Below are 72,089 nucleotides of genomic sequence, written 5' to 3'. Positions count from 1 at the left end.
GGCGAGAGTCTACGTGTGTACAACAGTAAAGTGAAGAGCACCTAAGTGTGTATAACAGTAAAGTGAAGAGAGCCTGAGTGTGTATAACAGTAAAGTGAAGATTACCTGAGTGTGTACAACAGTAAAGTGAAGAGAGCCTGAGTGTGTATAACAGTATAGTGAAGAGTGCCTGAGTGTGTAAACAGTAAAGTGGAGAGAGCCGATATGTGTACAACAGTAAAGTGAAGAGCACCTAAGTGTGTATAACAGTAAAGTGAAGAGAGCCTGAGTGTGTATAACAGTAAAGTGAAGAGTACCTGAGGGGGTATAAGATTAAAGTGAAGAGTGCCTGAGTGTGTATAACAGTAAAGTGAAGAGAGCCTGATTGTGTATAACAGTAAAGTGAAGAGCGCCTGAGTTTGTATACCAGTGAAGTGAAGAGTGCCTGAGTGTGTAACAGTAAAGTGAAGAGAACCTGAGTGTGTATAACAGTAAAGTGAAGAGAGCCTAAGTGTGTTTAACAGTAAAGTGAAGTGCACCTGAGTGTCTATAACAGTAAAGTGAAGAGTGCCTCAGTGTGTAACAGTAAAGTGAAGAGCGCCTGAGTGTGTATACTAGTAAAGTGAAGAGTGCCTGAGTGTATATACCAGTTAAGTGAACAGTGCCTGAGTGTGCATCCCATTAAAGTGAAGAGTTCCTTAGTGTGTAACAGTAAAGTGAAGAGAACCTGAGTGTGTATAGCAGTAAAGTGAAGAGTGCTGAGTGTGTATAACAGTAAAGTGAAGAGTGCCTGAGAGTTTATAACAGTAAAGTGAAGTGTGCCTAAGTGTTTATAACAGTAAAGTGAAGAGTGCCTGACTGTGTACTCACACTAAAGTGAAGAGAGCCTGATTGTGTATAACTGTAAAGTGAAGAGTGCCTGAGTGTGTAGAACAGTAAAGTGCAGAGAGCCTAAGTGTGTATAACAGTAAAGTGAAGAGCGCCTAAGTGTGTATAACAGTAAAGTGAAGAGAGCCTGAGCGTGTATCACAGTAAAATGAAGAGTGCCTGAGTGTGGATAACAGTAACGTGAGGAGAGCCTGAGTGTGTATAACAGTAAAGTGAAGAGTGCCTGAGAGTGTATAACAGTAAAGTGAAGAGAGCCTGAGTGTGTATAATAGTAAAGTGAAGAGTGCCTGAGTGTGTATAATAGTAAAGTGATTTGTGCCTAAGTGTTTATGACAGTGAAGTGAAGAGAGCCGGAGTGTGTTTAACGGTAAAGTGAAATGAGCATAAGTGTGTTGAACAATAAAGTGAAGAATGCCTGAGTGTGTATAACAGTAAAGTGAAAAATGCCTGAGTGTGTATAACAGTAAAGTGAAGATTGCCTGAGTGTGTATAACAGAAAAGTGATGTGCGCCTGAGTGTTTATACAATAATGTGAAGAGTGCCTGGGTGTGTATACCAGTAAAGTGAAGAGTGCCTGAGTGTGTACCAGTAAAGTGAAGAGCGCCTGAGTGTGTATACTAGTAAAGTGAAGAGTGCCTGAGTGTGTATACCAGTAAAGTGAAGAGTGCCTTTGTGTGTAACAGTAACGTGAAGAGAACCTGAGTGTGTATAACAGTAAAGTGAAGAGTGCTGAGTGTGTATAACAGTAAAGTGAAGACAGCCTGACTGTGTATAACAGTAAAATGAAGAGTGCCTGAGTGTGGATAACAGTAACGTGAGGAGAGCCTGAGTGTGTATAACAGTAAAGTGGAGAGTGCCTGAGAGTGTATAACAGTAAAGTGAAGAGAGCCTGAGTGTGTATAATAGTAAAGTGAAGAGTGCCTGAGTGTGTATAACAGTAAAGTGATTTGTGCCTAAGTGTTTATGACAGTGAAGTGAAGAGAGCCGGAGTGTGTTTAACGGTAAAGTGAAATGAGCATAAGTGTGTTGAACAATAAAGTGAAGAATGCCTGAGTGTGTATAACAGTAAAGTGAAAAATGCCTGAGTGTGTATAACAGTAAAGTGAAGATTGCCTGAGTGTGTATAACAGAAAAGTGATGTGCGCCTGAGTGTTTATACTAGTAATGTGAAGAGTGCCTGGGTGTGTATACCAGTAAAGTGAAGAGTGCCTGAGTGTGTACCAGTAAAGTGAAGAGCGCCTGAGTGTGTATACTAGTAAAGTGAAGAGTTCCTGAGTGTGTATACCAGTAAAGTGAAGAGTGCCTTTGTGTGTAACAGTAACGTGAAGAGAACCTGAGTGTGTATAACAGTAAAGTGAAGAGTGCTGAGTGTGTATAACAGTAAAGTGAAGACAGCCTGACTGTGTATAACAGTAAAGTGAAGAGTGCATGAGTGTGGATAACAGTAAAGTGAATAGAGCCTGAGTGTGTATAACAGTAAAGTGAAGAGTGCCTGAGTGTTTATAACAGTAAAGTGAAGTTTGCCTAAGTGTGTATAACATTAAAGTGAAGAGTGCCTGAGTGTGTATAACACTAAAGTGAAGAGAGCCTAAGTGTGTATAACAGTAAAGTGAAGAGAGCCTGAGTGTGTATCACAGTAAAGTGAAGAGTGCCTGAGTGTGTATAACAGTAAAGTGTATTTTGCCTAAGTGTGTATAACAGTAAAGTGAAGCCAGCCTGAGTGTATGTAACAGCAAATTGAAGAGAGCCTGAATGTGTATAACAGCAAAGTGAAGAGAGCCTGAGTGTGTATAATTGTAAAGGGAAGAGTGCGTTAGTGTGTATAACAGTATAATGAAGAGAGCCTGGGTGTGTACAACAGTAAAGTGAAGAGTGCCTGAATCTGTATAACAGTAAAGTGAAGAGAGCCTTAAGTGTGTATAACAGGAAAGTGAAGAGCGCCTAAGTGTGTATAACAGCAAAATGAAGAGAGACTGAATGTGTATCAGAGTAAAGTGAAGAGTGCCTGAGTGTGGATAACAGTAACGTGAAGAGAGCCTGAGTGTTTATAACATTGAAGTGAAGAGTGCCTGAGAGTGTATAACAGTAAAGTGAAGAGAGCCTGAGTGTGTTTAACAGTAAAGTGAAGTGTGCCTTAGTGTGTATAACAGTAAAATGAATTGTGCCTAAGTGTGTTAACAGTAAAGTGAAGAGTGCCTGAGTGTGTATAACACTAAACTGAAGTGAGCCTGAGTGTGTATAACATTAAAGTGAAGAGTGCTTAAGTTTGTATAACAGTAAAGTGAAGAGCGCCTGAGTGTGTATAACAGTAAATTGAAGAGAGCCTGAGTGTGTATACCATTAAACTGAAGAGTGCCTGAGTGTGTATAACAGTAAAGTGAAGAATGCCTGAGTGTATATAACAGTAAAGTGAAGAATGCCTGAGTGTGTATAACAGTAAAGTGAAGATTGCCTGAATGTGTATAACATTAAAGTGAACCATGCCTGAGTGTGTATAACAGTAAAGTGAAGAATGCCTGAGTGTGTATAACAGTAATGTGAAGATTGCTTAAGTGTGTATAACAGTAAAGGGAAGAGTGCCTGAGTGTTTATAACAGTAAAGTGAAGATTGGCTGAGTGTGTATAACAGTAAAGTGAAGAATGCCTGAGTGTGTATAACAGTAAAGTGAAGAATGCCTGAGTGTGTATAACAGTAAAGTGAAGAGAGCCTCAGAGTGTCTAACAGTAAAGTGAAGAGCGCATGAGTGTGGATAACAATAAAGTGAAGCGTGCCTAAGTGTGTATAACAGTAAAGTGAAGAGAGCCTAATTGTGTGTAACAGTAAAGTGAAGAGAGCCTGAGTGTGTATAACACTAAAGTGATGAGAGCCTGAGTGTGTATAACAGTTAAGTGAAGAGAGCCTAAGTGAGTACAACAGTAAAGTGAAGAGCGCCTAAATGTTTATAACAGTAAATTGAAGAGAGCCTGAGTGTGTATAACATTAAAATGAAGAGTACCTGAGTGTGCATAACAGTAAAGTGAAGAGTGCATGAGTGTGGGTAACAATAAAGTAAAGCGTGCCTAAGTGTGTATAACAGTAAAGTGAAGAGAGCCGAAGTGTGTTGAACAATAAAGTGAAGAGTGCCTGAGAGTGTATAACAGTAAAGTGAAGAGAGCCTGAGTGTGTATAACAGTAAAGTGAAGAGTGCCTGAGTGTGTATAACAGTAAAGTGATTTGTGCCTAAGTGTTTATGACAGTAAAGTGAAGAGAGCCGGAGTGTGTTTAACAGTGAAGTGAAATGAGCATAAGTGTGTTGAACAATAAAGTGAAGAGTGTCTGAGTGTGTAACAGTAAAGTGAAGAGAATCTGAGTGTGTATAACAGTAAAGTGAAGAGAGCCTAAGTGTGTATAACAGTAAAGTGATGTGCGCCTGAGTGTTTATACTAGTAATGTGAAGAGTGCCTGGGTGTGTATACCAGTAAAGTGAAGAGTGCCTGAGTGTGTACCAGTAAAGTGAAGAGCGCCTGAGTGTGTATACTAGTAAAGTGAAGAGTGCCTGAGTGTGTATACCAGTAAAGTGAAGATTGCCTGAGTGTGTATCCCAGTAAAGTGAGGAGTGCCTTTGTGTGTAACAGTAACGTGAAGAGAACCTGAGTGTGTATAACAGTAAAGTGAAGAGTGCTGAGTGTGTATAACAGTAAAGTGAAGACAGCCTGACTGTGTATAACAGTAAAGTGAAGAGTGCATGAGTGTGGATAACAGTAAAGTGAATAGAGCCTGAGTGTGTATAACAGTAAAGTGAAGAGTGCCTGAGTGTTTATAACAGTAAAGTGAAGTTTGCCTAAGTGTGTATAACATTAAAGTGAAGAGTGCCTGAGTGTGTATAACACTAAAGTGAAGAGAGCCTAAGTGTGTATAACAGTAAAGTGAAGAGAGCCTGAGTGTGTATCACAGTAAAGTGAAGAGTGCCTGAGTGTGTATAACAGTAAAGTGTATTTTGCCTAAGTGTGTATAACAGTAAAGTGAAGCCAGCCTGAGTGTGTGTAACAGCAAATTGAAGAGAGCCTGAATGTGTATAACAGCAAAGTGAAGAGAGCCTGAGTGTGTATAATTGTAAAGGGAAGAGTGCCTTCGTGTGTATAACAGTATAATGAAGAGAGCCTGGGTGTGTACAACAGTAAAGTGAAGAGTGCCTGAATCTGTATAACAGTAAAGTGAAGAGAGCCTAAGTGTGTATAACAGGAAAGTGAAGAGCGCCTAAGTGTGTATAACAGCAAAGTGAAGAGAGACTGAGTGTGTATCAGAGTAAAGTGAAGAGTGCCTGAGTGTGGATAACAGTAACGTGAAGAGAGCCTGAGTGTTTATAACATTGAAGTGAAGAGTGCCTGAGAGTGTATAACAGTAAAGTGAAGAGAGCCTGAGTGTGTTTAACTGTAAAGTGAAGTGTGCCTTAGTGTGTATAACAGTAAAATGAATTGTGCCTAAGTGTGTTAACAGTAAAGTGAAGAGTGCCTGAGTGTGTATAACACTAAACTGAAGTGAGCCTGAGTGTGTATAACATTAAAGTGAAGAGTGCTTAAGTTTGTATAACATTAAAGTGAAGAGCGCCTGAGTGTGTATAACAGTAAATTGAAGAGAGCCTGAGTGTATATAACAGTAAAGTGAAGAATGCCTGAGTGTGTATAACAGTAAAGTGAAGATTGCCTGAATGTGTATAACATTAAAGTGAACCATGCCTGAGTGTGTATAACACTAAAGTGAAGAATGCCTGAGTGTGTATAACAGTAAAGTGAAGAGAGCCTCAGAGTGTCTAACAGTAAAGTGAAGAGTGCATGAGTGCGGATAACAATAAAGTGAAGCGTGCCTAAGTGTGTATAACAGTAAAGTGAAGAGAGCCTAAGTGTGTGTAACAGTAAAGTGAAGAGAGCCTGAGTGTGTATAACACTAAAGTGATGAGAGCCTGAGTGTGTATAACAGTTAAGTGAAGAGAGCCTAAGTGAGTACAACAGTAAAGTGAAGAGCGCCTAAATGTTTATAACAGTAAATTGAAGAGAGCCTGAGTGTGTATAACATTAAAATGAAGAGTACCTGAGTGTGCATAACAGTAAAGTGAAGAGTGCATGAGTGTGGGTAACAATAAAGTAAAGCGTGCCTAAGTGTGTATAACAGTAAAGTGAAGAGAGCCTAAGTGTGTGTAACAGTAAAGTGAAGAGAGCCTGAGTGTGTATAACACTAAAGTGATGAGAGCCTGAGTGTGTATAACAGTTAAGTGAAGAGAGCCTAAGTGAGTACAACAGTAAAGTGAAGAGCGCCTAAGTGTTTATAACAGTAAATTGAAGAGAGCCTGAGTGTGTATAACATTAAAATGAAGAGTACCTGAGTGTGCATAACAGTAAAGTGAAGAGTGCCTGAGTGTGTATAACAATAAAATGAAGAGAGCCTAAGTGTGTATAACAGTAAATTGAAGAGCGCCTAAGTGTGTATAACAATAAAGTGAAGAGAGCCTGAGTGTGTATCACAGTAAGGTGATGAATGCCTGAGTGTGGATATCAGCAACGTGAAGAGAGCCTGATTGTGTATAACAGTAAAGTGAAGAGTGCCTGAGAGTGTATAACAGTAATGTGAAGAGAGCCTGAGTGTGCATAACAGTAAAGTGAAGTGTGCCTAAGTGTGTATAACAGTAAAGTTAAGAGTGCCTGAGTGTGTATAACACTAAAGTGAAGAGAGCCTGAGTGTCTATAACAGTAAAGTGAAGAGTGCCTGAGTGTGTATAACAGGAAAGCGAAGAGAGCCTAAGTGTGTATAACAGCAAAGTGAAGAGAGACTGAGTGTGTATCAGAGTAAAGTGAAGAGTGCCTGAGTGTGGATAACAGTAACGTGAAGAGAGCCTGAGTGTGTATAACAGTGAAGTGAAGAGTGCCTGAGATCGTATAACATTAAAGTAAAGAGAGCCTGAGTGAGTTTAACAGCTAAGTGAAGAGTGCCTGAGTGTGAATAACAGCAAAGTGAATTGTGCCGAAGTGTGTTAACAGTAAAGTGAAGAGTGCCTGAGTGTGTATAACACTAAAGTGAAGGGAGCCTGAGTGTTTATAACAGTAAAGTGAAGAGAGCCTAAGTGTGTGTAACAGTAAAGGGAAGAGAGCCCGAGTGTGTATAACACTAAACTGAAGTGAGCCTGAGTGTGTATAAAAGTAAAGTGAAGTGTGCCTAAGTGTGAATAACAGCAAAGTGAAGAGAGACTGAGTGTGTATCAGAGTAAAGTGAAGAGTGCCTGAGTGTGGATAACAGTAACGTGAAGAGAGCCTGAGTGTGTATAACAGTGAAGTGAAGAGTGCCTGAGTGTGTTTAACAGTTAAGTGAAGTGTGCCTGAGTGTGAATAACAGGAAAGTGAATTGTGCCAAAGTGTGTTAACGGTAAAGTGAAGAGTGCCTGAGTGTGTATAACACTAAAGTGAAGAGAGCCTGATTGTTTATAACAGTATAGTGAAGAGAGCCTAAGTGTGTGTAACAGTAAAGTGAAGAGAGGCTGACTGTTTATAACACTAAACTGAAGTGAGCCTGAGTGTGTATAACAGTAAAGGGAAGGGTGCTTAAGTGTGAATAACAGCAAAGTGAAGTGAGACTGAGTGTGTATCAGAGTAAAGTGAAGTGAGACTGAGTGTGGATAACAGTAAAGTGAAGAGTGCCTGAGAGTGTATAACAGTAACGTGATAAGAGCCGGAGTCTGTTTAACAGTAAAGTGAAATGAGCATAAGTGTGTTTAACAATAAAGTGAAGAGAGCCTGTGTGTGTATAACAGTAAAGTGAAGAGTGCCGGAGTGCTTAACAGTAAAGTGAAGAGTGCCTGAGTGTGTATAACAGTAAAGTGAAGAGTGCCTCCGTGTGTATAAAAGTAAAGAGAAGAGAGCCTGAGTGTGTATAACAGTAAAGTGAAGAATGCCTGAGTGTGTATAACAGTAAAGTGAAGATTGCCTGAGTGTGTATAACAGTAAAGGGAAGAGTGTCTGAGTATTTATAACAGTAAAGTGAAGAATGCCTGAGTGTGTATAACATTAAAGTGAAGAATGCCTGAGTGTGTATAACTGTAAAGTGAAGATTGCCTGAGTGTGTATAACAGTACAGTGAAGAATGCCTGAGTGTGTATAACAGTAAAGTGAAGAATGCCTCAGTGTGTATAACAGTAAAGTGAAGATTGCCTGAGTGTGTATAACAGTAAAGGGAAGAGTGCCAGAGTGTTTATAACAGTAAAGTGAAGATTGCCTGAGTGTGTATAACAGTATAGTGAAGAATGCCTGAGTGTGTATAACAGTAAAGTGAAGAATGCCTGAGTGTGTATAACAGTAAAGTGAAGAGAGCCTCAGAGTGTCTAACAGTAAAGTGAACAGTGCATGAGTGTGGATAACAATAAAGTGAAGAGTGCCTAAGTGTATATAACAGTAAAGTGAAGTGAGCCTAAGTGTGTGTAACAGTAAATTGAAGAGAGCCTGAGTGTGTATAACAATAAAGTGAAGAGAGCCTGAGTGTGTATAACAGTAAAGTGAAGAGTGCCTGAGTGTGTATAACAGTAAAGTGAAGACTACCTGAGTGTGCATAACAGTAAAGTGAAGAGTGCCTGAGTGTGTATAACAGTAAAGTGAAGAGAGCCTGAGTGTGTATACCAGTAAAGTGAAGAGCGCCTAAGTGTGTATGCAAGTAAGGTGAAGAGTGCCTGAGTGTGTATACCAGTGAAGTGAAGAGTGCCTGAGTGTGTAACAGTAAAGTGAAGAGAATCTGAGTGTGTATAACAGTAAAGTGAAGAGAGCCTAAGTGTGTATAACAATAAAGTGAAGTGCGCCTGAGTGTTTATACTAGTAATGTGAAGAGTGCCTGAGTTTGTATACCAGTAAAGTGAAGAGTGCCTGAGTGTGTAACAGTAAAGATAAGAGCGCCTGAGTGTGTATACTGGTAAAGTGAAGAGTGCCTGAGTGTGTATACCAGTAAAGTGAAGATTGCCTGAGTATGTATCCCAGTAAAGTGAAGAGTGCCTTAGTGTGTAACATTAACGTGAAGAGAACCTGAGTGTGTATAACAGTAAAGTGAAGAGTGCTGAGTGTGTATAACAGTAAAGGGAAGACAGCCTGACTGTGTATAACAGTGAAGTGAAAGGTGCATGAGTGTGGAGAACAGTAAAGTGAATAGAGCCTGACTGTGTATAACAGTAAAGTGAAGAGTGCCTGAGTGTTTATAACAGTAAAGTGAAGTTTGCCAAAGTGTGTATAACATTAAAGTGAAGAGTGCCTGAGTGTGTATAACACTAAAGTGAAGAGAGCCTAAGTGTGTATAACAGTAAAGTGAAGAGCGCCTAAGTGTGTATAACAGTAAAGTGAAGAGAACCTGAGTGTGTGTAACAGCAAATTGAAGAGAGCCTGAATGTGGATAACAGCAAAGTGAAGAGAGTCTGAGTGTGTATAACAGTACAGTGAAGAGATGCTGAGTGTTTAACGGTAAAGCGAAGTGTGCCTGAGTGTTTATAAGAGTAGAGTGAAGAGAGCCTGAATGTTTATAACAGTGAAGGGAAGAGTGCCTGAGTGTGTATAACAGTAAAGTAACGAGTGCCTGTGAGTCTCTAACAGTAAAGTGAAGAGAGCCTCAGTGTTTAACAGTAAAGTGAAGAGTGCCTGAGTGTGTAACAGTAAAGTGAAGAGAACCTGAGTGTGAATAACAGTAAAGTGAAGTGCGCCTGAGTGTGTATAACAGTAAATTGAAGTGTGCCTCAGTGTGTAACAGTAACATGAAGAGCGCCTGAGTGTGTATACCAGTAAAGTGAAGAGTGCCTGAGTGTGGATAACAGTAACGTGAAGAGAGCCTGAGTGTGTATAACAGTGAAGTGAAGAGTGCCTGAGATCGTATAACATTAAAGTAAAGAGAGCCTGAGTGAGTTTAACAGCTAAGTGAAGAGTGCCTGAGTGTGAATAACAGCAAAGTGAATTGTGCCGAAGTGTGTTAACAGTAAAGTGAAGAGTGCCTGAGTGTGTATAACACTAAAGTGAAGGGAGCCTGAGTGTTTATAACAGTAAAGTGAAGAGAGCCTAAGTGTGTGTAACAGTAAAGGGAAGAGAGCCCGAGTGTGTATAACACTAAACTGAAGTGAGCCTGAGTGTGTATAAAAGTAAAGTGAAGTGTGCCTAAGTGTGAATAACAGCAAAGTGAAGAGAGACTGAGTGTGTATCAGAGTAAAGTGAAGAGTGCCTGAGTGTGGATAACAGTAACGTGAAGAGAGCCTGAGTGTGTATAACAGTGAAGTGAAGAGTGCCTGAGTGTGTTTAACAGTTAAGTGAAGTGTGCCTGAGTGTGAATAACAGGAAAGTGAATTGTGCCAAAGTGTGTTAACGGTAAAGTGAAGAGTGCCTGAGTGTGTATAACACTAAAGTGAAGAGAGCCTGATTGTTTATAACAGTATAGTGAAGAGAGCCTAAGTGTGTGTAACAGTAAAGTGAAGAGAGGCTGACTGTTTATAACACTAAACTGAAGTGAGCCTGAGTGTGTATAACAGTAAAGGGAAGGGTGCTTAAGTGTGAATAACAGCAAAGTGAAGTGAGACTGAGTGTGTATCAGAGTAAAGTGAAGTGAGACTGAGTGTGGATAACAGTAAAGTGAAGAGTGCCTGAGAGTGTATAACAGTAACGTGATAAGAGCCGGAGTCTGTTTAACAGTAAAGTGAAATGAGCATAAGTGTGTTTAACAATAAAGTGAAGAGAGCCTGTGTGTGTATAACAGTAAAGTGAAGAGTGCCGGAGTGCTTAACAGTAAAGTGAAGAGTGCCTGAGTGTGTATAACAGTAAAGTGAAGAGTGCCTCCGTGTGTATAAAAGTAAAGAGAAGAGAGCCTGAGTGTGTATAACAGTAAAGTGAAGAATGCCTGAGTGTGTATAACAGTAAAGTGAAGATTGCCTGAGTGTGTATAACAGTAAAGGGAAGAGTGTCTGAGTATTTATAACAGTAAAGTGAAGAATGCCTGAGTGTGTATAACATTAAAGTGAAGAATGCCTGAGTGTGTATAACTGTAAAGTGAAGATTGCCTGAGTGTGTATAACAGTACAGTGAAGAATGCCTGAGTGTGTATAACAGTAAAGTGAAGAATGCCTCAGTGTGTATAACAGTAAAGTGAAGATTGCCTGAGTGTGTATAACAGTAAAGGGAAGAGTGCCAGAGTGTTTATAACAGTAAAGTGAAGATTGCCTGAGTGTGTATAACAGTATAGTGAAGAATGCCTGAGTGTGTATAACAGTAAAGTGAAGAATGCCTGAGTGTGTATAACAGTAAAGTGAAGAGAGCCTCAGAGTGTCTAACAGTAAAGTGAACAGTGCATGAGTGTGGATAACAATAAAGTGAAGAGTGCCTAAGTGTATATAACAGTAAAGTGAAGTGAGCCTAAGTGTGTGTAACAGTAAATTGAAGAGAGCCTGAGTGTGTATAACAATAAAGTGAAGAGAGCCTGAGTGTGTATAACAGTAAAGTGAAGAGTGCCTGAGTGTGTATAACAGTAAAGTGAAGACTACCTGAGTGTGCATAACAGTAAAGTGAAGAGTGCCTGAGTGTGTATAACAGTAAAGTGAAGAGAGCCTGAGTGTGTATACCAGTAAAGTGAAGAGCGCCTAAGTGTGTATGCAAGTAAGGTGAAGAGTGCCTGAGTGTGTATACCAGTGAAGTGAAGAGTGCCTGAGTGTGTAACAGTAAAGTGAAGAGAATCTGAGTGTGTATAACAGTAAAGTGAAGAGAGCCTAAGTGTGTATAACAATAAAGTGAAGTGCGCCTGAGTGTTTATACTAGTAATGTGAAGAGTGCCTGAGTTTGTATACCAGTAAAGTGAAGAGTGCCTGAGTGTGTAACAGTAAAGATAAGAGCGCCTGAGTGTGTATACTGGTAAAGTGAAGAGTGCCTGAGTGTGTATACCAGTAAAGTGAAGATTGCCTGAGTATGTATCCCAGTAAAGTGAAGAGTGCCTTAGTGTGTAACATTAACGTGAAGAGAACCTGAGTGTGTATAACAGTAAAGTGAAGAGTGCTGAGTGTGTATAACAGTAAAGGGAAGACAGCCTGACTGTGTATAACAGTGAAGTGAAAGGTGCATGAGTGTGGAGAACAGTAAAGTGAATAGAGCCTGACTGTGTATAACAGTAAAGTGAAGAGTGCCTGAGTGTTTATAACAGTAAAGTGAAGTTTGCCAAAGTGTGTATAACATTAAAGTGAAGAGTGCCTGAGTGTGTATAACACTAAAGTGAAGAGAGCCTAAGTGTGTATAACAGTAAAGTGAAGAGCGCCTAAGTGTGTATAACAGTAAAGTGAAGAGAACCTGAGTGTGTGTAACAGCAAATTGAAGAGAGCCTGAATGTGGATAACAGCAAAGTGAAGAGAGTCTGAGTGTGTATAACAGTACAGTGAAGAGATGCTGAGTGTTTAACGGTAAAGCGAAGTGTGCCTGAGTGTTTATAAGAGTAGAGTGAAGAGAGCCTGAATGTTTATAACAGTGAAGGGAAGAGTGCCTGAGTGTGTATAACAGTAAAGTAACGAGTGCCTGTGAGTCTCTAACAGTAAAGTGAAGAGAGCCTCAGTGTTTAACAGTAAAGTGAAGAGTGCCTGAGTGTGTAACAGTAAAGTGAAGAGAACCTGAGTGTGAATAACAGTAAAGTGAAGTGCGCCTGAGTGTGTATAACAGTAAATTGAAGTGTGCCTCAGTGTGTAACAGTAACATGAAGAGCGCCTGAGTGTGTATACCAGTAAAGTGAAGAGTGCCTGAGTGTGTATACCAGGTAAGTGAAGTTTGCCTAACTGTGCATACCAGTAAAGTGAAGAGTGCATGAGTGTGCAACAGTAAAGTGAAAAGAACCTGAGTGTTTATAACAGTAAAGTGAAGTGTGCCTGAGTGTGTTTAACAGTAAAGTGAAGAGAGCCTGAGTGTGTATAACAGTAAAGTGTAGAGTGACTCAGTGTGTATAACATTAAAGAGAAGAGTGCCTGAGTGTGTATACCAGTTAAGTGAAGATTGCCTAACTGTGTATACCAGTAAAGTGAAGAGTGCCTGAGAGTGTAACAGTAAAGTGAAGAGCACCAGAGTGTGTAAAACAGGAAAGTGAAGAGTGCCTGAGACTGTATAACAATAGTGAAGAGAGCCTGAGTGTGTATAACAGTAATGTGAAGTGTGCCTAAGTGTGTATAACAGTAAAGTGAAGAGTGCCTGAGTGTGTATAACGGTAAAGTGAAGAGACCCTAAGTGTGTAAAACAGTAAAGTGAAGAGCGCCTAAGTGTGTATCACAGTAAAGTGAACAGTGCCTGAGTGTGGATAACAGTAACGTGAAGAGTGCCTGAGTGTGTATAACGGTAAAGTGAAGTGAGTCTGAGTGTGTATAACAGTAAAGTGAAGAGCGCCTAAGTGTGTATCAGAGTAAAGTGAAGAGTGCCTGAGTGTGGATAACAGTAAGCTGAAGAGAGCCTGAGTGTGTATGACAGTAAAGTGAAGAGTGCCTAAGTGTGTATACCAGTAAAGTGAAGAGTGCCTGAGTGTGTATCCCAGTAAAGTGAAGAGTGCCTTAGTGTGTAACAGTAAAGTGAAGAGAACCTGAGTGTGAATAACAGTAAAGTGAAGAGAGCCTGAGTGTGTATAACAGTGAAGTGAAGACTGCCTGAGTTTGTATAACAGTACACTGAAGAGATGCTGAGTGTTTAACGGTAAAGCGAAGTGTGCCTGAGTGTGTATAAGAGTAGAGTGAAGGGAGCCTGAGTGTTTATAACAGTGAAGGGAAGAGTGCCTGAGTGTGTATAACAGTAAAGTGATGAGTGCCTGTGTGTGTATAACAATAAAGTGAAGAGTGCCTGTGAGTCTCTAACAGTAAAGTGAAGAGAGCCTCAGTGTTTAACAGTAAAGTGAAGAGTGCCTGAGTGTGTAACAGTAAAGTGAAGAGAACCTGAGTGTGAATAACAGTAAAGTGAAGAGAGCCTAAGTGTGTATAACAGTAAAGTGAAGTGCGCCTGAGTGTGTCTAACAGTAAATTGAAGAGTGCCTCAGTGTGTATAACAGTAATGTTAAGAGAGCCTTAGTGTGTATAACAGTAAAGTGAAGAGTGCCTGAGTGTGTATACCAGTAAAGTGAAGAGTGCGTGAGTGTGTAACAGTAAAGTGAAAAGAACCTGAGTGTGTATAACAGTAAAGTGAAGAGAGCCTGAGTGTGTATAACAGTAAAGTGAAGAGCGACTCAGTGTGTATAACATTAAAGTGAAGAGTGCCTGAGTGTGTATACCAGTAAAGTGAAGATTGCCTAACTCTGAATACCAGTAAAGTGAATAGTGCCTGAGTGTGTAACAGTAAAGTGAACAGTACCAGAGTGTGTATAACAGGAAAGTGAAGAGTGCCTGAGAGTGTATAACAGTAAAGTGAAGAGAGCCTGAGTGTGTATAACAGTAAAGTGAAGTGCGCCTAATTGTGTATAACAGTAAAGTGAAGAGTGCCTGAGTGTGTATAATGGTAAAGTGATGAGACCCAAAGTGTGTATAACAGTAAAGTGAAGAGCGCCTAAGTGTGTATAACAGTAAAGTGAGGAGAGACTGAGTGTGTATCACAGTAAAGTGAACAGTTCCTGAGTGTGGATAACAGTAACGTGAAGAGAGCCTGAGTGTGAATAACAGTAAAGTGAAGTGTGCCTGAGAGTGAATAACAGTAAAGTGAATTGTGCCTAAGTGTGTTAACAGTAAAGTGAAGAGTGCCTGCGTTGGTATAACACTAAAGTGAAGAGAGCCTGAGTGTGTATAAAAGTAATGTGAAGAGAGCCTAAGTGTGTGTAACAGTTAAGTGAAGAGATCCTGAATGTGTATAACACTAAAGTGAAGTGAGCCTGAGTGTATATAACAGTAAAGTGAAGAGAGCCTGAGTGTGTATAACAGTAAAGTGAAGCGAGCCTGAGTGTGTATAACAGTAAAGTGAAGAGTGCCTGAGTGTGTATAACAGTAAAGTGAAGAGTTCCTCCGTGTGTATAACAGTAAATTGAAGAGAGCCTGAGTGTGTATACCAGTAAAGTGAAGAGTGCCTGAGTGTGTAACAGTATAGTGAAGAGAGCCTGAGTGTGCATAACAGTAAAGGGAAGAGTGCCTGAGTGTGTACAACAGCAAAGTGAAGAGTACCTGAGTGTGTATAACAGTGAAGTGAAAAGTGCCTGATTGTGTATAACAGTAAATTTAAGAGAACCTAAGTGAGTATAACAGTAAAGTGAAGAGGGCCTGAGTGTGTATAACAATAAAGTGAAGTGTACCTGAGAGTGTATAACAGTAAAGTGAAGAGAGCCTGAGTGTGTGTAACAGTAAACTGAAGAGTGCATGAGTGTGTATAACAGTAAAGTGAAGAGAGCCTGAGTGTGTATAACAGTAAAGTGAGGAGAGCCTAAGTCTGTGTAACGGTAAAGTGAAGAATGTCTGAGTGTGTATAACACTAAAGTGAAGAGAGCCTGAGTGTGTATAACAGTAAAGTGAAGAGCGCCTAAGTGTGTATAACAGTAAAGTGAGGAGAGACTGAGTGTGTATCACAGTAAAGTGAACAGTGCCTGAGTGTGGATAACAGTAACGTGAAGAGAGCCTGAGTGTGAATAACAGTAAAGTGAAGTGTGCCTGAGAGTGTATAATAGTAAAGTGAAGAGAGCCGGAGTGTGTATAACAGTAAAGTGAAGTGTGCCTGAGTGTGAATAACAGTAAAGTGAATTGTGCCGAAGTGTGTTAACAGTAAAGTGAAGAGTGCCTGCGTTGGTATAACACTAAAGTGAAGAGAGCCTGAGTGTGTATAAAAGTAAAGTGAAGAGAGCCTAAGTGTGTGTAACAGTAAAGTGAAGAGAGCCTGAATGTGTATAACACTAAAGTGAAGTGAGCCTGAGTGTATATATCAGTTAAGTGAAGAGTGCCGGAGTGTTTAACAGTAAAGTGAAGAGAACCTGAGTGTGTGTAACAGTAAAGTGACGAGTGCCTGTGAGTGTCTAACTGTAAAGTGAAGAGAGCCTGAGTGTGTATAATAGTAAAGTGAAGAGTGCCTGAGTGTGTATATCAGTAACGTGAAGAATGCCCTCGTGTGTATAACAGTAAAGAGAAGTGAGCCTGAGTGTGTATAACAGTACAGTGAAGAGTGACTGAGTGTGTAACAGTTAAGTGAAGAGAGCCTGAGTGTGTATAACAGTAAAGGGAAGAGTGCCTGTGTGTGTACAACAGTATAGGGAAGAGTAGCTGAGTGTGTATAACAATAAAGTGAAGATTGCCTGAGTGTGTATAACAGTAAAGTGAAGATTGCCTGAGTGTGTATAACACTAAAGTGAAGAGAGCCTGAGTGTGTATAACAGTAAGGTGAGGAGAGCCTAAGTGTGTATAACAGTAAAGTGAAGTGCGCCTAATTGTGTATAACAGTAAAGTGAAGAGTGCCTGAGTGTGTATACCAGTAAGGTGAAGAGTGCCTGAGTGTGTATACAAGTAAGGTGAAGAGTGCCTGAGTGTGTAACAGTAAAGTGAAGAGAACCTGAGTGTGTATAACAGTAAAGTGAAGAAAGCCTAAGTGTGTATAACAGTAAAGTGAAGTGCATCTGAGTGTGTATAACAGTAAAGTGAAGAGTGCCTGAGTGTGTAACAGTAAAGTGAAGAGCGCCTGGGCGTGTATACCAGTAAAGTGAAGAGTGCCTGAGTGTACATAACAGTATAGTGAAGAGTGACTAAGTGTGCATAAAAGTAAAGTGACGAGTGCCTATGTGTGTACAACAGTAAAGTGAAGAGTGCTTGTGTGTGTCTAACAGTGAAGTGAAGAGAGCCTGAGTATTTAACAGTAAAGTGAAGAGTGCCTGAGTGAGTATAGCAGTAAAGTGAAGAGAACCTGAGTGTGTATAACAATAAAGTGAAGAGAGCCTGAGTGTCCATAACAGGAAAGTGAAGAGAGCCTGAGTGTGTAACAGTAAATCAAAGAGAACCTGAGTGTGTATAACAGTAAAGTGAAGAGTGCCTGAGTGTGTATAGCAGTACAGTGATGAGAGCCAGAGTGTATATGACAGTAAAGTGAAGAGTGCCTGAGTGTGTATAGCAGTAAAATGACGAGTGCCTGTGTGTGTATAACAGTAAAGTGAAGAGTGCCTGAGTGTGTATTACAGTATAGTGACGAATCCCTGTGACTGTCTAACAGCAAAGTGAAGAGAGCCTGAGTGTGTATAACAGTAAAGTGAAGAGAGCCTGAGTGTGTATAACAGTAAAGTGAAGCGAGCCTGAGTGTGTATAACAGTAAAGTGAAGAGTGCCTGAGTGTGTATAACAGTAAAGTGAAGAGTTCCTCCGTGTGTATAACAGTAAATTGAAGAGAGCCTGAGTGTGTATACCAGTAAAGTGAAGAGTGCCTGAGTGTGTAACAGTATAGTGAAGAGAGCCTGAGTGTGCATAACAGTAAAGGGAAGAGTGCCTGAGTGTGTACAACAGCAAAGTGAAGAGTACCTGAGTGTGTATAACAGTGAAGTGAAAAGTGCCTGATTGTGTATAACAGTAAATTTAAGAGAACCTAAGTGAGTATAACAATAAAGTGAAGAGGGCCTGAGTGTGTATAACAATAAAGTGAAGTGTGCCTGAGAGTGTATAACAGTAAATTGAAGAGAGCCTGAGTGTGTTTAACAGTAAACTGAAGAGTGCATGAGTGTGGATAACAGTAACATGAAGAGAGCCTCAGTGTGTATAACAGTAAAGTGAAGAGAGCCTGAGTGTGTATAACAGTAAAGTGAGGAGAGCCTAAGTCTGTGTAACGGTAAAGTGAAGAATGTCTGAGTGTGTATAACACTAAAGTGAAGAGAGCCTGAGTGTGTATAACAGTAAAGTGAAGTGTGCCTGAGTGTGTATAACAGTAAAGTGAAGAGAGCCGAAGTGTGTTTAACAGTAAAGTGAAGAGTGCCTAAGTGTGTATAACAGTAAAGTGAAGAGAGCCTGAGTGTGTATCACAGTAAAGTGAAGAGTGCCTGAGTGTGGATAACAGTAACGAGAAGAGAGCCTGAGTGTTTATAACATTAAAGTGAAGAGTGCCTGAGTGTGTATACCAGTAAAGGGAAGTGTGCCTGAGTGTGTATAACAGTACAGTGAAGAGTGCCTGAGTGTGTATAACACTAAAGTGAATAGAGACTGAATGTGTATAGCAGTAATGTGAAGAATGCCCCCGTGTGTATAAAAGTAAAGAGAAGAGAGCCTGAGTGTGTATAACAGTACAGTGAAGAGTGACTGAGTGAGTAACAGTTCAGTGAGGAGAGCCTGAGTGTGTATAACAGTAAAGGGAAGAGTGCCTGTGTGTGTACAACAGTATAGGGAAGAGTAGCTGAGTGTGTATTACAGTAAAGTGAAGAGTGCCTGAGTGTGTATAACAGTAAAGTGAAGATTGCCTGAGTGTGTATAATCGTAAAGTGAATAGCGCCTGAGTGTGTATAACGGTAAACTGAAGAGAGCCGGCGTGTGTGTAACAGTAATGTGAAGAGTGCCTGAGTGTGTATAACACTAAAGTGAAGAGAGCCTGAGTGTGTATAACAGTAAGGTGAGGAGAGCCTCAGTGTGTATAACAGTAAAGTGAAGTGCGCCTAATTGTATATAACAATAAATTGAAGAGTGCCTGAGTGTGTATACCAGTAAGGTGAAGGGTGCCTGAGTGTGTACAAGTAAGGTGAAGAGTGCCTGAGTGTGTAACAGAAAAGTGAAGAGAACCTGAGAGTGTATAACAGTAAAGTGAAGAAAGCCGAAGTGTGTATAACAGTAAAGTGAAGTGCATCTGAGTGTGTATAACAGTAAAGTGAAGAGTGCCTGAGTGTGTAACAGTAAAGTGAAGAGCGCCTGGGCATCTATACCAGTAAAGTGAAGAGTGCCTGAGTGTACATAACAGTATAGTGAAGAGTGACTGAGTGTGCATAAAAGTAAAGTGACGAATGCCTGTGTGTGTACAACAGTAAAGTGAAGAGTGCCTGTGTGTGTCTAACAGTAAAGTGAAGAGAGCCTGAGTATTTAACAGTAAAGCGAAGAGTGCCTGAGTGAGTGTAACAGTAAAGTGAAGAGAGCCTGAGTGTATATAACAGTAAAGTGTAGAGTGACTCAGTGTGTATAACATTAAAGAGAAGAGTGCCTGAGTGTGTATACCAGTTAAGTGAAGATTGCCTAACTGTGTATACCAGTAAAGTGAAGAGTGCCTGAGAGTGTAACAGTAAAGTGAAGAGCACCAGAGTGTGTAAAACAGGAAAGTGAAGAGTGCCTGAGACTGTATAACAATAGTGAAGAGAGCCTGAGTGTGTATAACAGTAATGTGAAGTGTGCCTAAGTGTGTATAACAGTAAAGTGAAGAGTGCCTGAGTGTGTATAACGGTAAAGTGAAGAGACCCTAAGTGTGTAAAACAGTAAAGTGAAGAGCGCCTAAGTGTGTATCACAGTAAAGTGAACAGTGCCTGAGTGTGGATAACAGTAACGTGAAGAGTGCCTGAGTGTGTATAACGGTAAAGTGAAGTGAGTCTGAGTGTGTATAACAGTAAAGTGAAGAGCGCCTAAGTGTGTATCAGAGTAAAGTGAAGAGTGCCTGAGTGTGGATAACAGTAAGCTGAAGAGAGCCTGAGTGTGTATGACAGTAAAGTGAAGAGTGCCTAAGTGTGTATACCAGTAAAGTGAAGAGTGCCTGAGTGTGTATCCCAGTAAAGTGAAGAGTGCCTTAGTGTGTAACAGTAAAGTGAAGAGAACCTGAGTGTGAATAACAGTAAAGTGAAGAGAGCCTGAGTGTGTATAACAGTGAAGTGAAGACTGCCTGAGTTTGTATAACAGTACACTGAAGAGATGCTGAGTGTTTAACGGTAAAGCGAAGTGTGCCTGAGTGTGTATAAGAGTAGAGTGAAGGGAGCCTGAGTGTTTATAACAGTGAAGGGAAGAGTGCCTGAGTGTGTATAACAGTAAAGTGATGAGTGCCTGTGTGTGTATAACAATAAAGTGAAGAGTGCCTGTGAGTCTCTAACAGTAAAGTGAAGAGAGCCTCAGTGTTTAACAGTAAAGTGAAGAGAACCTGAGTGTGAATAACAGTAAAGTGAAGAGAGCCTAAGTGTGTATAACAGTAAAGTGAAGTGCGCCTGAGTGTGTCTAACAGTAAATTGAAGAGTGCCTCAGTGTGTAACAGTAAAGTGAAGTGTGCCTAACTGTGCATACCAGTAAAGTGAAGAGTGCGTGAGTGTGTAACAGTAAAGTGAAAAGAACCTGAGTGTGTATAACAGTAAAGTGAAGAGAGCCTGAGTGTGTATAACAGTAAAGTGAAGAGCGACTCAGTGTGTATAACATTAAAGTGAAGAGTGCCTGAGTGTGTATACCAGTAAAGTGAAGATTGCCTAACTCTGAATACCAGTAAAGTGAATAGTGCCTGAGTGTGTAACAGTAAAGTGAAGAGTACCAGAGTGTGTATAACAGGAAAGTGAAGAGTGCCTGAGAGTGTATAACAGTAAAGTGAAGAGAGCCTGAGTGTGTATAACAGTAAAGTGAAGTGTGCCTAATTGTGTATAACAGTAAAGTGAAGAGTGCCTGAGTGTGTATAATGGTAAAGTGATGAGACCCAAAGTGTGTATAACAGTAAAGTGAAGAGCGCCTAAGTGTGTATAACAGTAAAGTGAGGAGAGACTGAGTGTGTATCACAGTAAAGTGAACAGTTCCTGAGTGTGGATAACAGTAACGTGAAGAGAGCCTGAGTGTGAATAACAGTAAAGTGAAGTGTGCCTGAGAGTGAATAACAGTAAAGTGAATTGTGCCTAAGTGTGTTAACAGTAAAGTGAAGAGTGCCTGCGTTGGTATAACACTAAAGTGAAGAGAGCCTGAGTGTGTATAAAAGTAATGTGAAGAGAGCCTAAGTGTGTGTAACAGTTAAGTGAAGAGAGCCTGAATGTGTATAACACTAAAGTGAAGTGAGCCTGAGTGTATATAACAGTAAAGTGAAGAGAGCCTGAGTGTGTATAACAGTAAAGTGAAGCGAGCCTGAGTGTGTATAACAGTAAAGTGAAGAGTGCCTGAGTGTGTATAACAGTAAAGTGAAGAGTTCCTCCGTGTGTATAACAGTAAATTGAAGAGAGCCTGAGTGTGTATACCAGTAAAGTGAAGAGTGCCTGAGTGTGTAACAGTATAGTGAAGAGAGCCTGAGTGTGCATAACAGTAAAGGGAAGAGTGCCTGAGTGTGTACAACAGCAAAGTGAAGAGTACCTGAGTGTGTATAACAGTGAAGTGAAAAGTGCCTGATTGTGTATAACAGTAAATTTAAGAGAACCTAAGTGAGTATAACAGTAAAGTGAAGAGGGCCTGAGTGTGTTTAACAGTAAACTGAAGAGTGCATGAGTGTGGATAACAGTAACATGAAGAGAGCCTCAGTGTGTATAACAGTAAAGTGAAGAGAGCCTGAGTGTGTATAACAGTAAAGTGAGGAGAGCCTAAGTCTGTGTAACGGTAAAGTGAAGAATGTCTGAGTGTGTATAACACTAAAGTGAAGAGAGCCTGAGTGTGTATAACAGTAAAGTGAAGAGCGCCTAAGTGTGTATAACAGTAAAGTGAGGAGAGACTGAGTGTGTATCACAGTAAAGTGAACAGTGCCTGAGTGTGGATAACAGTAACGTGAAGAGAGCCTGAGTGTGAATAACAGTAAAGTGAAGTGTGCCTGAGAGTGTATAATAGTAAAGTGAAGAGAGCCGGAGTGTGTATAACAGTAAAGTGAAGTGTGCCTGAGTGTGAATAACAGTAAAGTGAATTGTGCCGAAGTGTGTTAACAGTAAAGTGAAGAGTGCCTGCGTTGGTATAACACTAAAGTGAAGAGAGCCTGAGTGTGTATAAAAGTAAAGTGAAGAGAGCCTAAGTGTGTGTAACAGTAAAGTGAAGAGAGCCTGAATGTGTATAACACTAAAGTGAAGTGAGCCTGAGTGTATATATCAGTTAAGTGAAGAGTGCCGGAGTGTTTAACAGTAAAGTGAAGAGAACCTGAGTGTGTGTAACAGTAAAGTGACGAGTGCCTGTGAGTGTCTAACTGTAAAGTGAAGAGAGCCTGAGTGTGTATAATAGTAAAGTGAAGAGTGCCTGAGTGTGTATATCAGTAACGTGAAAAATGCCCTCGTGTGTATAACAGTAAAGAGAAGTGAGCCTGAGTGTGTATAACAGTACAGTGAAGAGTGACTGAGTGTGTAACAGTTAAGTGAAGAGAGCCTGAGTGTGTATAACAGTAAAGGGAAGAGTGCCTGTGTGTGTACAACAGTATAGGGAAGAGTAGCTGAGTGTGTATAACAATAAAGTGAAGATTGCCTGAGTGTGTATAACAGTAAAGTGAAGATTGCCTGAGTGTGTATAACACTAAAGTGAAGAGAGCCTGAGTGTGTATAACAGTAAGGTGAGGAGAGCCTAAGTGTGTATAACAGTAAAGTGAAGTGCGCCTAATTGTGTATAACAGTAAAGTGAAGAGTGCCTGAGTGTGTATACCAGTAAGGTGAAGAGTGCCTGAGTGTGTATACAAGTAAGGTGAAGAGTGCCTGAGTGTGTAACAGTAAAGTGAAGAGAACCTGAGTGTGTATAACAGTAAAGTGAAGAAAGCCTAAGTGTGTATAACAGTAAAGTGAAGTGCATCTGAGTGTGTATAACAGTAAAGTGAAGAGTGCCTGAGTGTGTAACAGTAAAGTGAAGAGCGCCTGGGCGTGTATACCAGTAAAGTGAAGAGTGCCTGAGTGTACATAACAGTATAGTGAAGAGTGACTAAGTGTGCATAAAAGTAAAGTGACGAGTGCCTATGTGTGTACAACAGTAAAGTGAAGAGTGCTTGTGTGTGTCTAACAGTCAAGTGAAGAGAGCCTGAGTATTTAACAGTAAAGTGAAGAGTGCCTGAGTGAGTATAGCAGTAAAGTGAAGAGAACCTGAGTGTGTATAACAATAAAGTGAAGAGAGCCTGAGTGTCCATAACAGGAAAGTGAAGAGAGCCTGAGTGTGTAACAGTAAATCAAAGAGAACCTGAGTGTGTATAACAGTAAAGTGAAGAGTGCCTGAGTGTGTATAGCAGTACAGTGATGAGAGCCAGAGTGTATATGACAGTAAAGTGAAGAGTGCCTGAGTGTGTATAGCAGTAAAATGACGAGTGCCTGTGTGTGTATAACAGTAAAGTGAAGAGTGCCTGAGTGTGTATTACAGTATAGTGACGAATCCCTGTGACTGTCTAACAGCAAAGTGAAGAGAGCCTGAGTGTGTATAACAGTAAAGTGAAGAGAGCCTGAGTGTGTATAACAGTAAAGTGAAGCGAGCCTGAGTGTGTATAACAGTAAAGTGAAGAGTGCCTGAGTGTGTATAACAGTAAAGTGAAGAGTTCCTCCGTGTGTATAACAGTAAATTGAAGAGAGCCTGAGTGTGCATACCAGTAAAGTGAAGAGTGCCTGAGTGTGTAACAGTATAGTGAAGAGAGCCTGAGTGTGCATAACAGTAAAGGGAAGAGTGCCTGAGTGTGTACAACAGCAAAGTGAAGAGTACCTGAGTGTGTATAACAGTGAAGTGAAAAGTGCCTGATTGTGTATAACAGTAAATTTAAGAGAACCTAAGTGAGTATAACAATAAAGTGAAGAGGGCCTGAGTGTGTATAACAATAAAGTGAAGTGTGCCTGAGAGTGTATAACAGTAAATTGAAGAGAGCCTGAGTGTGTTTAACAGTAAACTGAAGAGTGCATGAGTGTGGATAACAGTAACATGAAGAGAGCCTCAGTGTGTATAACAGTAAAGTGAAGAGAGCCTGAGTGTGTATAACAGTAAAGTGAGGAGAGCCTAAGTCTGTGTAACGGTAAAGTGAAGAATGTCTGAGTGTGTATAACACTAAAGTGAAGAGAGCCTGAGTGTGTATAACAGTAAAGTGAAGTGTGCCTGAGTGTGTATAACAGTAAAGTGAAGAGAGCCGAAGTGTGTTTAACAGTAAAGTGAAGAGTGCCTAAGTGTGTATAACAGTAAAGTGAAGAGAGCCTGAGTGTGTATCACAGTAAAGTGAAGAGTGCCTGAGTGTGGATAACAGTAACGAGAAGAGAGCCTGAGTGTTTATAACATTAAAGTGAAGAGTGCATCAGAGTGTATAACAGTAAAGTAAAGAGAGCCTGAGTGTGCATAACAGTAAAGTGAAGAGTGCCTGAGTGTGTATACCAGTAAAGGGAAGTGTGCCTAAGTGTGTATAACAGTACAGTGAAGAGTGCCTGAGTGTGTATAACACTAAAGTGAATAGAGACTGAATGTGTATAGCAGTAATGTGAAGAATGCCCCCGTGTGTATAAAAGTAAAGAGAAGAGAGCCTGAGTGTGTATAACAGTACAGTGAAGAGTGACTGAGTGAGTAACAGTTCAGTGAGGAGAGCCTGAGTGTGTATAACAGTAAAGGGAAGAGTGCCTGTGTGTGTACAACAGTATAGGGAAGAGTAGCTGAGTGTGTATTACAGTAAAGTGAAGAGTGCCTGAGTGTGTATAACAGTAAAGTGAAGATTGCCTGAGTGTGTATAATCGTAAAGTGAATAGCGCCTGAGTGTGTATAACGGTAAACTGAAGAGAGCCGGCGTGTGTGTAACAGTAATGTGAAGAGTGCCTGAGTGTGTATAACACTAAAGTGAAGAGAGCCTGAGTGTGTATAACAGTAAGGTGAGGAGAGCCTCAGTGTGTATAACAGTAAAGTGAAGTGCGCCTAATTGTATATAACAATAAATTGAAGAGTGCCTGAGTGTGTATACCAGTAAGGTGAAGAGTGCCTGAGTGTGTACAAGTAAGGTGAAGAGTGCCTGAGTGTGTAACAGAAAAGTGAAGAGAACCTGAGAGTGTATAACAGTAAAGTGAAGAAAGCCGAAGTGTGTATAACAGTAAAGTGAAGTGCATCTGAGTGTGTATAACAGTAAAGTGAAGAGTGCCTGAGTGTGTAACAGTAAAGTGAAGAGCGCCTGGGCATCTATACCAGTAAAGTGAAGAGTGCCTGAGTGTACATAACAGTATAGTGAAGAGTGACTGAGTGTGCATAAAAGTAAAGTGACGAATGCCTGTGTGTGTACAACAGTAAAGTGAAGAGTGCCTGTGTGTGTCTAACAGTAAAGTGAAGAGAGCCTGAGTATTTAACAGTAAAGCGAAGAGTGCCTGAGTGAGTGTAACAGTAAAGTGAAGAGAACCTGAGTGTGTATAACAATAAAGTGAAGAGAGCCTGAGTGTCCATAACAGGAAAGTGAAGAGAGCCTGAGTGTGTAACAGTAAAGCAAAGAGAACCTGAGTGTGTATAACAGTAAAGTGAAGAGTGCCTGAGTGTGTATAGCAGTACAGTGATGAGAGCCGGTGTGCATATGACAGTAAAATGACGAGTGCCTGTGTGTGTATAACAGTAAAGCGAAGAGTGCCTGAGTGTGTATAACAGTATAGTGACGAGTGCCTGTCACTGTCTAACAGCAAAGTGAAGAGAGCCTGAGTGTGTATAACAGTAAAGTGAAGAGAGCCTGAGTGTGTATAACAGTAAAGTGAAGCGAGCCTGAGTGTGTATAACAGTAAAGTGAAGAGTGCCTGAGTGTGTATAACAGTAAAGTGAAGAGTTCCTCCGTATGTATAACATTAAAGTGAAGAGAGCCTGAGTGTGTATAACAGTAAAGTAAAGATTGCCTGAGTGTGTAACAGTAAAGTGAAGAGAGCCTGAGTGTCCCAAACAGTAAAGTGAAGAGTGCCTGAGTGTGTATAACAGTAAAGTGAAGAGAGCCTGAGTGTGTATACCAGTAAAGTGAAGAGTGCCTGAGTGTGTAACAGTATAGTGAAGAGAGCCAGAGTGTGCATAACAGAAAAGGGAAGTGTGCCTGAGTGTGTACAACAGCAAAGTGAAGAGTATCTGAGTGTGTATAACAGTGAAGTGAAAAGTGCCTAATTGTGTATAACAGTAAATTTAAGAGAACCTAAGTGAGTATAACAATAAAGTGAAGAGTGCCTGAGTGTGTATAACAGTAAACTGAAGAGTGCCTGAGTGTGTATAACAGTAACATGAAGAGAGCCTGACTGTGTATAACAGTAAAGTGAAGAGAGCCTGAGTGTGTATAACAGTAAAGTGAAGAGAGCCTGAGTGTGTATAACAGTAAAGTGAAGAGAGCCTGAGTGTGTATAACAGTAAAGTGAAGAGAGCCTAAGTCTGTGTAACGGTAAAGTGAAGAATGTCTGAGTGTGGATAACAGTAACATGAAGAGAGCCTGAGTGTGTATAACAGTAAAGTGAAGAGAGCCTGAGTGTGTATAACAGTAAAGTGAAGAGAGCCTGAGTGTGGATAACAGTAACATGAAGAGAGCCTGAGTGTGTATAACAGTAAAGTGAAGAGAGCCTGAGTGTGTATAACAGTAAAGTGAAGAGAGCCTAAGTCTGCGTAACGGTAAAGTGAAGAATGTCTGAGTGTGTATAACACTAAAGTGAAGAGAGCCTGAGTGTGTATAACAGTAAAGTGAAGTGTTCCTGAGTGTGTATAACAGTAAAGTGAAGAGAGCCTAAGTGTGTTTAACAGTAAAGTGAAGAGTGCCTAAGTGTGTATAACAGTAAAGTGAAGAGAGCCTGAGTGTGGATAACAGTAACGAGAAGAGAGCCTGAGTGTTTATAACATTAAAGTGAAGAGTGCATCAGAGTGTATAACAGTAAAGTAAAGAGCGCCTGAGTGTGCATAACAGTAAAGTGAAGAGTGCCTGAGTGTGTATACCAGTAAAGTGAAGTGTGCCTAAGTGTGTATAACAGTACAGTGAAGAGTGCCTGAGTGTGTATAACACTAAAGTGAAGAGAGCCTGAGTGTGAATAACATCAAAGTGAAGAGAGCCTCAGTGTTTGTAACAGTAAAGTGAAGAGAGCCTGAGTGTGTATAACACTAAAGTGAAGAGAGCCTGAGTGCATATAACAGTAAAGTGAAGAGTGCCTGAGTGTGTATAACAGTAAAGTGAAGAGAGCCTAAATGTATACCAGAAAAGTGAAGAGCGCCTGAGTGTGTATAACACTAAAGTGAAGAGAGCCGGCGTGTGTATAACAGTAAAGTGAAGAGAGCCTAAGTGTGTATAACAGTATAGTGAAGAGCGCCCAAGTGTGTATAACAGCAAAGTGAAGAGAGCCTGAGTGTGTATACCAGTAAAGTGAAGAGTGCCTGAGTGTGTAACAGTAAAGTGAAGAGAACCTGAGTGTGTATAACAGTAAAGTGAAGAGAGCCTATGTGTGTATAACCGTAAAGTGAAGTGCATCTAAGTGTTTATAACAGTAAAGTGAAGAGTGCCTGAGTGTGTATGACAGTAAAGTGAAGAGAGCCTAAGTGTGTATAACAGTAAATTGAAGAGTGCCTGAGTCTGTATAACAGTATAGTGAAGAGTAGCTGAGTGTGTATAGCAGTTAATGGAAGAGTGCCTGAGTGTGTATAACATTAAGGTTAAGAGAGGCTAAGTGTGCATAACAGTAAAGTGAAGAGTGCCTGAGTGTGTATAACAGTAAAGTGAAGATTGCCTGAGTGCGTATAACAGTAAAGTGAAGTGTGCCTTAGTGTGTCTAACAGTAAAGTGAAGAGAGCCTCAGTGTTTGTAACAGAAATGTGAAGAGAGCCTGAGTGTGTATAACAGTAAAGTGAAGAGTAGCTGAGTGTGTATAGCAGTTAATGGAAGGGTGCCTGAGTGTGTATAGCATTAAAGTTAAGAGAGGCTAAGTGTGTATAACAGTAAAGTGAAGAGTGCCTGAGTGTGTATAACAGTAAAGTGAAGATTGCCTGAGTGCGTATAACAGTAAAGTGAAGTGTGCCTGAGTGTGTATAACAGTAAAGTGAAGAGAGCCTCAGTGTTTGTAACAGAAAAGTGAAGAGAGCCTGAGTGTGTATAAAACAAAAGTGAAGAGATGCTGAGTGTGTATAACAGTAAAGAGAAGAGTGCCTGAGTGTGCATAACGGTAAAGTGAAGAGTGCCTGTGAGTGACAACAGTAAAGTGAAGAGAGCCTGAGTATTTAACAGTAAAGTGAAGAGAGCCTGAGTGTGCATAACAGGAAAGTGAAGAGAGCCTGAGTGTGTAACAGTAAAGCGAAGAGAACCTGAGTGTGTATAACAGTAAAGTGAAGAGTGCCTGATTGTGTATGGCAGTACAGTGACGAGAGCCGGAGTGTATATGACAGCAAAGTGAAGAGTGCCTGAGTGTGTTTAGCAGTAAAGTGACGAGTGCCTGTGTGTGCATAACAGTAAAGTGAAGAGAGCCTGAGTGTGTATAACAGTAAAGTGATGAGTGCCTGTGACTGTCTAACAGTAAAGTGAAGAGAGCCTGAGTGTGTATAACAGTAAAGTGAAGAGAGCCTGAGTGTGTATAACAGCAAAGTGAAGAATGCCTGAGTGTGTATAACAGTAAAGTGAAGAGTGCATGAGTGTGTATAACAGTAAAGTGAAGAGTGCCTCCGTGTCTATAACAGTAAAGTGAAGAGAGCCTGAGTGTGTATAACAGTAAAGTGAAGATTGCCTGAGTGTGTAACAGTAAAGTGAAGAGAGCCTGAGTGTGTCTAACAGTAAAGTGAAGATTGCCTGAGTGAGTATAACAGTAAAGTGAAGAGTGCCTGAGTGTGTACAACAATAAAGGGAAGAGTGCCTGAGTGTGTACAACAGTAAAGTGAAGAGTACCTGAGTGTGTATAACAGTGAAGTGAAAAGTGTCTGAGTGTGTATAACAGAAAAGTTAAGAGAACATAAGTGTGTATAACAGTAAAGTGGAGAGGGCCTGAGTGTGTATAACAATAAAGTGAAGAGTGCCTGAGTGTGTATAACAGTAAAGTGAAGTGTACCTGAAAGTGTATAACAGTAAAGTGAAGAGAGCATGAGTGTGTATAACAGTAAAGTGAAGAGTGCATGACTGTGGATAACAATAACATGACGAGAGCCTGAGTGTGTATAACAGTAAAGTGAAGAGAGCCTAAGTCTGTGTAACGGTAAAGTGAAGAATGTCTGAGTTTGTATAACACTAAAGTGAAGAGAGCCTGAGTGTGTATAACAGTAAAGTGAAGTGTGCCTGAGTGTGTATAACAGTGAAGTGAAGAGAGCCTAAGTGTGTTTAACAGTAAAGTGAAGAGTGCCTAAGTGTGTATAAAAGTAAAGTGAAGAGAGCCTGAGTGTGTATCACAGTAAAGTGAAAAGTGTCTGAGTGTGTATAACAGTAAAGTGAAGAGAGCCTCAGTGTTTGTAACAGTAAAGTGAAGAGAGCCTGAGTGTGTATAACACTAAAGTGAAGAGATCCTGAGTGTGTATAACAGTAAAGTGAAGAGTGCCTGAGTGTGTCTAACAGTAAAGTGAATTGTGTCTGATTCTATATTACAGTCAAGTGATGAGAGCCTGAGGTTGTATAACAGTAAAGTGAAGAGAGCCTCATTCTGTATAACAGTAATGTTAAATGTGCTGGAGTGTGTATAACGGTAACGTGAAAAAAGCCTGAGTGTGTATAACAGTAAAGTGAAGAGTGCCTGAGTGTGTAACAGTAAAGTGAAGAGAGCCTGAGTGTGTATAACACTAAAGTGAAGAGAGCCTGAGTGTGTATAACAGTAAAGTGAAGAGTGTCTGAGTGTTTATAACAGTAAAGTAAAGAGTGCCTGAGTGTGTATAACATTAAAGTGAAGAGAGCCTCAGTGTGTATAACAGTAAAGTGAAGAGTGCCTGAGTGTGTATAACACTCTAGTGAAAGAGCCTGAGTGTGTAAAACAGTAAAGTGAAGAGCGCCTAAGTGTGTATAACAGTAAAGTGAAGAGCGCCTGAGTGTGTATACCAGTAAGGTGAAGAGTGCCTGAGTGTGTATTCCAGTAAAGTGAAGAGTGCCTGAGTGTGTAACAGTAAAGTGAAGAGAACCTGAGTGTGTATAACAGTAAAGTGAAGAGAGCCTAAGTGTGTATAACAGTAAAGTGAACTGCATGTAAGTGTGTATAACAGTAAAGTGAAGAGTGCCTGAGTGTGTAACAGTAAAGTGAAGAGCGCCTGAGCATGTATACCAGTAAAGTGAAGAGTGCCTGCGTGTATATAACAGTATAGTGTAGAGTGCCTGACTGTGTATATAAGTAAAGTGACGAGTGCCTTACTGTGTATAACAGTATAGTGACGAGTGCCTGAGTGGGTATAACAGTAAAGTGAAGAGAGCCTGAGTGTGTATAACATTAAAGTGAAGAGAGCCTGAGTGTTTATAACAGTAAAGTGAAGTGTGTCTGAGTGTGTATTACAGTCAAGTGATGAGAGCCTGAGGTTGTATAACAGTAAAGTGAAGAGAGCCTCAGTCTGTATAACAGTAATGTTAAATGTGCCGGAGTGTGTATAACGGCAACGTGAAAAGTGCCTGAATGTGTATAACAGTAAAGTGAAGAGTGCCTGAGTGTGTAACAGTAAAGTGAAGAGAGCCTGAGTGTGTTTAACACTAAAGTGAAGAGAGCCTGAGTGTGTATAACAGTAAAGTGAAGAAAGCCTCAGTGTTTATAAGAGTAAAGTGAAGAGTGCCTGACTGTGTATAACAGTAAAGTGAAGAGAGCCTGAGTGTGTATAACAGAAAAAGTGAAGAGAGCCTGAGTGTGTATAACAGTAAAGTGAAGAGTGCCTGAATGTGTATGTTTATGTATAAGAGAAAAGCTGGAAAGTGTGCCTGTGTGCCGGATAGGCCCCAGACTATTCGAATCATTTCCAGGTGTTATGCTCTCCAGTGAGTCCCTGTCCGATATATAAGAAGCATGTACCTGCCCTGGGAGTGTTTGATGGGACAGTGTAGAGGGAGCTTTACTCTGTAACTAACCCGTGCTGTACCTGCTCTGTCAGTGATTGATGGGACAGTGTCGAGGGAGCTTTACTCTGTTTCTAACCCATGCTGCACCTGCCCTGGGAGCGTTTGATGGGACAGTGTAGAGGGAGCATTACTCTATATCTAACCCGTGCTGTACCTGCCCTGGGAGTGTTTGATGGAACAGTGTAGAGGGAGCTTTACTCTGTATCTAACCTGTGCTGTACCTGCCCTGGGAATGTTTGATGGGACAGTGTAGAGGGAGCTTTACTCTGTTGCTAACCCTTGCTGTACCTGCCCTGGGAGTGTTTGATGGGACAGTGTAGAGGGAGTTTTACTCTGTATCTAACCCGTGATGTACTTGCCCTGGGAGTGTTTGGTGGGACAGTGTCGAGGGAGCTTTACTCTGTATTTAACCCTTGCTGTACCTGCCCTAGGAGTGTTTGATGGGACAGTGTAGAGGGAGCTTTACCTCTGTATCTAACTCCGTGCTGTACCTGCCCTGGGAGTGTTTGTTGGGACACTGTAGAGGGAGCCTTACTCTGTATCTAATCCGTGCTGTACCTGCCCTGGGAGTCTTTGATGGGACAGTGTAGAGGGAGCTTTACTCTGTATCTTACCTGTGCTGTCCCTGCTCTGGGAGTGATTGATGGGACACTGTAGAGGGAGCTTTACTCTATATCTAACCCGTGCTGTACCTGTCCTAGGAGTGTTTAATGGGACAGTGTAGAGGGAGCTTTACTCTGTATCTAACCCGTGCTGTACCTGCCCTGGGAGTGTTGATGGGACAGTGTAGAGTGAGCTTTACTCTGTATCTTACCCGTGCTGTACCTGCACTAGGAGTGTTTGATGGGGCAGTGTAGAGGGAAGTTTACTCTGCCGTGTATTGTAACGTATTAAGCTGTGATGGAGCAGAGCCCTGCTCTTTAATGGAACCTGGCATGTGACTGTGACAGACCATAATATTAGAGGGGACTGCGAGGTGCACCCGGACTCTGTGCAATCATTCCGCCGCTGGTCTTGACATGCAAAGGCAGGGGTAAGGTTGCTTTTCCTCTGATGGGGCACTAGGTGGCGGAGTGGCTCATTAACCGAAGGAACTTGGGTCCAAACACAACCCAGAGAGGACGGGTGAAAAATACCTGTCAGGGAAATAAAACAAAGTGTGATAGGGAAAATGGAGCGGTGTGGAGGAGCCTTGGAGAAAGTAATTCAGCAAAGTCCAAAATAGTCATTACAGATTTATTAACAAATTCACAGAGAACAATTTACAGAGAAGTTTTTAAAAAGTTAACACAAAGTGAATATAACAACAGAGTTTCACATTGAGACCAGAACACAGGTGGTCTGAGCTGCCATCTATCTGTACAACTGGAGCAGACATCAGAGAGAGGAAACAAGGGGCTCAACTTGAAGGGAAGGGAACAATTGTGCATTAGGGATGAGAAAAGTGACTTATTCACACGTGAAATATTCAAAGAACTGTAAGATACATTTATATTATAGCCACGATTATCTCACATATTTCAAACAGAAAGATAGAAATCCAGTTTATGATTTTCTCAGCTTCCGATTCCGATCTATTAACTGAAGGCATTTGACTCTCAGAACCACCAAGAGGACTTATTTCATTTTCAGGACACAGATGTAAATAAACAGATGAGGAATATCCAGGGCATCCGAAATTCAACCGATCACTTGACCTGTAAAAGAGGGATAAAAGAATGAAGCAGAGATTTAGTTGTTTGGGGCATTTATCTCAGGGTTTTTATCAATGAAACTTTTAGAGATTTGTCAAACCGCTTCAGTCAGATCGAAGTGTGAACGGATTGAATCTTCTTACCTTCACTAGAGTGACGGCAGCGCTGTAGGAAATGCTCAGGAAGAACAGGATGATGAATGTGGAAGCGGTTGTCCAGATGCTGCCGCTCTTTTCCTCATAGTCTTCAATCAAGATGTGTTCTGAGGAATCTACGGGGATGTAGAAGGAGAAACATATTCAGATCGTTTATTAATCCAAGATATCATATTATTATTATATATTCTCTTCTTTTCCTTAAGGTATTAGTTTGTTCTCTAATTTAATTTTCAATGTATATCTTGTGTTAAGTTAATCCCTCTCAGCAATCTATCTCTGTTCCTAAGTCCACGGTCGCTCTTCCTTTAGGATCCTCCTATAGTCCGTGTTGGAAAATTTCTTCAATGACACACGCTAATTGATGTTGCATCAATTTCGTACGATCTAACATTCAGGTGTAATATGATGAAATATCGAGGGAGGTTTACTGATTGATATCGATTATTTTAACAATAGGTTTAGATAGCTACTTACTTGGAGACGGTCAAGGGGGCTGGGTAAGAGAGCAGATGTGAGTTATAATCTTGTTTATTTATTTGTTATGGCAATGCTCTGAATATAATTAACCTGTATCAGTTTCCAACAAGAACAGTGATTCCGTGTGTGTGTAGGACCAGAATAGTGAAATGTGAGATGTTATGCTATCAAGAATTATTCATTCAGAACAATCGTTGGAAACTGTGTTCGTTCAAAAAGTGCATTTTAAATCTACACTCGTTTATAGCCTGACGTTTTTTGTGCGCATTCGTGTTTGCATATGTGTGTATGACAATCTCTTGTTTTGTTTTAGTCTGTGTTTGTGTGTTAATGTGTGTGTTGCTCTGTAAGTATGCCTGTGTGTGTTCAAGTGTAATTATCTGTGTGTTGATGCATAAGTTTGTGTATTTGCGTAATTCTATAAACGCGTATTTATGTATGTGTGTGATTATATGTAAGTGCGCGTGTATTTTTGTAAGTTTGTGTATGTTTATGTATAAGTCATTGTATAAGTGTGCGTGTTTATTTGTAATTGTGTGTGAGTGTTTGTGTGTAAATTTATTTGTAAGTGTGTTTATGTTTAAGTGTGTGTGTGTTTTTGAGGAAGTGCGTCCATGTGTGTGTTTATGTATATGTTTATGGTTATGTGTAAGTGTTTGTGCATGTTCAGGTTTAAGTTTCTGTGTGTTTTAATGCGTGTGTTTGTGTGTGTTTTGTTTAAGGGTGTGCGTGTGTGTATTTCCGCTAATAACAACAGAAAATGCTGGAAAAACTCAGCAGGTCAGGCAACATCCGTGGACAGAAATTTGAGTTGACGTTTCGGGTCGAACCCTTCTTCAAAACTGGAAAGAAAAGAAATTAGATCGAAGGCAGGGCTGCGATCGGACAAAAGAAGTGAAAGAAACAAAAGAGCTAGACGAGATGGTAATAGGCTGAGATTAGGTGTAAAGTATACTGGCAGGGCAAGAGATAGCTGCCAGGTGTGAGAGAGAAACAAAAGGAAAGTGGGGGGGGGGGGAAAGGAGTGGAAACATTACAAGAAAAAATGTGTAATAGGGGTCGAGGTTATGATCTGAAATTGTTGAACTCAATATTGAGCCCGGAAGGCTGCAGAGTGCCTAATCAGAAGATGAGGTGCTGTTCCTCGAGTTTACATTGAGCTTCCGTGGAACAATACAAGAGACGAAGGAGGTGAGGTCCGAGTGGGAATGCAGTGGTGAATTAAAATGACAGGCGACCAGAAGCTCGGGGTCACCCTTACGGACTGAACGGAGGTGTTCCACAAAGCGGTCACCCAATCTGCATTTGGTCTCCCCAATGCAGAGGAGACCGCATCGTGAGCAGAGAATACCGTATACTAGATTGCAAGAAGTACAAGTAAATCGCTGTTTCACCTGGAAGGGGTGTTTGGGGCCCTGAATAGTGGGAAGGGGGGAGGTATAGGGGCAGGTGTTACCACTACTGTTCAAATACTGTGTAGTTCAGCTACTGTTCAAACTTTCAGAGAGTACCAATAACTGGGTCTGACAATCACAGTGCGTATTATATTCTGGGTATGTGTAATATTCTATATCAATGTGTTAATGCGTGTGTTTATGTGTAAGTCTGTGTGTGTTTATGTTTAAGTGTGCACTTACACAAAACATACATACTTACACAAAATCGCAAACGCACTTACACATAAACACACACACACTCACTTTTAAACGCATTCTTCCCCGCTCTGTGTAATTGTGTTCTGTGTGAGATGCAATGTGACATCAAACAATGAGCCTCAAACCATCAGGGACACAAGTGTAAGAAATCCGCAGAGCATTCAATCATCAGTTCAGATTTGGACAATTAAAATTCAATCTGTTAGTTTATGAATAACAGGGACAGATTTACCCCAAACACTAGTTAAAGCTAAGTTGTTGAATAAATATGTATTTTACAATATGATTTTCATCCGGCAATTTTAATGTTTTTAGACTGTGAGTTACAGCTGACTTTCTACTGATTGCAATTGAGTTCATATAATAGAGACTTGTTCAGCTCTCCTCTCTCTGGTGGGGGAGTGGGAGTACAGTGGGTTAACAATTACCCTTTCCTCTCTCTCTGGTGGAGGAGTGGAAGGTACAGTGGGTCAACAATTGCCCTTTCCCCTCTCTCTGGTGGGGGAATGGGAGTTACAGTGGGTGAACAATTGCCCTTTCCTCTCTCTCTGGTGGAGGAGTGGAAGGTACAGTGGGTTAACAATTGCCCTTTCCCCTCTCTCTGGTGCGGGACTGGGAGGAACAGTGGGTTAACAATTACCCCTCCTGCTCTCTCTGGTGGGGGAGTGGGGGTTACAGTGGGTTAACAGTTGCCCTTTCCCCTCTCTCTGGTGGGTGAGTGGGTGGTACAGTTAGTTAACAATTGCCCTTTCTCCTCTCTCTGGTGGAGGAGTGGGGGTACAGTGGGTTAACAGTTGCCCTTTCCCCTCTCTCTGGTGGGGGAGTGGGAGTTACAGTGGGTTAACAATTGCCCTTTCCACACTCTCTGGTGGGGGAGTGGGAGGTACAGTTAGTTAACATTTGCCCTTTCCCCTCTCTCTGATGGGGGAGTGGGGGTACAGTTGGTTAACAATTACCATTTCCCCTCTCACTGGTGGGGGAGTGGGGGTACAGTGGGTTAGCAATTGCCCTTTCCCCTCTCTCTGGTGGGTGAGTGGGTGGTACAGTTAGTTAACAATTGCCCTTTCTCCTCTCTCTGGTGGAGGAGTGGGGGTACAGTGGGTTAACAGTTGCCCTTTCCCCTCTCTCTGGTGGGGGAGTGGGAGTTACAGTGGGTTAACAATTGCCCTTTCCACACTCTCTGGTGGGGGAGTGGGAGGTACAGTTAGTTAACATTTGCCCTTTCCCCTCTCTCTGATGGGGGAGTGGGGGTACAGTTGGTTAACAATTACCATTTCCCCTCTCACTGGTGGGGGAGTGGGGGTACAGTGGGTTAGCAATTGCCCTTTCCCCTCTCTCTGGTGGAGAAGTGGGGGCACAGTGGGTTAACAATTTCCCTTTCCCCTCTCTCTGGTGGTGGAGTAGGAGGTACATTGTGTTAACAAATACCCTTCCTGCTCTCTCTGGTGGGGGAGTGGGAGGTACAGTGGGATAACAATTACCCTTTCCCCTCTCTCTGGTGGAGGAGTGGGGTACAGTGGGTTACCAATTGCCCTTCCTGCTCTCTCTGGTGGGGTAGTGGGGGTACAGTGGGTTAACAATTGTCCTTCCCCTCCCTCTGGTGGAGGAGTGGGGTACAGTGGGGTAACAATTACCCTTTCCCCTCTCTCTGGTGGGGAAGTGGTAGTACAGTGGGTTAACAATTGCCCTTTCCCCTCACTCTGGTGGGGGAGTGGGGGTACAGTGGGTTAGCAATGTCTGTCCACCATTAAACAGTAGCTGTTAACCTGACTTGGAATAAACAGGTCTTTATCCGATTGGCAGGCAGTGACTAGTGGGGTACCACAGGGATCGCTCCTTGGGCCCCAGCTTTTCACAATATATATTAATGACCTAGACAAGGGAAGTAGATGTAATATCTCCAAATGTGCAGACGACACAAAGCTGGGTGGGCGTGTGTGCTGTGAGGAGGATGCCGAAAAACTCCAGGATGATTTGGACAGGTTGGGTGATTGGGCAAAAGCATGGCAGATGCAATATAACGTGGATAAATGCGAGGTTATCCACTTTGGTGGCAAAAACAGGAAGGCAGATTATTATCTGAAGGGCAATAGATTGGGAGAAGGGGAAGTGCAACGAGACCTGGGTGTCCTTGTGCACCAGTCACTGAAGGTAAGCATACAGGTGCAGCAGGCGGTTAAGAAGGCAAATGGTATGTTGGCCTTCGTAGCGAGAGGGTTTGAGTGCAGGAACAAGGATGTCTTGCTGCGGTTGTACAGGGCCTTGGTGAGACCACATCTTGAGTATTGTGTGCAGTTTTGGTCGCCTTATCTGCGGAAGGATGTTCTTGCCATGGAAGGAGTTCAGCGAAGATTCACCAGGCTGATACCTGGGATGGCAGGAATGACGTATGAGGAGAGATTGGGTCGATTGGGCTTGTACTCGCTGGAGTTTAGAAGAATGAGAGGGGATCCCATTGAAACTGATACAATTCTGACAGGACTGGACAGACTAGATGCAGAAAGGATGTTCTCGATGGTCGGGAAGTCCAGAACCAGGGGTCACAGTCTAAGGCTAAGGTGTAAGCCATTTAGGACAGAAATGAGGAGGAATTTCTTCACCCAGAGAGTGGTGAACCTGTGGAATTCTCTACCACAGAAGGCAGCAGAGGCCAATACATTAAATATATTCAAGAAGGAGTTGGATATATTTCTTAAGGCTAAAGGGATCAAGGGGTATGGGGAAAAAGCAGGGACCGGGTACGGATCGCATTGAATGGCAGAGTAGGCTCGAGGGGCCGAATGACCTACTCCTGCTCCTATTTTCTATGTTTCTATGTTGCTATGGCCCTTTCCCCTCTCACTGGTGGGGGTGTAGGAGGTACAGCGGGTTAACAATTGCCCTTTCCCCGCTCTCTGGTGGAGGAGTGGGGGTACAGCGGGTTAACAATTGCCCTTTCCCCGCTCTCTGGTGGAGGAGTGGGGGTACCGCGTGTTAACAATTGCCCTTTCCCCCCTCGGTGGTGGAGGAGTGGGGGTACAGTGGGTGAACAACTGCTCTTTCCCTCGCTCTGGTGAGGGAGTGAGAGTTTCGTGTGTGGCCTTATTTCAGATCCCAGAGGGTGCGATGCTGCAAAATATAACTGGCTCAAATTCTGAAGGGATGGACAGCACGAGAAACAGGGACACCGAGATCTGATTGTGGGGCGTTTGTTTGTCTGAAATGGGAACTTTTTGATTCCCCGCAGCGGGACGAAATTTGCTGAAGTGACTTTGAGAAATTCTGTCATGAAAGAGCTTCACTCTGTCTCTAACCCGTGGTGTATCTGAGCTGGGAGCGCTGGCTGTGCAAGCCTTGGGCCCGAGACGGGCAAATATCCTGCTTCAGATAAACAGTCGTCCCCTTGGCAAAAATAGGAAACAAAATTAATTGAGCGGCTGTGTGTGTAACTGACGATTGGAAGAAAAGGCCTTTATTGGTTATTCAAGAACTGAAATGCAATCGAGAGATTCTCATTGACAAGAATTGACGGTGTCCATCAGATCAAGGGAAATGTTGACAAAACTGGGTTTACCGCTGGATTTATTAACCGTTCTGTTGATGATCTTCAGGGGGATCGCTTCATGTCCCACCACACAGGAGTAGGAAGCGCCGCTGGCCCACTCCTCCGCTGCAGTGGATAACAGGCTGTACATGAAGAAGGAACTGCTGCCGTTCTCCACCATCACCTCGGTGTTCTTGTAGTTGCCGGAATTCACAGGCTTGTCATTGACGGTCCACTTGACGAAGATCTCTCGGGGGGAGAAACCTCTCACTAAACAGGTGAGGGTGATGAACCTCTGAGCGGAGACTTCTTCTGCCGGGGGCAGGAGGACAGACACGGCCGGTTCCCGCAGATCTTTAGCTGCAGAACAATCATAATAAAGGTCAATAAACTAGAGAATTCCAGAGTCAGTGAAACCGGCGGTTAGATGTGAGAGAAATGTGCTCTGCACTGAATTTTAAAGGATTCCCTTTTCCCCTCTGTGTCCTGTCCGGTTTTCCAGCCCGGAGCAGAGGGGGATGCAATACTTCTCTCTGGGAGCTTGATGAGTTGGACTGGAAAATTATGTAGAATTTACCTCAGAGAAACAGACCATTCGGCCCAACTGCTCAATGCCGCTGTTTATGCTCCACACAAGCCTCCTCACGCCTTACTTCAGCTAACACTAATAACATATCCTTCTATTCCTTTTCCCCTCATGTACTTACCAGCTTCCCTTTAAATGCATCCTCTCTGGTCCCAGAGGGTTTAGTTAGTGGAATTACCCATTGAATTATCAGAGCGGTCCATTAAAACACTGAATAGAACGAACTGGCCCGTACACAAGCACCGGAAATAGTCACAGAGTCTCACTTATTGCTACAATCCCACCGCTCACCTTTTTCCTTGTGGATGGAATCTCTTATAGGAGTCGGCAGATCCTGATGGCTCACCACGCAGGTGAACTCATCCCCTCTCAGCCAGGCTTGTGTCGAGATGTCTAATTTGCTGATCACGCTGTTGGGAGCCTCTCCGGGTTGGACGGCAATCTCTGATTTCAAAATCTCCTTTTTCCGGGTCCAGGACACGTTGACTCCATAAGGAGCATTAGACACGATGCATGTTAAGGTCACCGTCGCCTCCAGTAAGACCTGTTCCAGTGACGGTTGTGGAAGAGTGATTTCTGGATCGCTGCATTGGATCTCATCTGTGAACAGAAATGAAAGTCAAGCAAAGTTTCATCTTCAGAATCAGGACACCAGTACTCAGCATTCAATCTCTCAGGGAAAATAAATCAAGTGCTTCCTGACATCACCCCTGAACGGCTCAGTTCTAACTTTAAGGTTACGCTCCTTGTTCTGGACTCCCGCACCAGAGGAAATAGTTTCTCTCTATCTCCCCTATTAATTCCATTTATCAACTTAAACACCTCAATTAGATCACCTCTTAATCTTCTATAATCAAAGGAATACAAGCCTATTCTATGCAACCTGCCCTCATAATTTAACCATTTCAGCCCCGGTACGATTCGGGTGAATTTGCGTTGCATCCCCTCTAAAGCCAGTATATCCATCCTGATATGCGGTGCCCATAATTGAACCTAGTTCTCTAAATAGGGTAGATTCCCTTTCTAGTAGTGGGTCCCTGGACAGTTACCAGTAAAGGGTTCCAGATACCTAATGCCGCTCCGAATATGATCAGCCAATCAGGATAAACCTGAGACCGAGGACACCTCATGTACTCTCTGACATCAGAGCAGAGGGAAATCTTCTTTGGTGAGGTTATGGAATCCTGAACCATGAGGAATCCTGATTCAGAAGATCGTGGGTTCAAGTCCCACTCCAGATACTTAAACACAAAATGTGAGATGACACACCCAGTCCAGTACTGAGGGAGCGCTGCACTGTCGGAGGTGCCGTCTTTCGAAGGAGACGTTAAACCGAGGCCCCGTCTGCCCTCTCAGTTGGACGAAAACGATCCCATGGCACTATTTCGAAGAAGAGCAGCAGAGTTCTCCCAGGTGTCCTGGCCAATATTCATCCCTCAACAAACATCACCAAATAATAAGATTATTTGATCATTATCACGTTGTTGTTTGTGGGACCTTACTGTCTGCAAATTGGCCGCCGCGATTTCTACATTACAACAGTGACCACATTTCAGGAAGTATTCCTTGGCGGAAAAGCGCTTTGGGAAAGGCGCTATGTAAAGGCATTTCTTTCTTTTATTTGATATTGGAAGAAAACACAAACAGCATGATTGTAAATTAGAAATAGAGCTTTCTCGGGGTAAACCTGAGACTAAGGACACCTCACTCACTGTCTGACATCACAGCTGAGGGAAACCTTTGTCGAAGTGCTGGAATCCTGAACCGTGAGGAACACTGAGTCGGCACTGACATCGGAAGGAAACACAAACTGTATGATTGGAAATTAGAAACAGTTCTGCGCTTTTTACTAATTCCAATAAAAGTCCTGACTGAGAGCAGCGCTCAGAATGATCTGGGATTTCCCAGGGTTGTGCCTCTTACCCTGAGATCTGGAGATGTTTCTGCTTTGGGTGACCCCTTGATGGGAGACCCGGCAGGTATAGACCGAGCCGGTGAACCACTCCCCGGCGGGGAATGTCAGCCGACTGGTCGCCGAGAAGTTCCCGTTCACTTCAAAGACGGGAGGGGTGACGAAACCCGAATCCATGAGTTGTCCATTCTTCAGCCAATTCACGGTCACTGACTTTGGACGGAAATCGATGATTGAACACACGGCGGTTGCAGACCTGCTGATGATGATTTCTTCACTGGAACTCAGGGTGAGGATCACAGTTGGATGATGTACCACAAGACCTGCAGGAACATACATTTTATTGGGATTATTTGTTGCAATCGAAACAATTAAGAACTGTAAAGTGGTTTTTTACATAGAATCTACAACACAGACACAGGCCAATCGGCCCAACAGGTTGGTGTTTATGCTCTATATGAGCCCCCTCTCTCCCTACTTCATCTCCCCATCAACATAACCTTCTATTCCTTTCTCCCTCCTGTACTTATCTGGACTCCCCTGAAACGCATCTCTGCTATTCGCCTCAACTATTCCATGTGGTAGCGAGTTCCACATTCTGCCCACTCTATGGGTAAAGAAGTTTCTCCTGAATTCCCTATTGGATTTATTAGTGATTATGTTATATTTATGGCCCCTAGTATCGGGCTCCTCCTCAAGCAGAAATATTGTCTCTACATCTAACCTTTCAAACCCCTTCATAATTCTAAATACCTCTATTCGGTCATCCCTTGAGAAAAGATCCCAAGCCCGGTCAATCATTCTTGACAGTTACAATTTTTCAGTTCTGGTATCGTCCTTGTAAATCTTTTTTTGCACTTCTCCAGTGCCTCTGTATCATTCTTGTAACATGGAAACCAGACCTATGGACAGTACAGTAAGTGTGATATGGAGACCAGACCTGTACACAGTACACTAAGTGTGATATGGAGACCAGACCTGTACACAGTACACTAAGTGTGATATGGAGACCAGACCTGTACACAGTACACTAAGTGTGATTATGGAGACCAGACCTGTACACAGTACACTAAGTGTGATATGGACACCAGACCTGTACTCAATACACTAAGTGTGATACGGAAAACAGGCCTGTACACAGTGCTCTATGTCTGGTCTAACCAAAGTTGTATAGAAGTTGAACATAACTTCCCTGCTTCTCACAGTTTCTCCCTGTACCCCACAAAACTAACCTGGCATTTTGACGCTCAAGTCCGACCCACTTTGTCGAACCTGGCAGTAGATTGTGCTGCTGCCCACCTCTGACTCAGTGATGGTTAACTGGCTGCTCCGGGTGTAGGTTCCCTTCTTGTTGAACACTGACGGGTAGGTCTTCAATCCAGTGGTGATCGGCTCTTTATCTTTCCTCCAGGAAAGGCTGGTGATTTCCGGGAAGTAGTCCATCGCCAGACAGCCGTACGTGACGGGGCCGCCGGTGTTGGGTTGTTCACAGGAGGAGAGCAGGGCGTAGAGGGTGGGAGGAGACTGTGTCGCTGGGAAAGAATGACCCATTGAACAAGTTAGACTCTGTAATCCGTGCTTATAACATAACCAAACAACTCGAAATGTGACTACAGGATGAACTAATTCCATTACTTGCCGATCGAAACCGAGATCAGCATTTGAGTTTCTGTGAGTTTTGAGACCCGACGTGAAACGCCTTCATGTAACTCCAGTTTTGTACATAAGAAAAGTCAGGAGTCTGAAAGGGGCATTCTGTCCATGAGGCCCCTTTATACCGAGTGAATGCCGGAATATTGTATTGTGACTTCCTCCAGCCCTTGATCCCCTGTTATGGAACACACCCCTCATTCCTCAACCACTTTCACGTTAGATTCTTTCACATTCTGTCCATGAGGCCCCTTTGTTCAGAGTGAATGCTGGAATATTGTATCGTGGACTTCCTCCAGCCCTGGATCCCCTGTTATGGAACACACCCCTCATTCCTCAACCACTTTCACATTAGATTCTTTCACATTCTGTCCACTGAGCTCCTCCCTACATCCTTTTGCTGTCAGCCTCTTATTATCAGCACAGAATCAGGCCATTCCATGATATCAAAGTATCGTCATCTCTCCATTGTAAGATGCTGCCTTAAAACCTACCTCTTTGACCAAGCTTTTGGTCAACTGTCAGAGTAACTACCAACCATACTAAAGAATGAAATTGATCTCTTTATGTGGCTCGGTGTCAGATTGTATCTGCTGACACCCTGTGAATCGTCTTGGGACGTTTTACTACGTTAAAGGCGCTATATAAACGCAAGTTCTTATTTTCAGGGGATTCACTTGTTTGAATAGCGGTGGGATTAGTTCTCCTAATCACACAACTCCTACAGCTAGAGTTACTATTTGTATTACCTTTAAAACAAATCCCAGCATGTTTATAGAGCATGACCAGAATTATAAAATAATACAGCTTTACAGCCAGAAGGAGGCCATTGGGCAAATCACGCCTCTGAAAGATCTCTCCACCAATCCCGTGCACCTTCCAATTCCCAATCATCTTGACAAATGTTCAATTTTATCGAGCTATTATGGAGTCTGCATGCAGCCCTCTTTCTGACAGGACATCTCATGTCCAACAATCCCCTGTGTAGAAAAGTAGAATAAGCTTTCCCTTCATTCTGTTGCTGCTGATTTTCAGTCAGTGCCATTTACTCACCAACTCACCGACCCGGGAAATATGTTTCCCGAATCCATTCATAAAACCCGTCAGAATTGCAAACCACCTCTTTCAGACCTCATCTAAATCTTTTTTTCCCATGGCAATAAAGGACGTTTACAATAAATGGTTGAAGTTTCGTTTAAAATGTGAACGGAATAATTCAGCACACAGATTTGAATAGGGAACTTTTGCACAGCCTGGTTTCTGAGATTCAAGCTTTAGATGAATCGGGATTGATTCTAGTCTCTCTCCTTCTCAGAATTGGAGGAAGAGCGATGCAGTGTGACTTGTGCTCTATCCCATTCTACTGAATGGATGTCTCCTGACTTTCCTCCTCTTAATGACTCAAATAAATAAACCGAATTAAATACAATTCCCAAAGCCGATTATGTGGAATGATGCTCTTTAAATGCTCCATTTCATTTTCCAAATTACTTTCCAACCTCCCACCAGTGAGAACAGGCGCTGCTTTCTGGGTCGTTACAGTCACTTCTTGTTGCTGTTTGTACCGAACATAATCTAAATCATCGGGACAGGTTTCTACTCTAAATATCTAATATTGGCAATGCTTAAACATTATAAATCGTTCGATTATCAGCGGGTTCTATGCAAGGAAGGACAAACAATAACTCATGTGCTGACTGCTGATATGGCCAACTCTCGCTTCTGGTTTGTGCGGATAACTCAAACACCTGCGGCTTATTGGTCAGATACTGACAGCTCAGTCTACAGTGTGAAGTAACAGAGAGGGTTGATGATGGTGTTGCAGAAGTCGTTGTACACATAGACTTTCAAATGGCATTTCATAAGATATCTCATAAAGACTTATTCGTAAAATAGAAGCATATGGGATTAAAGGAATGGAGGTAACTTGAGAACGTAATTGGCTGTGGGAGAGGGGGCAGAGATTAGTGGTGGCGGGTGTTTTTCTTACTGGAGAGAAGTGTGCAGTAGGATGCCCCTTGGGTCGATATTAGGACCATTGCTTTTCCTGTTTTATATAAAAATTACCTGGACTTGTTTATAGGGAGTACAGTATCCAAGATCACAGAAGATGCAAAACTTGGCAACGTAGTAACTCTTGAGCAGGATAGCAGTGGACTTCAAGAGGATATAGAGAGACTGAGGAAATGGGCAGACATGTGGCTGATACAATTTAATGCAGATAAGTGTCAAGTGATGCACTTTGAGGGGGTGCAAGAGCAGAGGGACCTGGGGTGCATAATCTCAAATCTTTGAAGGTGGCAGGGCAGGTTGATCAGGTGGTTACGGAAGTGTGTGGGGTACTTGCCACTGCAAAAGGGGCCTTGAATACAGAAACAAGGAAGTCCTGCTAAACCTTTACAAATCACAGGTTAGGCATCAGGTGGAGTAGTGTATACAATTCTGACCATCAAAATTTGGAAGGATGACAAGGCCTTGGAGAGGGTACAGAGGAGGTTGACCAGAATGATACCAGGGATGAGAGAATTTAGTTATGTGGAGAGATTGGAGAAACTGGGATTGTTCCTTGGTGCAGTGCAAGTTAAGGAGAGACGTAATAGATGTAATCAAAATTGTGAGAGGTTTTGTCAGAGCAAGTCGGGAGACACGGTTTCCTCTGGCGAGTAGGTCGGTAACCAAAGGTCACAGATTTAAAATAATTGGTAAAATAACTAGAGGGGAAATGAGGGTAATTTTTTCAAACAGCGGGTTGTTAAGTTCTGGAATGCACAAGGCAACTGGACATGTATCTGAAGAGGACTCATTTGCAGGGTTACGCGGGAAAAGCTGGGACGTGATTGGACAGTTCTTTCAGAGCCAGCACAGGCAAGCCGGGCCGAATGGCCCCTTCTGTGCTCTGAGATTCTGTGATTCTACACGGCTCAGCGGAATTAGTTCTTCCCGATTGAATGGAAGGAAACGCTTCATAACGTTGAACACCTCTATCAGATCTATTTTATTGTTGTTTATAATGCAAGAGGATGTTTAACATAAAGGAACTGAGGAATTCGACTCAAATGATTGAATTGGACCCCTTCACAGAGACTTAAAGCTTATTGTGAATGACGATTCATCGCACGCTGACTGTGTCTCTTTAAATGTTTCACAGAGGTGCGGCTCAGTGACTGTGAGCCTTGTGCTGCGATCCAGTCCAATAGCTGCACCGCACCCGTGATGTCCCTGCTGGTTACCTTTTTAAAAACAATTGAACGAAATAATGGTTTCAAACATAAGGTTCCCATGATGGTTATTTGGAGCGGGAGGCTCGAGAGTCTCCATTTAAATTGTCAAAATAACGTCCGCCCTCACATCAGATCAGAATAGGCGCTGCTTTCTGGAGCGTTACCGTCACTTCCTGAAACTGATTGTTCTGAAAATGAGCTCAAGATCAGGCCAATTTCATTCAATCATTATCTGATACTCAAAATGTTTAAAGTTTATTAATTCATTAAAATTGGGTAGTTATTTATTGCAATAAAGTTAAACTCATTTAATGCGCGGTTCTTTCAACGGAGCAATGGGAAGTTGTATTTTTATATATCTGTCTCGAGAACTCACACTTTATTAGTTGGATGAATATTAAGGTTCCTTGAACAACACGGGACAAAGTACTCTCAGGTCTGTTAAAGTACAGATAATATAGAGTAAAGTTCTTTCTGCACTGCCCTGCCATACGCTGAAGGGTCAGGTATAGCAAGGAATTGATTCCGAGGTAAGCCAAGTCTACACTCGTAAATACAATGTACATTCTCCTTGTACACTGCCCCATCAAACACTCCCAGGACAGGTACAGCACGGGTTAGATACAGAGTAAAGCTCCCTCTACACTGTCCCATCAAACACTCCCAGGACAGGTACAGCACATGTTAGATACAGAGTAAAGCTCCCTCTAAACTGCCCCATCAAACACTCCCAGGACAGGTACAGCATGTGTTAGATACAGAGTAAAGCTCCCTCTACACTGTCCCATCAAACACTCCCAGGGTAGGTACAGCACGGGTTAGATGCAGAGTAAAGCTTCCTCTACACTGTCCCATCAAACACTCCCAGGGCAGGTACAGCATGGGTTAGATACTGTGTAAAGCTCCCTCTACACTGTCCCATCAAACATTCCCGGGGTAGGTACAGCACGGGTTAGATACAGAATAAAGCTCCCTCTACACTGTCCCATCAGACACTCCCAGGGTAGGTACAGCACGGGTTAGATACAGAGTAAAGCTCCCTCTACACTGTCCCATCAAACACTCCCAGGGCAGGTACAACATGGGTTAGATACAGAGTAAAGCTCCCTCTACACTGTCCCATCAAACACTCCCAGGGCAGGTACAGCATGGGTTAGATACAGCGTAAAGCTCCCTCTACACTGTCCCATCAAACACTCCCAGGGCAGGTACAGCACGGGTTAAATACAGAGTAAAGCTCCCTCTACACTGCCTCATCAAACACTCCCAGGGCAGGTACAGCAAGGGTAAGATACAGAGTAAAGCTCCCTCTACAGTGTCCCATCAAACACTCCCAGGGCAGGTACAGCACGGGTTAGATACAGAGTAAAGCTCACTCTACACTGACCCATCAAACACTCCCAGGGTAACTCCAGCGCAAGTTAGATACAGATATTATTAATTTGAAAAACGTTCTTTGACTTCCAACCATTTCTCCCTCCCTATCTACAATCTTTCAAACCGAGTAAGATTTAGTTTCCCTGTATCTAGTTTACTGAAATAATGCACATTCCAGGGTAATTTGCTGCATATAACAGGGAGTCCGTGACAAAGCAAGAATTTAACAAACCAGGAGACATTTACATTGAAAACCGATTACCCACTGGTTTAATATAATTTCATAGTTAAATATAACCTGTAAATTGATCGAGGCAAAACACAAACATAATTCATTAAAATCTGCGGCGACACCTTCTCAAGCTGAGCACAGCTGAGTAAGACATGTATTGTTTCTAAATTAATTTTAGACACAATTTAAAATTCTCTCCAACCCTTGAGATTTTGCAGTAACTGTAATCCTGTCCAGTATACAACGCAACTGTGGGATGTCATTTATGTTTAATAAATTCGCACTGATGTTAAACTCTATGTTATTATTGATGTTAGCTGGTGTTATGCTGCATTATAATAAGATTAGTTAATATTAATTTTAATCTTGTTTCTACCTGGTAACGTGAACTAATAGGGTTTCAATTTCATTAAAATGGCATTTATCAATATTAAAATATTAAAATAATAATAATGGATAAAGACATTCAGACAAATATATTATTTTTACTTCAACCAAATCACATTTGAATAAGTTAAAATGGTCACTAACTGCTAATACATTCCCGCTCTCTATCTACACACTTGTAAACTCTGCATGTTTCTGAACTCTCTGATACAACATTATCTCCATCATTTTCAGAGTGGATTTCACATGATGGATTTAGGAGTGGACTATTTTAAATAGTTCAAAGTCTGGCCGTGGTCACATCTCACTAACAATCAATGGGCTGTAACACCGTGTGTTTACTAAAGCAGGGCTCTCGAGTTTAAACATTGTCCTCAATCTTAACTAGAAAAAACTATTTTCATGAAATAAAAGACAACCGGCCAGTTTGCAGTCAGTAACAGAACCGCCGCTATTTAATAACACAGACAAATATTTTATATTTTACTCCAGTAATTCACACAATGCCCGTAAATTAATTATTAAATATATTCTGCTATTTATTGAAAATCAGTCCCAGTATGATCAGTGTAAAACTGGCGGAGAACAAATCAATCAGACCATCTACGGCACTGAAATTTAATGAGCAAATGGAGGAGAGATTTTGTTGATCAATTTAACATTATTGAGAATTAAGCATAACTCTCAGATGAAATCTTTCCACTGTCTATAATTCTGTACCGTATAGAGCACAGCAATGGGAGACAGGAAGTTGTTATTAAATTCAAAACTAATAATAATATTTTGTAATTAGTTTAATCTGATTGAATGTCAGTGGGTTATTTGTCTGTCTCCAGCTTTATGCAGTCTGCACCTTCCTTGAATTTAAATAGAATCATATGAACAATTCTTTGACTGCCAGCGTATGATCAGCCTGAGATCTTACAAACTGTCTAAGATTAGTTTAGTGACAATTGTCTCGCTATCAAACAACAGATAATATTGAAGGAATAATATGGTTTCCGCTGCACAGAAATAATTTAATAACCCGGCAGATTTATTACATTTACAAACTGCAATTTACAACTCGCATTTAATGCATAATTATATACAGTCTGTCAGTCATCTATGTAAAACAGGGAGATAACAATTAATATCAAATCCTCAGTAAACTGAAGACTGTGGTGGAATCAGTCTGCTGTTATTAAAATAATTTCAGACACCATCAGAAATTGTCTCCAGCCTCTAACATTCTCCGCTCACGTTAATTGTGACCAGTGCTCAGCAGCATTGTGGAAGGAGAATAAAGTTTAATACATTAATATTAATACAACAGCATATTTCGTGATATTGGGCAGTATTACCGCATTCTAATCGTTTGAGTTATGTTAATTTAACTCTCCTTCAACCTGCAAATTGTTAATTATATAATTCCTAATAACAGTAACATTTCACCTATTAAATGTGAGCACTGTAAACCATAGATTAATAGTTGAATCTGTAATTCTCACTTAAACAAACAGTGCATTGAATTATTTTTAATGATTTTTTATTTATAACACCTGCTTGATGATTGCCTTCAATCATCTTTCGAACAGTTTAAAGAGAACTGAAAACCTGCAGCAGTTCGGTGTCACCGAGATTAAACATTGCAGAAACGCCAAACAGTTTCACAAACTTTAGTTATTCAAAGTAGCCCAGACACACACTCCCCTCCGCAGATAAGCAGCAAATCACATCATTGAGGGGCTGAATCCCGCAACAGAACGTGTTGTGGAGAAGCAGCTTAATTCTCTAAACCCTTTCAGCAGAATCAAACGTAACATTGCAAAAAAATCTGAATAAATAATAGAGCGAACGCTTCTATCACTGAACGAATTCCTTATTGAAATAAACATAAATAATGACAGCAGAATTGTGGTTAGACGGATCATGTTTAATAAATTAACATTGAAATGGCACATTGTTGTAATATTGCGGGATATTACTACATTATAATGATTTAATTTATATTCATTTAAATCTGATTCAGGCTAAAAAAATATTAATTATGTAGTTATAAATTGCAGTAACATTAGTTTAATAGATGATTTTTTGAGCACTAAAGCTTCCTGTTTTCTGCCTACAATCTTATTTCAAACACATTTAAACACAATGTTTACATTTGGTCAAAAAACCTGCAACCATTAGACTTCACCGAGACTAAACATTGTAGAAACGCCAAACAGTTCAACAACCGTTGGGTATTTAAAGTAACCCAGTCACACAGTCTCATCAGCAGATAAACACCAAATCACTTCAATCAGGGGCTCAATCCCTCAACAACACTTTTTTCTGAAGCTACTGTTTAAATCTATTATCCCTTTGCAGCAGATCAAATAAAGCAGTGCAAAAATTCCCGCCACAACATCCATCGAACCCAAGCTTCAGTGAATGAATGAATTACAGAAATAAACAGAAATATAACATAAAAGCACAAATACAACCTTTACTGAAAGAGTGAATGTTTCTTACCCACAGTCACCGTCACCATGGTGCCTTGTCCCCACAAGCCCACGACGCCACAGTGTTACACTCCCCGGGCTGGGTCACACAATAACCGGCTCTGCGTAAAACAGACAGAAATCCATTAGGTTAAATATTCTCATCCCAGAAACAAAGTAAAGTCACGATGGATCTTCATAAAATGATACATGTGTCAATGGATGCTTTTCACTCTTTATAAAATGCCCTGATGTTTTATATTTCACAGAGTAACCCGTGAACAGTTATTGAAATCACCAACTGACAAATTATTAATTATCACAGTTTATTCATCTTAAACTGTGTTAGTAGACAGTGCTGGACACATAGGACTTCGCTGCATCTACAGCTGTATTGTGATAGCGAGCACTGACCCAGACTCACTCAATTAGTGCTGAGGGTTTTTGTATTGACAGTAACGGCTGTGCCACCCAATACCCACTATAGTGCCACAGTGACAGGAACCCGCACAAATACTGCATTCACTCCCTGCTCAGTACCGCCTCTCAACATTCACTTCAAATAGACATTCACTTCTGATCTGGTTTAGAATTTATCCAACAGTTTACACAATGTAACAGAAAGTGAACACAGTCCCAACCCACTCCCTCCAGGTATGAATCACATTGAAACGAGCATTAAATCCAGCTCTGCTAGTTCTGACACTGAACAGTAAACATGAGCATGGCCACAACCTCTCCTCAGTACATCGGTTACTGTGCTAGATTTTTACCATTGAATTTTCAGTGTGTTAATTTAGTGAGAAGCGGCGTGTGGTGTGGTTCTGAACAATGTGTTAAGATCCCATTTAATACAATTACTGACCGTCAGATTATGATGGAAGTTGTTAAATCTCCCCATGTTCTGTTCTTGTACGGGTCCAGCCCTGGTTCCTCTCGCTGTGGTCTCTTGCACAGTAATAGATGGCGGTGTCTTCCGTCCTCAGGTTCTTCATGTCCAAAGCGAAGATGTTGTTTGAATTGTCTTTGGACGCAGTAAAACGGCTCTGAATTCCTGGGGCGTAGTCATTGCTTGATGAAGTGTAATAGTGAGCCAGCCACTCCAGCCCCTGTCCGGGAACCTGCCGGACCCAGTGCATGCCATAGTCAGCAAGATTGAACCCGCTGGTTTTACAGGTCAGTCTCAGGGAGCCTCCGGGTCTCCTGGTCTCTGCCTCTGGCTGAGTCAACACGACATCCGACTGGACACCTGTAAAAACAATCAAAAACCCCGAGGATTAATCCTGGAGAAATGATTCCTGACTCTGTAACATTCCAGAGAGAGACTAACACTGAGACAGTAACAGTGAGAGATTGGACAATAAAAACTACTCACCCGATAAGAAAGCCAGCAACAGACTGAGAGAAATCGCCGACCTCATCCTCCTGGCAATGTGTGGGAAATGGTTTTGACAAGAACTCACTGAGCAAACCCGCTCCCGGACTGTTGTATTGCGGTCCCAGTGACCGGCAGTTAAATACCCGGTAGAAGGGGGCGAGGTTACAGGCGCCGCCTATTGATTCCCTGATAGAGGCGGCTACTGGATCCACGTCACACCGTCCACATCATCAACAGAATGGACTCATATCTGGACTGTCAATGAAATCCCTTTATTTCCTCACTCCTTCACAGCGGATGTGAATCTCTAATATTAAATTACATTATCAGGGTCTAAAGAGACTGCCAGTATGCGTTACTCCATCTCCCGCTATCCATCCCTTCACTCTGTACCAATAAAGCATCCCCTATATTATGAATCACTTTAGTTCTATGTATCTGAATGCGGGAGGTGGGTAATGTGATTCTATTTACAATGTGGATGGCGATAGCTACACGACTTGGTCCGGAGATGAGTAGAAACCCTTCACATTATACAAGTGTCTCTCATTGCATTTCTCTAACTGCCCCTGAGTCTGTGATCCTAAGACAGTCCTTTATAAAATTAGCTTTAAAATAAGTCCGCTTGCCTGATTATTAAGGAGTGATTTGACGCAGATACAGAAGAATGTGTGGCCCGCCCGCTTTAGATCAGCTTTTGGTAAAGAGAAGCTGGTGAATCAGAACCAATAACGCGATCAGCAAACCCCGGCATCCAAATCCTTGCAGCGAACTTTAATAGCGCCCGACTGTGTAACATACACTGGTATCAGGAACACAGTGTAACAGGACATAGCGGTATGTTAGTGAATATCACAAGATATCTCCCGCTGAAACAGATCACAAACTGGGCATTTCTCTGGCCACTGATAGCCGGGCTCTGAGAGGGGTTGTTTAGGAATCAAAATCAGCACAAATTAAACTGCACAGTGCGCGGCTGCTAATTGGTAATAAGAGAGCCCTTAGTTTCAATCAGGCTCACAACTGTGAGAATATTCAAGGAAATGCAGCGGTTTCGAGGCAATTTCACTCGTTGCTTTATTTACTTTGCGATTCCCACTGATCTCATTACAGCGTGGGTGTGGAGTCATTAACATCTCTCTCCAGCTCTCCGTGCAGTGCTGAATAAACCGACTGAATTATACAGAACTAGCTGAAGTGCCCGGCGGTGCCGAGGGTCTTTTGAGGGCATGTTGTTGTTGGAAGAGAGAGAGAGAGCGACTGGGGGGAAGAGAGAGAGCGACTGGGGGGAAGAGAGAGAGCGACTGGGGGGAAGAGAGAAAGCGACTGGGGGGAAGAGAGAGCAACTGGGGGGAAGAGAGCGAGCGACTGGGGGGAAGAGAGAGAGCAACTGGGGGGAAGAGAGAGAGCGAATGGGGGGAAGAGAGAGAGCGACTGGGGGGTAAGAGAGAGAGTAACGGGGGGAAGAGAGAGAGCGACTGGGGGGAAGAGAGAGTGTCTGGGGGGGAAGAGAGAGAACGACTGGGGGGGAAGAGAGAGAGCGACTGGGGGGAAGAGAGCGAGCGAATGGGGGGAAGAGAGAGAGTGACAGGGGAAGGGGAGGCGGGGGAGGAAAGGAGGAGGGGGAGGAAAGGGGGAGGGGAAGGAAAGGGGAAGGGAGGGGGTGGGAAGGGGGAGGGGGAGGAGGGGGGAGGAAGGGGGAGGGGAGGGGAGGAGGGGAGGAAAGTGGGTGGGGGAGGGGAGGGGGAGGAAAAGGGGAGGGGGAGGAAAGGTGGAGGGGGAGGAAACGGGGAGAGGGGAGGAAAGGGGGAGTGGGGAGGAAAGGGGGAGGGGGAGGAAAGGGGGGAGGAAACGGGGAGGGGGAGCGGGGTAGGAAAGGGGAGGTGGGAGGAAAGGGGGTGGGGGGAGGAAAGGGGGAGGAAAGGGGGAGGGGGAAGAAGGGGCAGCGGGGGAAGAAGGGGAGGGGGAAACGGGGAGGAGGGAAGAAGGGGGAAGAAGGGGGAGGGGGAAGTAGGGGGAGGGGGGAAGAAGGAGGAGGGGGAAGAAGGGGGAGGGGGGAAGAAGGTGGAGGGGGGAAGAAGGGGGAGGGGGGAAGAAGGGGGAGGGGGAGAAGGGGGAGGGGGAAGAAGGTGGAGGAGGGAAGAAGGGGGAGGGGGGAAGAAGGGGGAGGGGGAGAAGGGGGAGGGGGGAAGCAGGGGCAGGGGGAAGAAGGGGAGAGAGGGAGGGGGGAAGGGGGGAAGAAGGGGGAGGGGGAGGAGGGAAGAAGGTGGCGGGGGAGGGGGAGGGGGAGGCGGGAAGAAGGGGAGGGGGAGGGGGAAGAATGGGGAGGGGGAGGGGGTGGGGGGGAAGAAGGGGGAGGGGGGAGGGGGAGGAGGGTAAGAAGGGTGGGAAGAAGGGGGAGGGGGGAAGAAGCGGGAGGGGGGAAGAAGGGGGAGGGGGGAATAAGGGGGAGGGGAAAGAAGGGGGAGGGCGGAGGGTGAAGAAGGGGGAGGGGGGAGGGGGTAAGAAGGGGGCGGGTGGCAGAAGTGGAGGGGGAGGGGGAAGAAGGGTGGAGGGGGGAAGAAGGGGGAGGGGGAAGAAGTGGGAGGGCGGAGGGGGGAAGAAGGGGGAGGGGGGAGGTGGGAAGGAGGCGGGAGGGGGAAGAAGGGGGAGGGGAGGGGGAAGAAGGGGAAGGGGGAAGGATAGGGAGGGGGGCAGAAGGGGAGGGGGAGGGGGAAGAATGGGGAGGGGGAGGGGGGAAGAAGTGGGGGGGGAAGAAGGGGAGGGGGAGGGGGAGGGGTGGAGGGGGAAGAAGTGGGATGGGGAGGGGGAGGAGGGGGGAGGGGGAAGAAGGGGAGGGGAAGGGGGGAAGAAGGGGGAGGGGCAAGAAGGGGGGGAAGAAGGGGGAGGGGGAAGAAGGGGGAGGGGGAGGGGGAGGGGGGAAGAAGGGGAGGGGTGAGGGGGGAAGAAGGGGGAGGGGGAGGGGGGAAGAAGAGGGAGGGGGAGGGGAAGAAGGGGGAGGGGGGAAGCAGGGGGAGGGAGGTGGGGGGAAGCAGGGGGAGGGGGAAGAAGGGGGAGGGGGGAAGAAGGGGGAAGGGGAGGGGGCAGAAGGGGGGTGGGGTGGGGGGAAGCATGGGGAGGGGGAGGGGAAGAGGGGGGAGCGGGGAGCGGGGAGGGGGGAAGAAGGGTGAGGGGGGAGGGGGGAAGAAGGTGAAGGGGAGGGGGAAGAAGGGTGAGGGTGAGGGGTGAGGGGGGAAGGAAGGAGAGAGGGAAGAAGGGGGAGGGGAAGAAGGCGGAGGGGGGAGGGGGGTAGAAGGGGGGTTGGGGGGAAGAAGGGGAGGGGGGAGGGGAAAGAAGGGGGAGGGGGAGGGGGAGAGCGGACGAAGGGGGAGAGGGAAGAAGTGGGAGGGGGAAGAAGGCGGGGGGAGGGGGGAGTAGGGGGAGGGGGAGAGGGGAAGAAGCGGAGGGGGGAGGGGGGAAGAAGGGGGAGGGGGGAGGGGGGAAGAAGGGTGAGGGGGGAGGGGGAAGAAGGGGGGAGGGGGAAGAAGGGGAAGGGGGAGGGGGGAAGAATGTGGAGCGGGGGAGGGGGAAGAAGGGGGAGGAGGGGGGGAGAATGGGGAGAGGGGGGGAGGGGGGAAGAAAGGGGAGGGGGGAAGAATGGGGAAGGGGGAAGGAGGGGGGGAGGGGAAGAGGGGGGAGGAGAGCGCCCTGTCAGCCCGAGCCCCGCCCCCCCGAGCCCCGCCCCCAGCCTCCCCGAGCCCCGCCCCCCGATCTCCCGAGACCCGATCTCCCGAGGCCCGATCTCCCGAGCCCCGCCCCCCCGATCTCCTGAGCCCCGATCTCCCGAGGCCCGATCTCCCGAGCCCCGCCCCCCGATCTCCCAAGCCCCGCCCCCCGCCCTCCCGAACCCCGATCTCCCGAGGCCCGATCTCCTGAGCCCTGCCACCCGCCCTCCCGAGCCCCGATCTCCCGAGGCCCGATCTGCCAAGCCCTGCCTCCCGATCTCCCGAGCCCCGCCCCCCGATCTCCCGAGCCCCGCCCCCCCATCTCCCAAGGCTCCCCCCCCGATCTCCCGAGGCCTGATCTCCCGAGCCCCGCCCCCCCCCGAGCCCCGGTCTGCCGAAACCCGATCTCCCGAGCCCCGCCCCCCCCGCCCGAGCCGGCTTCAAGAGCAGAGAGAGAGACGCCGCCGCGCAACCTACCGCGTGACGCCCTGCCAGACTCAAGTCGCGCGCGCTGACTCCTGCCCCACCCGCCTTTACTAAGATGGCAGCGGTGGTGATGCTCGGCTCAGTTACGCCCCCTCCAGCCTTCACAAAGATGGCATCGATCGTGAGCCGCTTGTTGAGTGCGACGGGAGGTGCTTAGCTCGGGTTTGGCTGGGCAACAGAGGCCCAGGCTTACAGGCCTGGAAAAACGGTGAAAGGTAGGAAAATTCTAGATGTTGGAGAAAAGATTTACAAATTAATTCACTTTTTTTAAAAACAATTTGTGTTTTAAAAGCAACTTTTTTTTTGCTGGAAATGTAGATTTGAAAAGAAACACGCAGAAAGTGGGAAAAAGAAATGAACAGTTTGGAATCAAGATGGCGGCCACTCACCTCGGTTCAGAATGATAAGGCCCGCCCACACACGCACCGATTGGTCAACCATCAGGTCACTGAACTGTGGGATTGGTCAATCATCATGTCACTCAACTGTAGGATGGCCCGCCTGCACACACAATTAACCCGCCCCCAATCGATGCTCATGAGTGTAATTTTGAACGTCTTTTGGATACCATTGGCACAATTTTTGTCTGGCCGTCAGCACAATTTTTGTCCGAGCAAAAAGTAAATATGCCTACAAGAGTCCCCTAATGATGAGCTTTCCTTTGATATAATATTTAAATAAAGGAAACTACGATGGTCTGAGGAGTGAGTTGGGTAGGATTGAGTGGGGAATGGCGCTCAAAGGGTTGACGGTGGATAGGCAATGGCAAACATTCAAAGACCAAATGGATGAGCTACAGAATTTGTTCATCCCAGTTTGCCGTAAAAATAAAACAAAAAAGGTGACTCAACCGTGGCTAACAAGGGAAATTAGGGATAGCGTAAGATCCAAGGAGATGACATATAAATTGACTAGAAAAAGCAATAATCCTGAGGATTGGGAGCAGATTAGGAGTCAACAAAGGAGGACAAAGGGATTAATTAAGAAAGGGAAAATAGAATATGAGAGTAAGCTGGCAGAGAACATAAAAACTGACTGTAAAAGCTTTTATAAATATGTGAAGAGAAAAAGATTAGTGAAGTCAAGCGTAGGTCCCTTACAGTCAGAATCAGGGGAATTTATAATGGGAAACAAGGAAATGGCAGACCAATTAAATGCATACTTTGGTTCTGTCTTCACAAAGGAGGACACAAATAACCTCCCAGAGATGCCGGGGAACATAGGGTCGGATGAAAGCGAGGAACTGAAAGAAATCAGTATTTGTAGGAAAATGGTGTTAGGAAAATTGATGGGACTGAAGGCCGATAAATCCCCAGGGCCTGATGGTCTACATCCCAGGGTACATAAGCAAGTGGCCCTAGAAATAGTAGATGCATTACTGATCATCTTCCAGAACTCGATAGACTCTGGAACGGTGCCCATGGATTGGAGGGCAGCTAATGTTACCCAACTATTCAAAAAAGGTGGTAGAGAAAAAGCAGGGAATTATAGACCGGTAAGCCTGACACCGGTAGTGGGGAAGATGCTAGAGTCTATTATAAAAGATGTAATAGCAGAGCACTTGGAAAGCAGTGACAGGATCGGACAAAGTCAACATGGATTTACAAAAGGTAAATCATGCTTGACTAACCTACTGGAATTTTTTGAGGATGTAACTGGTAAAATAGATAAGGGAGAACCAGTGGATGTGGTGTATTTGGACTTTCAGAAGGCTTTCGATAAGGTCCCACACAAGAGATTAGCATGCAAAATTAAGGCACATGGGATTGGGGGCAAGGTATTGACTTGGATAGAGAACTAGTTGGCGGACAGAAAGCAAAGAGTTGGAATAAACGGGTCATTTTCCGAGTGGCAGGCAGTGACTAGTGGGGTACCGCAAGGATCGGTCCTAGTACCGCAGCTGTTCACAATATATATTAATGATCTGGACGAGGGAATTGGATGTAATATCTCCAAATTTGCAGACGACACAAAGCTGGGCGGGAGGGTAAGCTGCGAGGAGGATGTCGGGAAACTCCAGTAAGATTTGGACAGGTTGGGTGATTGGGCAGAAACATGGCAAATGCACTATAATGTGGATAAATGTGAGGTTATCCACTTTGGTGGCAAAAACAGGAAGGCAGATTATTATTTGAATGGCAATAGATTGGGAGAAGGGGAAGTGCAAAGAGACCTGGGGGTCCTTGTGCACCAGTCGCTGAAGGTAAGCATGCAGGTGCAGCAGGCGGTTAAGAAGGCAAATGGTATGTTAGCCTTCGTAGCAAGAGGGTTCGAGTACAGGAACAAGGATGTCTTGCTACAGTTGTACAGGGCCTTGGTGAGACCGCACCTTGAGTATTGTGTGCAGTTTTGGTCACCTTACCTGAGGAAGGACGTTCTTGCCATGGAGGGAGTGCAGCGAAGATTCACCAGGCTGATACCTGGGATGGCAGGAATGACGTATGAGGAGAGATTGTGTCAATTGGGCTTACACTCACTGGAGTTTAGAAGATTGAGAGGGGATCTCATCGAAACCTATAAAATTCTGGCAGGTCTGGACAGACTAGATGCAGGAAGGATGTTTCTGATGGCCGGGGAGTCCAGAACCAGGGGCCATAGTCTAAGGATAAGGGGTAAGCCATTTAGGACTGAAATGAGGAGGAATTTCTTCACCCAGAGAGTGGTGAACCTGTGGAATTATCTGCCACAGAGGGCGGTGGAGGCCAGTTCATTAAATATATTCAAGAAAGAGTTGGATATATTTATTGAGGCTAAAGGGATGAAGGGATATGGGGAAAAGGCAGGGACAGGGTACTGAATTTGGATGATCAGCCATGATCACATTGAATGGCGGAGCAGGCTCGAAGTGCCGAATGGCCTACTCCTGCTCCTATATTTCTATGTTTCTATGTGTAGGTACGCTCTATAACTTTTGATTGTATATCCAGACAGAGAGACAGACAGAGAGACAGACAGGGAGACAGACAGAGAGACATATCCTTTTATATATATAGATGATCTTTATTAGGAGTTAAAAAAATTAATTAGCATATGAGTCAATTGACTATTTTCTTATCCTATTTTATAATATAGTGAGCAAGGAATTTACCGAAAATCATTCTTTAGATGTTATAACATGTAAAATGTTTCTTTCTTGCAGGAGCGCTGCGGAATAATTTAATGTTCAAATATTTAAATCCCATCGTGTTTGCCAATTCATATTCACGCCAATCTGGCCCACACAGTATTTGGCAGCAGCCCAGCCGACTGCCGTCAGGGAGGCTCGAACACCCAATGTCATTTACAGGAAGCATCTGGGGTTCTGTGCAGTGAATCAAAGATCTGTTTCCTCACTACTGACCGCTTGGCTGAAAGCCAACTTCAAACCCTTAACATTGTGAGTGAGGCCTGTTGATAAACAAATCTGCCCAGCAACAGTACTGGAGTGAATTTTAATTATTAATTGTGTAACTGTGTGAAACTGTTCCCATCTCTCAGGATAGGTATTATATCCAGCGTTTCAGACATCGTGTCAGTAGCAGCAGTCAACTGGAGGGTCTGTCCAGCACATCACAACCCTGTAATAGATAGATAGATAGATAGATAGAGAGACAGACAGACAGACAGATAGACAGACAGAGGACCTCAAAGAGAAGACACATTCTAAAATAAATAAATATGCGTGTTTGCGTCGATGGATAGATGGATGTAGCGATGCAGGAATAGATTGATTCATTTCTGATTGCTGCCAGAGATTGTTTGGTAGATGTTTGTTTGGAAAGGGTATTAAGGATTAGGGAACCAATGCGGGTGCAGATCAGCCATGATCAAACTGAATGGCGGAACAGTCTCGGGGGGCTGAATGACCTCCTCATGTGTTCCTATATTCCTACTACTTTATTAATATTGGGTACAGAAAAAAAAAGATCGAGATTGCCTTTCTTTGCATGGACTGGTTGGCCCGAATGGCCTGTTTCTGTGCTGTATATTCTACATAAATATGACGCGGCAAAAGATACATTTCATGGTTAGAAAACATGATTTACACAGAGCAAGGTGAGAATATGGAATTCTCTGCCAGAAAGTATATTTGACTCTGACTCTTGTGGAGGAGTGAAGGTATCTGAGATTCCAGGTACTTTCTAGACCATATCAATTCATGGTCAATAATTACAATATGCTCTGTTTACACAATGATCGACACAACTCTCTGTCTGTCTGACTCTGTATGACACATTGAGGAAACATTGTGGATGGAAGAATTGTTATCATTCTTCTTCGGACTACAGCGTGAGATTAGACCATGTCACAGTCTCGCGCAACCTAACACCTGCAGTTTATTGTCAGCTCTTGCCCTAGATACACCAGCGTGTGTGGTGTTAAAATACTGAATATTTCCTGGAATCCCCGGCTGTCACCTGTGGAAGTCGTAAACTGACCGCTCGATAAGTTTGGGCCAAAGAAGAGGTGAAGTTGAATTTTTAACAGTAATTTTAGTCACTCCGCCCTTAATTCCGCCTGATCGCTTGTTCCTCCTCTGGTTTCCCTAAGAAACTCCACTGGGTAACTCGGTAAAAACGACATTATGAATATTGTTTAATAAGCCTGTAGTAGATGTTGTTCATCAACAGGTGGCGACAATGATCTTATTGACACATGAATCATGCAGAGGCCGATGTTGCTGAGCCCACAAGTCACTGTCAATACTGTCAGAACAAGTAATATCATTTTTATTAATATTGATAATATTCAGATTACCGCGCAGTCCAATTTTGAGAGAACATGTATCCTTAGAAATAATCTGAAGAAGAAATAAAGTTTGAATTTATTTCAATCCACACATTAGGAAGGATGCCAAGATCTAGGATAGGGTGCAGAAGAGGTTTCCTAGAATTGTACCAGGGATGAGGGAATTCAGTTATTTGGAGAGACTGGAGAAGCTGGGGCTGTTCTCCTCAGAACAGAGAAGGTTAAAGGGAATTTAATAGAGGTGTTCAAAATCATGAAGGGTTTTGATAGAGTTGACAGTGTGCTACTGTTTCCATTGGCAGGTGTGTCGGCAACCAGAGGACACAGATTTAAGATAATTGCCAAAAAAAACAGTGGGGTTATGAGCAGATTTTTTTTGCAGCGAGTTGCTATGATCTGGATTGCACTGCCTGAAAGGGTGGCGGAAGCAGATTCAACAGTAGCTTTCGAAAGGGAATTGGATAAATACTTGAAAGGAAACATTTACAGGACTTTGGAAACAGAACAGGAGTGTGGAACTAATTGGGTAGCTCATTCAAAGAGCTGGTACTGGCACAGGCACGATGGGCCGAATAGCCCACTTCTGTGCCGTAGGATCCCATGATTCTGTGAATTTAAATTGCATTAAACACAAGTTTTATAATTGAAATCTTGAAGTTGCTATTTGTGATATAATGTAATGGACAATTAATGGCGACGGTAATAAATGATGTTATTTTAAAATAGTGGATATAAAAGGCCACCTGAGTTCATTAAGCATTTTAGTAACAGCTTGGCTAAAATGACTTTATTCTGGTTTCAGAACCAGTAGATTGTGGACTTCACCACAACTTCAGCACCTCAGCACATTAACTAGGCGTCCAATCGGTGCAGCACTGAAAAGGAACTGCCTTTCCTGAACAAATAATCTCTCCCCGCCCGCCGCAGCTTGTTTGTTGAGGTGGACATTAAAGCTCCCAGGGCCCCACACTGTGTCCGGGTCAACATTCCTCCCTTCAACCGAGTTCAACAGAAATACATTAACAGGAATCGAGCCACTTTGCTCTTTTGCTGATCTTTCTGTGTGCGAATCGGCCACGTTTAGCTGCAATGAATTGGATTTTAAATGCTTTGGGTGCTCCCGCAGAATGTAATGAGCTGGTATATCAAGCAAGCTGTTCCTTGAAACATTCATATCTGAAACAGTAACTGACATCATCATTTTCCCAATAGGAGCAATGGCAAATCTTGCCCACCAGGTGGCAGCGAAATTCGATTGTTTACATTACACTGAACAGGTGCTGCCTCAGTTATTACTGCACCAGACCCTGTCTCTGTTTATATTACACTAGACCCTGTCTCAGTTATTAATGAACTAGACCCTCTGTTTATATTACACTAGACCCTGTCTCTGTTTATATTACACTAGACCCTGTCTCTGTTTATATTACACGAGGCCCTGTCTCTGTTTATATTACACTGGACCCTGTCTCTGTTTATATTACACGAGATCCTGTCTCTCTTTATATTACACTAGGCCCTGTCTCTGTTTATATTACACTCGACCCTGTCTCTGTTTATATTACCCTAGACCCTGTCTCTGTTTATATTACACGAGGCCCTGTCTCTGTTTATATTACACTAGACCCTGCCTCTGTTATTTTTACACTAGACCCTCTCTCTCTTTATATTACACTAGACCCTGTCTCTGTTTATATTACACTAGACCCTTTCTCAGTTATTACTGCAATAGAACCTGTCTCTGTTTATATTACACTAGACCCTGTCTCTGTTTATATTACACTAGACCCTGTCTCTGTTAATATTACACTAGACCCTCTCTCTGTTTATATTACACTAGATCCGGTCTCTCTTTATATTACACTAGACCCTGTCTCTGTTCATATTGCACTGGACGCTGTCTCTGTTTATATTACACTAGACCCTGTCTCAGTTATTAATGAACTAAACCCTCTGTTTATGTTACACTAGACCCTGTCTCTGTTTATATTACACTAGACCCTGTCTCTGTTTATATTACACTAGACCCTGTCTCTGTTAATATTACACTAGACCCTCTCGCTGTTTATATTACACTAGATCCGGTCTCTCTTTATATTACACTAGACCCTGTCTCTGTTCATATTACACTAGACCCTGTCTCTGTTTATATTACACTGGACCCTGTCTCTATTTATATTACACTAGACCCTTTCTCAGTTATTACTGCAATAGAACCTGTCTCTGTTTATATTACACTAGGCCCTGTCTCTGTTCATATTACACTAGACCCTGTCCTGTTTATATTACACTAGACCCTGTCTCTGTTTATATTACACCAGACCCTGTCTCTGTTTATATTACACTAGACCCTTTCTCACTGTTTATATTTCACTAGACCCTGTTTCAGTTATTACTGTACTGGGCTCTGTCTCTATATAAAACTAGACCATTTCTCACTTAATACTGCACTAGAACATGTATCTCTTTATATTGCACTAGGCCCTGTCTCAGTTATTACTGCACTAGACCCTAATCTCTGTTTATATTACACTAGACCCTGCCTCCCTTTCTCTCCTAATCCATTCGTGTATATCCCTTGACATCCGGGGTTCGCTGGGTTTGCTGGTCGGACCCTTGACCATTACGGGAAAATGTTGGCGTTGTACTCTCTCTATTTCCTTTCTAAAAGAGTCCCACTGCTCTGATGTGGATTTTCCTACATGTAGCTGATCCCAGTCCATTTTGGCCAGATACTGTCTTATCATATTAAAATCGGCCTCCCCCCAATTTAGAACCTTTATTTCCGGTCCATCTTTGTCCTTTTCCATGACTACCTTTAATCTCACGGAATTATTGTCACTATCACCAAAATGTTCTCCTACTGACAGTTCTACCACTTGCCCGGCTACATTCCCTAGAATTAGGTCCAGTACGGCTCCCTCACTTGTAGGACTTTCTACATGCTGGCTCAAAAAGCTCTCCTGGATGCACTTTAAGAATTGTGCACCCTCTAAGCCTTTCACACTCTGACTATCAAAATTAATATTGGGGAAGTTGAAATCCCCTACTATTTTTACCCTATTATTTCTACACGTCTCTGAGATTTGCCTGCATATCTGTTCCTCTATCTCCCCCTGACTGTTTGGGGGCATATAGCACACTCCCAGCAAAGTGCTTGCCCCCTTTTTGTTTTTAAGTTCTACCCATTTGCCTCATTAGAGGAACCTGCTAAGATATCATCCCTCCTTACAGCAGTAATTGACTCCTTGATTAATATTGCGACACCCCCTCCTCTTTTACATCCGCCTCTGTCTCGCCTGAACAGTCAATACCCCGGAATATTGAGCTGCCAATCCTGCCTCTCCATCAATAGCAAGAATATCAAACTCCCATGTGTTCATCAATTCCTTCAATTCTTCTGCCTTACTCGCAAGACTCCTTGCATTAAAGTAACTACCATCCAGCCTTGCCATACTCCCTTGTGACGTTACATATTTGCTCTGCCAGGCTGATTTGTTTTTTCCTCTATATTTGGCTCTGCTTCACCCCCTACTAAAGCTCCAACCCGTATCCCATCCCCCTGCCAAGTTAATTTATACCCCCCTCAACAGTACTAGCAAATCTCCCCACAAGGATTTTAGTCCCGTTCCGTTTCAGGTGCAACCCATCCGACTTGTACAGGTCCCACCTTCTCCAGAAGCAGGCCCAGTGATCCAGGAAACTAAAGCCCTCCCACCGGCACCAACTCTTTAGCCACGCATTCATTACTCTATCCTCCTATTCCTATACTCACTAGCACGTGGCACCAGGATTAATCCAGAGATTACAACCTTTGAGGTCCTGTATTAACTACGAAACTCTAATTCACAAACGGTTCCTTTCTTCAAACATCTGAATCCTTCTCTAGAAATATTTAAACATTTATGAGCAACTGTCACCTTCTTTATCCCCCAAAACCTCTCTGCTTTAGGTGTCAAAAACACTATAACATATAAATTAATTTTACAAAGAAAGATCCACCTTTCTCGTCTATTCCCATATCTGCCCTACGGAAGTGATTCGTTGTATTGTGGAATACTATTTTTTAATCGCTAATCATATGTCAAAAATTTATATTGAGCCAGACTTGCTCATAAACTGGGAAACTCCTTTGACTTTCTCTCACATAAAGTAAAGGCAACAAGACGTTAGATCTAAAGCACTGCTTTTCATTACTTATCCCAGCTACTTCCTATCTTGGTCACTCAACATGCCTTCACTAAACCGTGCAACACTTCTGACGATAGGTCATCGACTTGAAACGTTAACTCGGATTCTCTCTCCATAGATGGTGCCTCACCTGCTGTGTATTTTCAGCATTTGCTGTTTGTATTTTTGTAAAACTTGGGTGTGCCCGTTCTCTGGACTCTATTTGGGACCAGCTGTGAAAATGTCTTTTTTTCGAGCATAACTTTCTGAAGTACCCACGGTTCTTAGTGTCAACACTCTCAATTTCCCCAAGGTTCCACGGGACTGCTGCTAATCATATTTTCAGTCCACTTCCCTATGTACCGCTGCTCAATTATTCGGAATTTTGCATCAGTTTCAGCTGCGAGCCACGAGATGGCAGCGTGTTACTGTAGTGAGATTGATATGGTTTGCTGTATTGCATTTCCTACCATTTAACATTATGGCAACAATGCTCGACTAAAATAGTAACAGTGATATTTGTACAGCAAAGATTTCCTCAAGTTTAGTTATTGTGGTGCTCCGTGTCCATTCACCTGTGCTCTGGATTGGTCGTTTCCCGTTCAGTTCTGTTAGATTATACTAACACTCCCTTTCCAATGACCACTGCTCTGGGTAGGCTGTTTCCAGTTCAGTTCTATCAGATTATAGCTGGATGAACAGACAAGTTATAGCGTAAATCAAAATGTAGCGTAAAGATACATAAGTATGCAAACTGTGGGAAGTAACAGCGCTCAGATAGGCGAAGATCCTGTTTGGTAAAGATAATACAAAAAATGTTAGTTTGACTAACAATACCTTTGATAATTTACATTGCAAAAAATATTAAAAGTATTTTAGGCTGGGAACAAAAAGCATACTGTAGAGCGAAAAATACCCCATGAATCAGTGAGTAAATGTGCCAACTGGTGCTGCAAAATTCAGCCAGGAAATTTCTAGATGATGTTGCCGGTCAGTACTGAGTGAGCGATGGAGTGGTTACAGTGAGTGTCATCCCTCTGTTTCCATGATAGATCGGGGATCAATCAGCCGGAGGTCCTGCTCCCGATCACTATCTTACTATCACTCTAGCTGTGAATCAGGAGTGAGGAGAAGTTTGGACTCGCCTTTGATCAGCTACACGGTCCAATCTCACCATCGAGTGTCGCTGAGGTACAGAATGTGGCTGCAAGTGCCGGAAACTTTTGTAGATACAATCAGCAGCTAAAGCAGAAGAGAAAGGCAAAAGTGGCACCCAACTTAAGTTCTCAATATGAAGATATAGATTTTTAAAAAGGACATTGGTGCCCATCAAACAATGGTCATTGGTGTCCATCAAATAACTATCGTCATTGGCGTCCATCAAATAACAATGGTCATTGGTGTCCACAAAATATCAATGGTCATTGGTGTCCATCAAATAAAAATGGTCATTGGTGTCCAGCAAATAACAATGGTCATTCGCATCCATCAAATAACAATGGTCATTGGCATCCATCAAATAACAATGGTCATTGGTGTCCATCAAATAACAGTGGTCATTGGTGTCCAACAAAAAGAATGGTCATTGGTATCCATCAAATAACAATGGTCATTGGTGTCCATCAAATACAATGGCCATTGGTGTCCATCAAATAAAAATGGTCATCGATGGCCATCAATTTACACTGGTCATTGGTATCCATCAAATAAAAATGGTCATTGGAGTCCATCAAATAACAATGGTCATTGATGCCCATTAAATAACAATGGTCATTGGTGTCCATCAAGCAATAATGGTCATTGATGTCCAGCAAATAACAATGGTCATTGGAGTCCATCAACTAACAATGGTCATTGGAGCCCATAAAATAACATTGGTCATTGGTGTCCATCAAATAACAATGCTCTTTGGTGTACATCAAATAACAACGGACATTGGTGTCCATCAAATAACAATGGTCATTGGTGTGCATCAAATAACAATGGACATTGTTGTCCATTAAATAACAATGGAAATTGGTGGTCATTGGTGTCCATCAAATAACAACGTTTAATGGTGTTCATCAAATGAAAATGGTCATTGATGTCCATCAAATAACAATGGTCATTGGTGTCCAACAAATAACAATGGTCATTGGTGTCCATCAAATAAAAATGGTAATTTGAGTCCATCAAATAACAATGGACTTTGGTGTTCATCAAATAACAATGGTAATTGGTGTCCATCAAATAAGAGCGGTCATTGGTGTCCCTCAAATAACAATGGTCATTTGTGTCCATCAAATAGCAATGGTCATTGTTGTCCATCAAATAACAATGGCCATTGGTGTCCATCAAATAACAATGGTCATTTGTGCCCATCAAATAACAATGTTCCTTGGTGTCCATCAAATAACAATGGTCATTGGTGTCCATCAAATAACAATGGTCCTTGGTGTCCATAAAATAACAATGGTCATTGTTGTCCATCAAATAACAATGGCCATTGGTGTCCATCAAATAACAATGGTCATTTGTGCCCATCAAATAACAATGTTCCTTGGTGTCCATCAAATAACAATGGTCATTGGTGTCCATCAAATAACAATGGTCATTGGTGTCCAACAAATAACAATGGTCATTGTTGTCCATCACATGACAACGGTCATTGGTGTCCATCAAATAACAATGATCATTGGTGTCCATCAAATAACAATGGTTCTTGGTATCCATCAAATAACAATGGTCATTGATGTCCATCAAATAACAATGGCCTTTGGTGTCCATCAAATAAAATTGGTCATTCGTGTCCATCAAATAACAATGGTCATTGGAGTCCAACAAATAACAACGGTCATTGGTGTCCATCAAATAACAATGGTCATTGGAGTCCATCAAATAACAATGGTCATTGGTGTTCATCAAATAACAATGGTCATTGGTGTCCATCAAATAACAATCGGCATTAGTGTCCATCAAATAACAATGGTCATTGGTGTTCATCAAATAACAATGGTCATTGGTTTCCATCAAATAACAATGAGCATTGGAATCCATCAAATAACAATGGTCATTGGAGTCCATCAAATAACAATGGTCATTGTTGTCCGTCAAGTAACAATGGTCATTGGAGTCCATCAAGTAACAACGGTCATTGGTGTCCATCAAATAACAATGGTCGTTGGTGTCCATCAAATAACAATGGTCATTGGTGTCCATCAAATATCAATGGTCCTTGGTGTACATAAATTAACAATGGTCATTGATGTCCATCAAATAACAATGGTCATCGGTGTCCATCAAATAACAATGGTCATTGTTGTCCATCAAATAACAATGGTCATTGGTGCCCATCAAATAAAAATGGTCATTTGTGCCCATCAAATAACAATGTTCCTTGGTGTCCATCAAATAACAATGGTCATTGTTGTCCATCAAATAAGAACGGTCATTGGTCTCCCTCAAATTAAAATGGTCATTTGTGTCCTTCAAATAGCAATGGTCCTTGGTGTCCATAAAATAACAATGGTCATTGAAGTCAATCAAATAACAATGGTCATTGGTGTACATCAAATAACAATGTTCATTGGAGTTCATCAAATAACAATGGTCATTTGTGCCCATCAAATAACAATGTTCCTTGGTGTCCATCAAATAAAAATGGTCATTGGTGTCCATCAAATAACAATGGTCATTAGTGTCCATCAAATAACAATGGTCATTGGTGTTCATCAAATAACAATGGTCATTGGTTTCCATCAAATTATAATGATCATTGGAGTCCATCAAATAACAATGGTCATTGAGTCCATCAAATAACAATGGTCAATGGTGTCCATCAAATAACTATGGCCATTGGTGTCCATCAAATAACAATGGTCATTGCTGACCATCAAATAATAACGTTTAATGGTGTTCATCAAATGACAATGGTCATTGATGTCCATCAAATAGCAATGGTCATTGGAGTCCATCAAATAACAATGGACATTGGTGTTCACCAAATAACAATGGTCATTGGTGTCCATCAAATAAGAACGGTCATTGGTGTCCCTCAAATTAAAATGGTCATTTCTATCCATCAAATAGCAATGGTCCTTGGTGTCCATAAAATTACAATCGTCATTGATGTCCATCAAATAACGATGGTCATTGGTGTCCATCAAATAACAATGGTCATTGGTGTGCATGAAATAACAATGGTCATTGGTGTCCATCAAATAACAATGGACATTAGTGTCCATCAAAAAACAATGGTCATTGGATTCCATCAAATAACAATGGTCATTGGTTAGCATCAAATAACAATGGTCATTGGTGTCCATCAAATAACAATCGGCATTAGTGTCCATCAAATAACAATGGTCATTGGGGTTCATCAAATTACAATGGTAATTGGTTTCCATCAAATAACAATGAGCATTGGAATCCATCAAATAACAATGGTCATTGGTGTCCACAAAATATCAATGGTCATTGGTGTCCATCAAATAAAAATGGTCATTGGTGTCCAGCAAAAAACAATGGTCATTCGCATCCATCAAATAACAATGGTCATTGGCATCCATCAAATAACAATGGTCATTGGTGTCCATCAAATAACAATGGTCATTGGTGTCCAACAAAAAGAATGGTCATTGGTATCCATCAAAAAACAATGGTCATTGGTGTCCATCAAATACAATGGCCATTGGTGTCCATCAAATAAAAATGATCATCGATGGCCATCAATTTACACTGGTCATTGGTATCCATCAAATAAAAATGGTCATTGGAGTCCAACAAATAACAATGGTCATTGATGCCCATTAAATAACAATGGTCATTGGTGTCCATCAAGCAATAATGGTCATTGATGTCCATCAAATAACAATGGTCATTGGAGTCCATCAACTAACAATGGTCATTGGAGCCCATCACATAACATTGGTCATTGGTGTCCATCAAATAACAATGCTCTTTGGTGTCCATCAAATAACAACGGACATTGGTGTCCATCAAATAACAATGGTCATTGGTGTGCATCAAATAACAATGGACATTGTTGTCCATTAAATAACAATGGAAATTGTTGGTCATTGGTGTCCATCAAATAACAACGTTTAATGGTGTTCATCAAATGAAAATTGTCATTGATGTCCATCAAATTACAATGGTCATTTGTGTCCATCAAATAGCAATGGTCCTTGGTGTCCATAAAATAACAATGGTCATTGTTGTCCATCAAATAACAATGGCCATTGGTGTCCATCAAATAACAATGGTCATTTGTGCCCATCAAATAACAATGTTCCTTGGTGTCCATCAAATATCAATGGTCATTGGTGTCCATCAAATAACAATGGTCATTGGTGTGCATCAAATAACAATGATCCATGGTGTCCCTTAAATAATAATGTTCATTGGTGTGCATCAAATAACAATGGACATTGTTGTCCATTAAATAACAATGGAAATTGGTCACCATCAAATAACAATGGACATTGGAATCCATCAAATAAAAATGGTCATTGGTGTCCATCAAATTACAACGGTCGATAGTGTCCATCAAATAACAATGGTCATTGGTGTTCATCAACTAAAACAGATCATTGATGTCCATCATATAACAATGGTCATTACTGTCCATCAAATAACAATGGTCATTGGTGTTCATCAAATAACAATGGTCATTGGTGTCCATCAAATAACAATGGTTATTAGTGTCCATCAAATAACAATGGTCATTGGTGTTCATCAAATAACAATGGTCATTGGTTTCCATCAAATTACAATGATCATTGGAGTCCATCAAATAACAATGGTCATTGAGTCCATCAAATAACAATGGCCAATGGTGTCCATCAAATAACAATGGTCATTGGTGTCCATCAAATAACAATGGTCATTGGTGCCCATCAAATAACAACGTTTAATGGTGTTCATCAAATGGCAATGGTCATTGATGTCCATCAAATAACAATGGTCATTGGTGTTCATCAAATAACAATGGTCATTGGTTTCCATCAAATAACAATGAGCATTGGAAACCATCAAATAACAATGGTCATTGGAGTCCATCAAATAACAATGGTCATTGTTGTCCGTCAAGTAACAATGGTCATTGGAGTCCATCAAGTAACAACGGTCATTGGTGTCCATCAAATAACAATGGTCGTTGGTGTCCATCAAATAACAATGGTCATTGGTGTCCATCAAATATCAAAGGTTATTGGTGTCCATCAAATATCAAAGGTCCTTGGTGTAAATAAATTAACAATGGTCATTGATGTCCATCAAATAACAATGGTCATCGGTGTCCATCAAATAACAATGGCCATTGTTGTCCATCAAATAACAATGGTCATTGGTGCCCATCAAATAAAAATGGTCATTTGTGCCCATCAAATAACAATGTTCCTTGGTGTCCATCAAATAACAATGGTCATTGGTGTTCATCAAATAAGAACGGTCATTGGTGTCCCTCAAATTACAATGGTCATTTGTGTCCATCAAATAGCAATGGTCCTTGGTGTCCATAAAATAACAATGGTCATTGATGTCCATCAAATAACAATGGTCATTGGTGTCCATCAAATAACAATGGTCATTTGTGCCCATCAAATAACAATGTTCCTTGGTGTCCATCAAATAACAATGGTCATTGGTGTCCATCAAATAACAATGGTCATTGGTGTCCATCAAATAACAATGGTCATTTGTGCCCATCAAATAACAATGTTCCTTGGTGTCCATCAAATATCAAAGGTTATTGGTGTCCATCAAATATCAAAGGTCCTTGGTGTAAATAAATTAACAATGGTCATTGATGTCCATCAAATAACAATGGTCATCGGTGTCCGTCAAATAACAATGGCCATTGTTGTCCATCAAATAACAATGGTCATTGGTGCCCATCAAATAAAAATGGTCATTTGTGCCCATCAAATAACAATGTTCCTTGGTGTCCATCAAATAACAATGGTCATTGGTGTTCATCAAAAAAGAACGGTCATTGGTGTCCCTCAAATTACAATGGTCATTTGTGTCCATCAAATAGCAATGGTCCTTGGTGTCCATAAAATAACAATGGTCATTGATGTCCATCAAATAACAATGGTCATTGGTGTCCATCAAATAACAATGGTCATTTGTGCCCATCAAATAACAATGTTCCTTGGTGTCCATCAAATAACAATGGTCATTGGTGTCCATCAAATAACAATGGTCATTGGTGTCCAACAAATAACAAAGGTCATTGGTGCCCATCACATGACAACGGTCATTGGTGTCCATCAAATAACAATGGTTCTTGGTATCCATCAAATAACAATGGTCATTGATGTCCATCAAATAACAATGGTCATTGGTGTCCATCAAATAAAATTGGTCATTCGTGTCCATCAAATAACAATGGTCATTGGAGTCCATCAAATAACAACGGTCATTGGTGTCCATCAAATAACAATGGTCATTGGTGTCCATCAAATAACAATAGACATTGGTGTCCATCAAATAACAATGGCCATTGGTGTCCATCAAAATACAATGGTCATTGGAGTCCATCAAATAACAATGGTCATTGGTGTTCATCAAATAACAATGGTCATTGGTGTCCATTAAATAACAATAGGCATTAGTGTCCATCAAATAACAATGGTCATTGGTGTTCATCAAATAACAATGGTCATTGGTTTCCATCAAATAACAATGAGCATTGGAATCC

General features: G+C 42.6%; 1 pseudogene across 1 annotated transcript; it reads right to left on the bottom strand.

The window, feature by feature from the left end:
* Window positions 1-38,033: 38,033 nt before the first annotated feature.
* Window positions 38,034-51,409, bottom strand: LOC147118451 (Ig heavy chain C region, secreted form-like; annotated as a pseudogene). Its single transcript, XR_015077819.1, has 8 exons — window positions 51,315-51,409; window positions 50,895-51,188; window positions 50,480-50,482; window positions 49,971-50,039; window positions 41,843-42,142; window positions 40,622-40,933; window positions 38,990-39,298; window positions 38,034-38,472 (listed from the first exon to the last, which is right to left on the bottom strand). The product of XR_015077819.1 is annotated as an Ig heavy chain C region, secreted form-like (transcript).
* Between the last annotated feature and the right edge of the window lie 20,680 nt (window positions 51,410-72,089).

Source organism: Somniosus microcephalus, chromosome 4 (genome assembly GCF_052327205.1).
Source record: "Somniosus microcephalus isolate GS21.2 chromosome 4, FLI_Smic_1.0, whole genome shotgun sequence".
Lineage (NCBI taxonomy): Eukaryota > Metazoa > Chordata > Chondrichthyes > Squaliformes > Somniosidae > Somniosus > Somniosus microcephalus.
The sequence above is the reverse complement of the archived record's forward strand: the minus strand, read 5'-3'. Positions and strand labels throughout refer to the sequence as shown.